This window comes from Lycium barbarum, chromosome 12 (genome assembly GCF_019175385.1).
Source record: "Lycium barbarum isolate Lr01 chromosome 12, ASM1917538v2, whole genome shotgun sequence".
Taxonomy (NCBI): Eukaryota; Viridiplantae; Streptophyta; class Magnoliopsida; order Solanales; family Solanaceae; genus Lycium; species Lycium barbarum.
This window is the reverse complement of record NC_083348.1, coordinates 105,897,962-105,958,625: the sequence shown is the minus strand read 5'-3', so window position 1 is coordinate 105,958,625 and position 60,664 is coordinate 105,897,962. Positions and strand designations below refer to the sequence as shown.

At 36.1% G+C, this 60,664-nt stretch overlaps 6 protein-coding genes across 14 annotated transcripts; 1 reads left to right on the top strand and 5 right to left on the bottom strand.

Moving 5' to 3' along the window:
- Positions 1-17,605: 17,605 nt before the first annotated feature.
- LOC132621201 (uncharacterized) lies at positions 17,606-19,298 on the top strand. Its single transcript, XM_060335371.1, has 3 exons — positions 17,606-17,758; positions 18,015-18,223; positions 18,768-19,298. The coding sequence occupies exons 1-3, from the start codon at positions 17,610-17,612 to the stop codon at positions 19,106-19,108; spliced, it is 699 nt and encodes a 232-aa protein (XP_060191354.1). The 5' UTR covers positions 17,606-17,609; the 3' UTR covers positions 19,109-19,298.
- A 584-nt stretch (positions 19,299-19,882) lies between these two features.
- Positions 19,883-27,156, bottom strand: LOC132621200 (actin-related protein 2). The gene is made up of 15 exons (XM_060335370.1): positions 26,911-27,156; positions 25,780-25,890; positions 25,198-25,332; positions 24,994-25,065; positions 24,834-24,912; positions 24,590-24,639; positions 24,219-24,322; positions 24,046-24,114; positions 23,908-23,971; positions 23,586-23,654; positions 23,013-23,096; positions 22,855-22,913; positions 21,519-21,585; positions 20,935-21,018; positions 19,883-20,226 (listed from the first exon to the last, which is right to left on the bottom strand). The coding sequence occupies exons 1-15, from the start codon at positions 26,950-26,952 to the stop codon at positions 20,146-20,148; spliced, it is 1,170 nt and encodes a 389-aa protein (XP_060191353.1). The 5' UTR covers positions 26,953-27,156; the 3' UTR covers positions 19,883-20,145.
- A 647-nt stretch (positions 27,157-27,803) lies between these two features.
- On the bottom strand, positions 27,804-30,502 carry LOC132621197 (pentatricopeptide repeat-containing protein At5g14080). The gene is made up of 2 exons (XM_060335367.1): positions 28,457-30,502; positions 27,804-28,370 (listed from the first exon to the last, which is right to left on the bottom strand). The coding sequence occupies exons 1-2, from the start codon at positions 30,114-30,116 to the stop codon at positions 28,072-28,074; spliced, it is 1,959 nt and encodes a 652-aa protein (XP_060191350.1). The 5' UTR covers positions 30,117-30,502; the 3' UTR covers positions 27,804-28,071.
- Positions 30,503-30,653: 151 nt separating this feature from the next.
- Positions 30,654-34,474, bottom strand: LOC132621199 (ACT domain-containing protein ACR6). 2 transcript variants are annotated; one of them, XM_060335368.1, is made up of 7 exons: positions 34,102-34,474; positions 33,791-33,836; positions 33,320-33,434; positions 33,166-33,233; positions 32,002-32,613; positions 31,464-31,568; positions 30,654-31,374 (listed from the first exon to the last, which is right to left on the bottom strand). In XM_060335368.1, exons 1-7 carry the CDS (start codon positions 34,146-34,148, stop codon positions 31,033-31,035), a joined length of 1,335 nt encoding a protein of 444 aa, XP_060191351.1. In that variant the 5' UTR covers positions 34,149-34,474; the 3' UTR covers positions 30,654-31,032. The 2 variants fall into 2 exon arrangements, with proteins under 2 accessions (XP_060191351.1, XP_060191352.1); XM_060335369.1 differs by lacking the exon at positions 33,791-33,836 and having other exon boundaries at positions 34,102-34,472.
- Positions 34,475-41,503: 7,029 nt separating this feature from the next.
- On the bottom strand, positions 41,504-44,828 carry LOC132622910 (transcription factor TCP20). Of its 8 annotated transcripts, none has more exons than XR_009576040.1 (2): positions 44,330-44,828; positions 41,504-43,175 (listed from the first exon to the last, which is right to left on the bottom strand). XR_009576040.1 is itself a non-coding variant. In XM_060337592.1 (2 exons), the coding sequence occupies exon 1, from the start codon at positions 44,162-44,164 to the stop codon at positions 43,415-43,417; it is 750 nt and encodes a 249-aa protein (XP_060193575.1). In that variant the 5' UTR covers positions 44,165-44,323; the 3' UTR covers positions 41,504-42,110; positions 42,796-43,414. The 8 variants fall into 8 exon arrangements, 7 of the variants coding, with proteins under 7 accessions (XP_060193575.1, XP_060193577.1, XP_060193579.1 ...); XM_060337592.1 differs by lacking the exon at positions 44,330-44,828 and having other exon boundaries at positions 41,504-42,110; positions 42,796-44,323; XM_060337594.1 differs by lacking the exon at positions 44,330-44,828 and having other exon boundaries at positions 41,504-42,059; positions 42,796-44,323.
- A 3,999-nt stretch (positions 44,829-48,827) lies between these two features.
- LOC132621455 (probable metal-nicotianamine transporter YSL6) lies at positions 48,828-55,472 on the bottom strand. Its single transcript, XM_060335731.1, has 7 exons — positions 55,019-55,472; positions 53,660-53,832; positions 53,227-53,324; positions 52,627-52,764; positions 51,773-51,962; positions 50,376-50,508; positions 48,828-49,945 (listed from the first exon to the last, which is right to left on the bottom strand). The coding sequence occupies exons 1-7, from the start codon at positions 55,362-55,364 to the stop codon at positions 49,011-49,013; spliced, it is 2,013 nt and encodes a 670-aa protein (XP_060191714.1). The 5' UTR covers positions 55,365-55,472; the 3' UTR covers positions 48,828-49,010.
- Between the last annotated feature and the right edge of the window lie 5,192 nt (positions 55,473-60,664).

Below are 60,664 nucleotides of genomic sequence, written 5' to 3'. Positions count from 1 at the left end.
TTGTACAACACTTACAGGGGAAGTAATTTGGTGTCTATTATTCTTGGAGTGAAAGTTCCAAAGTGCATTTATCTGACGGAAAAGACTCAAATATGTCATCAAACTATTGGAAATGGTTCATGTGTGTCACTCATTAATAGTTTGCCTCATTTATGCCATCGAACTATCGGAGATGACTCATTTATGTCACTCATCAATAGTTTGACTCATTTATGCCATCGCCCGTTACCAAAATGATTCATCTATGTCATTTTTCTTAACGCCGGTTTTATAATACCATAAATGACACATGACCTTCAGTTAGAGGTATACGTCGTTTAATTAAACCAACCCAATATTAAATCCCAATTTAATAAGAAAATCCGACCCATACACCCGACCCACCCACGACCATAATCTAGTTGGAGGCCACATGTTATATCCGGTATTGTAAAATCAGCGTTAATGAAAAATGGCATGGATGAGTTGTTTTGGTAACGGCGATGACATAAATGAGCCAAAGTATTGACGAGTGGCATAAATGAGCCATTTCCGATAGTTCGATGGCATAAATGAGCCATTTCTGATAGTTCGATGGCATAAATGAGCCATTTCCGATAGATCAATGACATATTTAAGCCTTTTCCGTTTATCTAATATCCCTTTCATTTCGCTTCGACCACTGTTGAGAAAATGGAGCTAGCAGTTCAATTACCTCAAAAGTTAATAGTTCATGATATGATATGAGAATTGCCCATCATATAAAGAACAAACAGTTCATTTAATTTCCTCAACTAATTTGGGACATTATAACATCCTGCAGAAATGTCCAGCATTTATATGACAAGTGCAATCTTTGGCTGTTCGTGCTAAGTAATTCAACTTTAAGAGCTATCCGATCTGCCGTTGAGTTACGTTGTAACCTTCTTGCTTTCATTTCCACATTTTCTAGTATTCTAAATTCCATTTCCAGTCTCTCTTCTTGAAAGTTAATGCGCAATTAATTCTGTAAAAGAAAAGGTGGCATGAAGCTGCTTCAGAAACAAAGAGGTAAACTTTCAATATTGAAAGAGTTTCAGCTTTAGCCAAAAACTACATTAGCCGATCGAATATAAACGTCAAGAAGTCACTGTAGATTTATTCTTTAAACTTTAAAACTCCAAGTGTTAGCCAAGGAAGGGTGGTAGGTCATTTTCCAAGATAAATTGAGGGCCGATGTTTGAGAGGGAAACTGAGGGTGAAACAGGAAGTAGAGAGGTAACAAAGAAAAGTGAAAAACTCCAAGTGTCCAATGGTAAAGGTTATTCCTCGCTTAATTCCATATTTTTTGTTAGGAACGTTAAATCTTTTCATAGTAAATCTTTTTGAATTAGTCGGCAATTACTTTCGAACATGGACATTTGAAGGGAAAAAATGATTAGAGGAAAAGAAGAATGTAAAAAGGGGTGGATAAGTAGGGGTAATTGGTGACAAATAGAATAAATTGACATCGATCGTCTCATGTGGCGTCGCTTATATATGCCCTGGATTTGCCCTAGGATGGTTGCCCTTGTCTTTTTCTCTCCTCATAAAGTCGGCATTTTTTTCTTCATTAATTTCCCACCTTCCCAAATTAAAGTTTACCCCAGCTTATTTCTAACTGGATAACATTTAATTGTTTATCACACTCCTCAGCTTATTTTTCCACTATTGAATTAATTTAACAACTTATTATAACGTTTCCAATAATATACACTATAAAATATACATATGTTACCAACTTATTAACTTTTCTCAGATAATCCAATGAGAGAGATGTATTGTTGCACAAGTACTTATTTGTCGCTAATTACTTACTAAATGTAATTTTAATTTGGTAGTTTCTTATCTGTAAACTAGCCGTGTAGTTTATTTGGTTACTGAAATTTTCATCTTATTAGTGAACACTCGACTCTCACTTTGTAATCTTATTCCCTTTCCTGTCACTATATTTAATAATTTTCTTTTTTTTAAAGAAAATATCTACAATGTAACTAACCTATTAACCTTTCCCATCACAGAAACACTAGTTTAAACACACAGCGGCAAGAAAGTTAGGGTCACGTGTAATAAATCTTCATATAACCACAAAAGAAGGTCTTTGGTCTCACCCCAGAAACATGACCTCGTCTAAGAGATATTTACTACTCTTGTCTTGTTCATATTTTAGAGGAAAGCAATGAATATTGGTATTTAATAAGTATTTGTCTGAGAGACAAATGTTATATGTTATTAAGAAAAAGTAAAAACGGTTATCAACTTGTTGAGTATTATAAAATGTTTTAATACTTTGATTTTTAATAGAAGAAGTAGACTATAATTTTGTGTATATAGAAGAGTAAAAACTAGCATCAATCAGCATTTAGTGAGACGATCTGCGTAAATGATGATATGGACATGCGGCTATATATAACCTTTAGAGGATTTCAATTGATTACTTATTCATCTGCAAAGGAAAAAAAGGACGAATAATGAAAGAGTAGCGGACCTTTTTGTTGGGTGTGCGAACAAAGTACCTAGCTGAAAAGAAAAGGAAGCTGTTTATAAGGAGTTGGATACTCTTAATGATGTGAGACCTTTTGGGGAAAACCGTGCGGGCTTGGCCCAAAGCGGACAATATCACATCATGTTAAGAGTATCTTTGGATCGTTTAGCCCAACAACTGGTATCAGAGCCAATGGTTTAGCGGGCCGGCTCAGTGCCTTTGCCCGTCTACGGGCCGGTTTACGACCTTTACCCGTAGCTTTGAAGGCGCATACACAGCCTTTGGGCTTCGGTGACCGTAAATACTCTGACGATGTGGGTGACACACAGACATGTTGAATCTCTAATCCATGGTATAATAATGAGCCATGTGGAACTTAGTTCGAGTTTGGGGAAAACCGTGCGGGCTTGGCCCAAAGCGGACAATATCACATCGTGTTAAGAGTATCTTTGGACCGTTTAGCCCAACACTTTTCTCCCTTTCCTTCAGATCGGATGTATAATATATATATATAAATCATCACTACTACAATAAGAAAAAATAATCCATGGAAAATATAATTAGTTAGCATAATGATCTGTTGATAGATGTAGGTTTTTGTCTGATCACTGGTAGCCACGAAGTAACAAATGGAAAAACCTATGCTTCTGACTTTCCCCCTTTTTCTTTTTGGAATATATATAACGAAAAAAAGTATACTTGTGATGTATTAAAATTAATTCTGTTATTAAATGTATTTGGACCAATTCTCATAAGGGAAAGAGGAGAAAGGTAACACTTAATATATATGCAAAATCATCTCGTTCTAACCTTGTGTTTTGCAGCTCCAAGTACTTGATTTTATCTAAGTAACGTAATCTGCACCATAATTTTTTCTTCGCAAAAGAAATTAATATTGCATTGTGAAAAATGTAAACACAGTATTAATCATGACAGTTAAAACATTTTTAACCTTCTACGTGTATGAAATTTGTTTCAAACAAATGCAGCAGGCATAACACGTGGAAATTTTAAAACAACTACGTACATTCAAATGTGTTGAAATTGATCGGTGGGAGCATGTTAGGGAAAGTAACTCTATACAAAGGGATAACTTGTTTATATGATGGTTACATATAATATAAAAAAATAATCTTAATTGACAGTAACACAGAGTTCTGATTCTGAGTATTTATACATAAAGGTAATATCAGTTTAATATTTTGTTACCTGGAACGACTATTATATTTCTTCTAATTAAGAAAGTACTACCAGTATATAAACTACATACAACGTTATCGAGTACCATTTTTTCTACTAGAATCGTGACTCTAGATTAGTGCCTATACTAGTAATTCATGGCTATATGTATATTTAAAGTTTCAGACTGAGTTATGTTTACAGACCCAAAAAAAAAAAAAGTTATGCTTTCCGTCCTTTATGAGCTTTTTGCTAGTGAGCCATACATGATTGGCACATTGGTTACTAGATCTTCTTGTTGAATTAGTCCCTTATGTGCCTTACTTATTGTACTACACTATTAATATAGTACTACTACTCTTACGATTAGTCTAAACCTGAACCGCGTACATTTCTTTGGAACTTTGTAAGCATGTTCTATTAGCAGACTGATCAACCCCACAACTTATAGGGGAAAAAAGGGATTGAAATAGCAAATTGATACGACCCAGTTTATTTACAAAATGCCAAAGGCCAGTGTAGACCCAATTAAGGTGGCGTCATCATGACTCATGTATCTCTAAATCTCATTTCTTAAACATCAATTACGACGCGGTCGATCAAATGAGAGAGATCACCAAATCTGCATTGTTATACCAGCCAAATGGAATCGGAGAGACTGTAACAAAATGTAAACAAACCAGAAAAAAGAAGAATTAAGGGTGGGTAATTATAGTAGTTTCATGATTCTCACTTTATATACATAATTACGTATATGGAAAGTTGGTGGCTACTGATTGGTAATTTCGTGTTAAGCGAATCTCTAACGAAAGAAAATTCTGCAACATTCTGATAAACGGTAAAATACTCAATAAGAGATCTTTTTTTTTTGCACGAAATGCCTTCAAAAGGACTGGTCTTTAATTTTTATCCTTCGCTAAAAGTCCCTTGGTTCCAGGTTCGAATTTCGCTCAGTCAAAAATTAAAAAAAAGTTCGTAAGGCATAAGTGGGGATTCGCAAGACATAAGTTGGGTTTCAAACTGTCATGCCCCGAACCATGGCCTGGGCGGGCGTAACACGGCACTCGGTGCCTGACTGCATGTGACCGAGCGAACCACATGGCTTGCTGAATCATCATGAGGCATACATGAGCGGAAATATAATATGAAACATGATGGGCTTTAAGAAAACATATGAAGTCATAGTAATTATAAAATACTTGTTTAAAAACAAAAGCACGGATAGTACCATAACTGAGCCAAAATGACTAACCGACTCTGAAAGTCTAACATGACCCAACTGCCTTGTCTAGTCTATGAAACCTCTAGCATGAGTCTGAACATAAAACGTACTTGCTGGGACAAGGCCCCCAACATACCTTTAATGCATCAATGACATAAAGTAAACAACTGACTAAACCCCGAAGAGAATAGGGCTCACCCAAAAGCTGATGCGAGAGCTGTCCTACTGAGAAAGTGCGTCGTTCAGTAAGTCAATACCTGTATCGTGAAATGCAGGCCCCCAAGGCAATAAAAAGGGGACGTCAGTACTTTGAATGTACTGGTATGTAAACACTTGAGAGAATAAACAGGCACATGATACATAAACATGAAATTGAAACTGAAACTGAAACTGAATACTGAAACTGAACATAAACATGAGTACTGTAAGCATGAAATAATCTGTAACACCGACATGAACCACCACGGGGAGAAACGTGGAGTCTGATCTCGGCCCGATCAGCTAAGCCATCTCGTACCTTGCCGGGGCATGAGACATGAACATGACATGAATGGATCCAAAATCCCTCAATAGGGAAAACATGAAGGAATCGTCCTAACTAGGCGGAACGATCCTTATCTTACGTTGGCATACGTAGTTTCAGGCTATCTGAGCCTTCTCGGTATTAATACAACTCCTGAACATGAAAATAACTGAAGACATCATTTCTGAGTCTTCACATGAACATGGGTACATGAAGACATGACAATAAATGCATATATACGAGCTTTTCACGGAAATAAGCAAAATATCTCATACCTTGTGTTATAGAACCCATGGGATGCAAGTTATGGGTTTTCATAGATTACGGACTGGGTCTCAATCACCAAAACAGTAAATTAAGACTAATCAAACGGAATTGTAATTGACCATATAATATACATCATGGTTCAAGTGTCTAGGGTTTATCATGAATATACCTAGAATCCTAAAACTTGGTGTGTAATCATGGAATACTGAAACATGGGGAAGAACAAGGATGTTCCCACACGTAGATAATGCCTACATACCTTGACTTCCTGCTTTTGAGCGTATCACAATGTCCTTCAATTCCTTCAACTTTAATCTATAGCAATACAGGTCCTAGGGATTCTATATTAGCAACAATATCCATGCTTTGATCATCTAAGCATTTTATCAAACACTTGGTGGGCATGAAGCTCCACAACATTCATTAATGGTGTTTTCTTCACCCAATCCCCATTTTATTACTTCTAGCTGATTCTACAATCTCAATCAGATGTAATTAACATCATTCTTCATCACCCACATGAATACAACAATCTTAAGTCAACAATCCAAAAACTCTAGCATAGTTCATATAATTCTCTTTATCAAACTCATTTACTATTCTCCCAAGAACTCATCAATTCACAACTATAAATGATTAGAGAGTAGGAACATTACCTTTTTGAAGTTCAATCCTCTTGAATTCGGGTTCTAGGGTTTCCACATCTAACAATAATGTTCCAATCATAACTCTATGGATTAGAAGGGTTTACTCAAGTTAGAAAGGGATTAGGGACTTGAATTCAACCTAGAATCATGATAAAACTTACCTTGGAAGGTTCTTGAGATTTGGGATTTGTTCTCTATGAATTTAGGGTGATTTTTCGTGAATGGGGTGTTGGGGAAATAAACCCCAAATCTTAAATATAACTTAAAACGCGTAAACCCGACTTCTGACCCGAAACCCGACCTTTTATGCGTTGGGTCCGCGACACACGTGCATCACGCGACCCCATGCATGTCAATATTCAGAAAGGGTGTTTTTGTGCGATCGGCTCGCGACGCGGGGCCATCGCACGCGCCCTCACGAGCGACATGTGTCGGTTCTGCACAATGTTCGGTAAAATAGGCATAACTTCTTGTACATAGCTCTGTTCAAGACCCATAATATACCTTATGAAAGCTATTTCAAAGGGATACAACTTTAATCAAGTAAGCTTTCCCAAATTCCCAAATAATAAAGGGTTTATGATCGCTGGAAGTAAGACCTTCTACAAACTCACTTGAAAACATCCTCCGTAAAAAGACTTCTAACTTTGCTTTGTCCAAAGATTATTCTTATGACTTGATTAGTTTTCAACACACTTTATAAAATCCTCATATTGGTTCCATTATATTATCGTCTTACCAGCCAAAACTTAGCCCAAAGCTACGAGGTGTTACAATATCTCCCCCTTGGGATCATTCGTTCTCGAATGATGGGTCATGGTTAAGAATATGGCTGGACATGGCTTGATTTATATGAACGTGAAGGAAACATGACATGAAACATGGGACATGAATTGACATAATTACATAGAAACATGAATACTGAAGCATGAGACATGAGACATGAGATATGGCGCTGGGTACATGACATGAACGTGAAACATGAGACATGACGTGACATGAACGTGAAACATGAGACATGACGTGACATGAACTTGGAAATTTACCTTGAGCGTTCTCTGCTTGTTCTTCGAACAAAAATAGGTATTTGGATTTCATATCCTCTTCTGCTTCCCAGGTAGCCTCTTCAACTTTTTGACTCCTCCACAGGACTTTCACTGAGGCTACTTCCTTAGTTCTCAACTTGCGAACCTGGCGATCAAGAATGGCTACGGGGATCACCTCATAGGTCAAACCATCCTTAACTGTTATAGTCTTAATAGGAACAACCAACGATGGGTCTCCTACATACTTCCTCAACATGGATACATGAAACACGGGGTGTACAGCAGCTAAATCTCGTGGCAACTTAAGTTCATAAGCTACTAGATCGATCTTTCGCAGAATTCTATAAGGTCCAATATATCTGGGGCTGAGTTTGCCTTTCTTGCCAAATCTCATGACACCCTTCATGGGTGAGACTTTAAGGAACACCCAATCATCAACTGAAAATTTTAAGTCCCTTCGCCTCACATCCATGTAAGACTTCTGGCGACTCTGAGCCGTTTTCAAACACTCTTGAATTAACTTGACTTTCTCCATAGCCTCATAAACTAAATCTGGTCCTAACAATTCTGCTTCACCAACTTCAAACCAACCAATTGGTGAACTACACCTTCGCCCATACAGAGCTTCAAATGGTGCCATCCCAATACTAGTATGATAACTGTTATTATAAGAAAACTCAATGAGAGGTAAGTGATCATCCCAATTACCTTTGAAGTCTAGGACACATGCTCTCAACATGTCCTTAAGAGTCTGAATAGTGCGCTCTGCCTGATCGTCTGTCTGCGGATGAAAAGCTGTACTGAGGTTGACCTTGGTACCCAATCCTTTATGAAAGGATTTCCAGAAGTTTGCTGTGAATTGAGCACCACGATCTGAAATAATAGAGACTGGGATCCCATGCAATCTGACAATTTCATTAACATATAACTTGGCATAATCCTCTGCTGAATCTATGATCTTGACTGACAAAAAGTGCACCGACTTAGTAAGTCGGTCAACGATCACCCAAATAGAGTCATGTCTCCTAGCTGAACGAGATAGACCTAATACAAAGTCCATATTGATCATTTCCCATTTCCAGACGGGAATATCAATATTCTGAGCCAAGCCACCAGGCCTCTGGTGTTCGGCTTTCACTTGCTGGCAATTCAGACACTTAGCTACAAAATCTATCACATTCTTCTTCATATCATTCCACCAATAAATCTCCTTAAGATCATGGTACATCTTAGTGGAACCTGGGTGAATGAAATGCCTGGAGTTGTGAGCTTCTGACATGATTCGCTCTCTGAGTCCATCTACATCTGGAACACATAATCTGCCTCGGTACCTCAAGGTACCATCATCTCCCCCTTGTTCAAAATCCGTTGTCTTATGCTTGTGAATCCCCTCCTTCAGCTGCAATAAATAGGGATCACTAAACTGTTTCTCCTTGACTTCAACGACTAAAGAGGAAAGAGCTCTATTCTGAACAACCACGCCACCATCCTCGGAGTCTAAAAGTCGAACTCCAAGACTGGCCAAACGGTGAATTATTTCGGCATAAATCTCTTATCTACATCAACGTGGGCTAAACTCTCCATGGAACGCCGACTAAGAGCATCAGCTACCACATTCGTTTCCGCCAGATGATAGAGGATATCCACATCATAATCATCTCATCTGCCTAAGATTCAGCTCCCTTTGCTTGAAGATATACTGCAGGATTTTATGATCTGTGAAAATTTCAACATGTATTCCATACAAATAATGACGCCATATCTTAAGTGCAAAAACTACAGCTGCCAAATCTAGGTCATGGGTCGGATAATTTTTTTTTCGTGAACCTTGAGCTGACGAGATGCATAAGCTACAACCTTACCATGCTGCATTAAGACACATCCGAGACCCACTCCTGAAGCATCACAATAAACTACGAACCTTTCGGTTCCCTTTGGCAACGTCAAAACTGGAGCAGAAGTCAGTCTCTTCTTCAACTCTTCAAAGCTTCGCTCACAAGCATCTAACCATTGGAACTTAATCTTCTTCTGAGTCAACTTAGTCAACGGAGCAGAGATAGAAGAAAATCCTTCTACGAAACGTCTATAATAGCCTGCCAGACCCAAGAAACTTCTTATATCAGAAACTGGGGTGGGTCTGGGCCAACTCCTTACGACATCAATCTTTCGAGAATCAACTTTAACACCTTCACCTGAGATCACATGGCCTAAGAACGCCACTGACTTAAGCCAAAACTCACACTTTGAGAATTTTGCATAAAGTTCGCGATCTTTAAGAGTCTGCAACACTATTCTGAGATGTTCTGCATGATCAGCCTCATTATGGGAATACACCAAAATATCATCAATGAAGACAATGACGAATAAGTCGAGATAAGGCTTGAAGACCCTGTTTATAAGATCCATGAAAGCAGCTGGCGCATTTGTCAACCCAAATGACATAACAAGAAATTCAAAATGGTCATAAGGGATTCTGAAAGCGGTCTTCGGAATATCAACTTCCTTAACCTTTAACTGATGATAGCCTGATCTGAGGTTAGTCTTGGAATAACATTGGGCGCCCTGACGTTGATCAAATAAGTCATCTATTCTGGGAAGAGGGTACCTGTTCTTAATGGTGACTTTGTTCAACTGGCGGTAGTCGATACATATGCGTAAAGAACCATCCTTCTTTCGGACAAATAAAACTGGCGCATCCCAAGGTGAAACACTGGGCCTAATAAATCCCTTGTTAAGAAGGTCCTTCAATTGGGCTTTTAGCTCCGCTGGAGCCATTCTGTATGGCAGAATAGATATCGGCTGAGTGTCGGGAAGTAGATCAATTCCAAAGTCAATCTCCCTGTCAGGAGGGACTCCGGGAAGATCTTCTGGGAATTCATTTACAACTGGGATAGACTGAAGAGTTGGAGTCTGGGCATCTGAATCCTTGACTCGAACTAGGTGGTAGATATAACCCTTGGAAATCATTTTTCTAGCTTTTAGGTAGAAATAAATCTACCCCTGGGTACTACTGAATTACCCTACCATTCTATGACTGCTCATTAGGGAACTCAAATCTCACAACTTTGGTTCTACAACATACTGTGGCATAACATGAAGCTAACCAGTCCATACCCATGATCACATCAAAGTCTACCATCTCTAATTCTACTAAGTCAGCTATGGTTCTGCGGTGATAAATTAGAACTGGACAACCCCTATAAATACGTCTAGCTATGGCTGACTCTCCCACTGGGGTGGACACCTCAAAGGGTTCATGCAACTTTTCTGGTTCAAACCCAAATTTCTTAGCAACAAATGGGGTTACATAAGATAAAGTGGATCTTGGGTCAATAAGGGCATATACGTCAAAAGTGAAAACTGTTAGTGTACCTGTGACAACATCTGCACGAGCTTCTGTATCCTGACGGCCTGTCAATGCATACAAACGGTTTCACCGACCGATTGTGTTTCCAGACCTAGCTGCATTGTGCCCCTGCTGGGCCTGATTATTACGAGGGATTGCTGAATTCGTGGGCTGCGCCACGTTACCTCCGGTACCTTGCCTAGCTGACGGACAATCTTTCTGAAAACGGCCTCTCTGGCCACAATCATAACATACATTATGCCCATATGACACTCACCTGAGTGTCTCCTATTACACTTGCCGCATATTGGATTGGTATAAGTCGACTGACCCACACTTGCCTGAGAATAAGAACTTGATGGCCTGAAATTCTACTTCTTATCATTACGGAACTTGGGAACTGGGGCACTTGCTGTGGGAGGAGCAGGTCCTGCTGACCTGTTCTTAAAGAATTTCCTGTTTCCGCTGAACTGTCCGGTAGACTTAACCCTCTTGTTAAACTCCCTGTCTTTCTCTTTCTGCAAGGATTCCTACTGTTTTAGCCTTGTCTCAGTCCCTTGCACGAAAGCAACCATCTTGGAGATAGTCATTCCCCCATTCTGTGCAGCAATATTGGCTTCATCATACAAATGGGAATCGAGACCTCCAACGAATCTTCTCACTCTTGCCCTCATGTCGGGTAACATGTGTGGAGCATGCTTAGCCAGACTAACGAACTCCAAATAGTAATCTTAAAATCACATAATTCTGAAAATTTTCTGAAGAGCATCGATGTAGTCATGAGGGTCTTCATCCTTCTTCGTCCCCATGGAGACTGGGGGATTCATTCTGAGAAAATCCTTGGTCTTAGAAGACTCTACATTATTCCCTGAACTTGACCCAGATTCCTGACGTTGGGCCTGAGCTGCTACCAGCAGTGTGAGCATGTTGATAGCACTCCTAACATCCCCATTTGAAGCACTAGGAGGTGTAACGGTAGGGGCGGTTGGAGCTGTTGCCTGAGTCGGAACGGTTTCTTCGTGAGCTGTTTCCGCGGTAGCCCTTTGGCTGGTGGCTGTGTTCCTCTTCTTGTACTTTCTTTTGTAAGGCATTTTCTGAGAACACGTACACGCACGAATTAGAAAGAAATCTTAAGAGTAATGCTTTAACTGCACGATCTAGAGTATGAAAGAAGTGAGACAATCCTGAATGTCTTGGTGGTCAACTGTTTATATGTATGGGGCCCTCACACATATAAAAGTGACCCAAGTGGACACGGTTTCATAGACTCCCTAAAGATCATTGACCCTAGGCTCTGATACCAAGATTTGTCACACCCCGAACTATGGCCTGGGCATAACACGACACTCAGTGCCTGATTGCATGTGACCGAGCGAACGACATGGCTTGCTGAATCATCATGAGGCATACATGAGCGGAAATATAATATGAAACATGATGGGCTTTAAGAAAACATATGAAGTCATAGTAATTATAAAATACTTTTTTAAAAACAAGAGCGCGGATAATACCATAACTGAGCCAAAAAGGCTAACCGAATATGAAAGTCTAACATGACCCAACTGACTTGTCTAGTCTATGAAACATCTAGCATAAGTATGAACATAAAACATACTTGCTGGGACAAGGCCCTCAGCATAACTTTAATGCATCAATGACAAAAAGTAAACAACTGACTAAACCCCGAAGAAAATAGGGCTCACCCAAAAGCTGATACGAGAGCTGTCCTACTGAGCAAGTGCGTCGTCCGGTAAGTCAGTACTTGCATCGTGAAATGCAGGCCCCCAAGGCAATAAGAAGGGGACGTCAGTACTTTGAATGTACTGGTATGTAAACACTTGAGATAATAAACAGGCACATGATACATAAACATGAAATTGAAACTGAAACTGAATATTGAAACTGAACATAAACATGAGTATTGTAAGCATGAAATAATCTGTAATACCGACATGAACCACCACGGGGAGAAACGTGGAGTCTGATCTCGGCTCGATTAGCTAAGCCATCTCGTACCTTTCCGGGGCACGAGACATGAACATGACATGAATGGATCCAAAATCCCTCAATGGGGAAAACATGAAGGAATTATCCTAACTGGGCGGAGCGATCCTTATCTTACGTTGGCATACGTAGTTGCAGGCTATCTGAGCCTTCTCGGTATTAATACAACTCCCGAACATGAAAATAACTGAAGACATGATTTCTGAGTCTTGTCATGAACATGGGTACATGAAGACATGCGAATAAATGCATATATACGAGCTTTTCACGGAAATAAGCAAAATATCTCATACTTTGTGTTATAGAACCCATGGGATGCAAGTTATGGGTTTTCATAGATTACGGACTGGGTCTCAATCACCAAAACAGTAAATTAAGACTAATTAAACGGAATTGTAATTGACCATAGAATATACATCATGGTTCAAGTGTCTAGGGTTTATCATGAATATACCTAGAATCCTAAAAGTTGGTGTGTAATCATGGAATACTGAAACATGGGGAAGAACAAGGATGTTCCCACACGTGGATAGTTCCTACATACCTTGACTTCCTGCTTTTGAGCGTATCACAGTGTCCTTCAATCCCTTCAACTTTAATCTATAGCAATACAGGTCATAGGGATTCTATATTAGCAACAATATCCATGCTTTGATCATCTAAGCATTTTATCAAACACTTGGTGGGCATAAAGCTCCACAACCTTCATTAATGGTGTTTTCTTCACCCAATCCCTATTCTATTACTTCTAGCTGATTCTACAATCTCAATCAGATGTAATTAACATCATTCTTCATCACCCACATGAATACAGCAATCCTAAGTCAATAATCCAAAAACTCTAGCATCGTTCATATAATTCTCTTTATCAAACCCATTTACTATTCTCCCAAGAACTCATCAATTCACAACTATAAATGATTAGAGAGTAGGAACATTACCTTTTTGAAGTCCAATCCTCTTGAATTCGGGTTCTAGGGTTTCCACATCCAACAATAATGTTCCAATCATTACTCTATGGATTAGAAGGGTTTACTCAAGTTAGAAAGGGATTAGGGACTTGAATTCAACCTACAATTATGATAAAACTTACCTTGGAAGGTTCTTGAGGTTTGGGACTTGTTCTCTATGAATTTAGGGTGATTTTTCGTGAATGGGGTGTTGGGGAAATAAACCCCAAATCTTAAATATAACTTAAAACGCGTAAACTGACTTTTGACCCGAAACCCGACCTTTTATGTGTTAGGTCAGCGACGCACGTGCATCACGCGACCCCATACATGTCAATATTCAGAGAGGGTGTTTTTGTACGATCGTCCCGCGACGCGGGGCCATCGCACACGCCCTCACAAGCGACATATGCCGGTTCTGCACAGTGTTCGGTAAAATAGGCATAACTTCTTATACATAGCTCTGTTCAAGACCCATAATATACCGTTGGAAAGCTATTTCAAAGGGCTACAACTTTCATCAATGAAGTTTTCCCAAATTCCCAAATAATAAAGGATTTATGGTCGCTGGATGTAAGACCTTCTACAAACTCACTTGAAAACATCCTCTGTAGAAAGGCTTCTGACTTTGCTTTGTCCAAAGACTATTCTTATGACTTGATTAGTTTTCAAAACACTTTATAAAATCCTCATATTGGTTCCATTATATTATCGCCTTACGAGTCAAAACTTAGCCCAAAGCTACGAGGTGTTACACAAACTCTGCCTTAAGCCAGAGTTTCAAATTCTGCCTTAAGGGGAAGAAAAAAAAAAGACTCTGCTGAAATTTTGCAAACCTCTGGCTTATGACCTAATTTTGGATAAAATTTTGTCTTAAGCCAAACCTCTGCCTTAAGGCATAAGTTGGGGTCCAGCTTATGCCTTGCGAATCCCAACTTATGCCTTGCGATTTTTTATTTTTTTTACTGACCTTGGGTTTGAACTCAGGATCTCGGGTTATTAAGCGAAGGGAAAAATTAAAGACCACCAATTTGAGGGACAAAATTAAAGACCACCCCCAGTGAAGGACATTCCTGCAAATTGCATTCCTGCAAATTGCCCATAAGAGAAAAAAGGAATGTGTGTTGGGCCGTGGGGAGAACTGCAGAAGCTGATTGGTCTATTTGCCTTTATAGTTGGGCCTCTTTCTCCTTTGCGATAGTGCAGTGCTGCACGAGTATTGCACTGTTAGTGTAATTTAATCGATGATAAAAACTTATTTGTCCGGTGGATATATCAAGCTAATAATACAAGATACAGATACATTCTCAAGTTATAGCTTTTGAGAAACTGAAATTAAACATTCTAGGAAAAGTAAAAATGCCTATCGTTCAAGAGCAAATATCAAAATATAGTGGTGTCCCGAATTGTACATACACATAAAGACGTGCAAGAAAATCAAAACGAAATGATGTTTTCGTATCTTCACTCCAATTATGTTTCAACCTTTTTCCCTCCCACGTAAGACGGTCCCTTCCATCTTGGCCCCCAAAAAGAAAAATTACCTAACCTCACTGTATTTACTACTCCTACTTTTGTTCCCTGTATTTTGGGCGGTAAAACAAACTCATGAAATATGATTCCCCAATCTATTTATTTGTTAGCTCAGATCACTTTGACTCACTCATTCAACTTATATAAAAATTGAATTAATTATCCGTGGGAAACCTTGTTAAAAAATTAGATTTTTTTTTAATTTAATGTGTTATATATAGCCCTAATAAAGAATAAAGTAATTTTGTTAGTTTTGTTTGGTAATGGAACAAATTATGGGCATGTTGCAGGATTGGCCTTCGCTGGGGGTGGTCTTTAATTTTTGTCCCTCAAATTGGTGGTCTTTAATTTTTTCCCTTAAGGCCCAAATTCTGCCTTGCATGGGCAGAGGCAGAATTTGCATGACCAGATTTGCAAAATTCTGCCTTGCGGTTTTTTTTTTTAATTGAGCTGAGTTCGAACCCACAACCTCGGGGTATTAGGCAAAGGACAAAACTTAAAGACCACAAATTTGAAGGGCAAAAATTAAAGAGCACCCCAAATGAAGGCAATCCACGAAAAAAAAAAAAAAGGACAAATTATAAGAAAATAGATCAAGAAATTAAAATTGGGAAAAGGACACAAATGGGCATCCGGCCCAAACAACTGACAACCGGATGGCCCAAAAAGCTTATAAGACGTTTATTAGTTTTTATGAAATAATTCCATTTTTAGCCTTTTTACAACTAATTTCAACATGTGTATAGAAATTGTATCATTGTTGTATAGAAACTGTATCGTTGTTGTATAGAATAGTACGTGTTTGAAAAATGTATCATTGGTGTATAATTTCTGTTTAATAAATGTATACTTACTAATTATACACATATTATACATGTTTGGGGATATTTTTTTAGGGCTCAATTAACGTATACTTACTAATTATACACACATTATACATATTCTTTTTGTAGTGAACCTTTTAGTGACGACTTTTCGCTCTTTTATGGCGACTAAAGTCTGTTTTTTTTTTTTTTGGTAGTGAATGGGCTGGGCTAGCACTTGGCAAAATTTTGGGCCGAATGGCTAACTCGCGGTATTAAGCCCAAATGTGAGTCAAACAAATATCTGATGGCCACTGTGTATCCTTTTCCCATTTAAATTTGGTAAGAGTTGAGCGGGTTGAACTATGACCCATTGTTAAACTTGAACCCATCTTGATCAAGTCCATCTCAACCCAAATAACTTTTCGCCGGCTTAATGACTACCCATTTAATCAAGTCCATCTCAACCCAAATAACTTTTCGCTGGCTTAATGACCTACCCATTTATCAATTCAATCATTTTCTTCTTTTTGTGCGTATTGCCCTTCATTTGGGGTGGTCTTTAAGGTTTGCCCTTCGCTAGGGACCCCTTGGTCACGGATTCGAACCCCGGCTCAATGAAAATTTAATTTTTTTCGCAAGGCATAAGTTGTAAAAAAAAAAAAAAAAAAAAAAAAGGCAGAATTTCTGCCTTAAGGCAGAACTTGCATGGGGCAGAATTTGCAATTTCTGCCCATTTCTGTAAATTTTGCCCTTTTTGTCTTGAGGCAGAGTTACTCTGCCTCTTTTCTGAATTTATGCCTTGCGATTTTTCTTTAAATTTTTGCCTGAGCGGGGGTTTGAACCCATGACCAAGCGGTCCCTAGCGAAGGGCAAACTTTAAAGACTCCCATTTTGAAGGGTAAAACTTAAAGACCACCCCGTAATAAGGGCATTCCGGCTAATTGCCCAATCAATTTTAAGCTGCTCAAATTAAGTTCAATCCCGCTAATTTGAAACCCCTAATTGTAACCAAGCCCAATAACCTGGTCTTACATTGGCTGGCATGTGGAGATGAATGTATAAATTTGGAATCTCAGAACTGGCTTGACTACGTTAAACATGATTAAAATAGAGGTCAGGTTCATTGCAATATTGAAAATGTTTGCGCTGCTTAAATATTCCTTGGTACGTCATTGTTTAGACATAACCAACTAATCAAGTGTAGGCAGTTTCTAATTGATGGAAAACCGAGTAATAAAAAGTAAGTGCCATGAAGTCACCTCTCTACAACAATGATTCAATGAATACATATACAAGGAGAAAGAAAGAATGAGAGGTCAACTTACAATAAATGTGAAGTTATGGTTGGCTTAATTCTTGCCTCTATGATCACATGATTCTCAGTAGAAACAATTCTTCTATCAACCCAGCCGATTAATAACAGTGGAAAAGTGAAGTAGTTGAAGATATGAGAAAGGTCGAGAGTCCGTGACTCCCTCCTTGGGTAGGTCGAATAATAAATAGACAGTAGCAAATAGCAAGTTCAAGAAGCAGCTATCAGCTTGTTAATTTATATATATCACGCTAAGAAGCAAGACCACCATAAATTACAAACATGTATGAAAATGAATGGAAAAAGTGGGGTCTATTTATTCCACTATGTAATGAATTTGTCTACATCCTACTATACTCTCTTTCCTACACATCCACCCTTACAAAATTCCAAAGAAAGTTCACATGCTTTGTTTGTTTGTGAATTCCGACTAGCAATAAGGTCCGATCTCTGTCTCCCCTCTTTCTAACTTTGATCTCTCTTTTTCATAGCTGTCGTCGCTACTCATTATCCATACACTCACTCTAGCTCAGATCTTTTTCTTTTTTTCCTTTTTAAACATAAAACTTCAACCATATTAGCTAATGTTTTTGCTTAACGTAATATAATCACTAGGCTGCTCGATTTTACTAGCTATTCACATATAAGTAGTTTTATCTGTTGCTTTCTGAGTCTTTTGAACTCTTTTAAGTCTCAGGTCAGTCTGCATTTTTGCTTTTGCCATGACTACTACTGCACTTGTTCTCTTAGCGGTTTCATGCTGCTTCTTGTGGTTGAATCTATCGTCACCTTTGCAAGTTGAGGCAGCAGCAAAAGTGGTTAATCCTCAAATCACTGTGATGGGTATGGTTTACTGTGACATTTGCTCCAATAATTCCTTCTCCAGGCACAGCTACTTCATGCCAGGTACACTGTTCCTTGCAAAATTTTGGTGAAATTCTTGCATATACACAAATCCATAACATTTTTCATCTTCTGTAATGCTATCTAAAATAGTCCTATGGACTAGAGGTGGCAAATGAGCGGTCTGGTCAAATTTGGGCCAGATGGGCCAAATTAATAAGTTGGTCATCACCGAATTCACGCAAAATTTGCATGGGTCAAAATGGGTCATGGGTCATACCCTAACCCGCCCAACTCAACTTCCCTTTTTTATGTTGCTTTATGAAAAAAGAAATTTGAAAGCAAAATTTATTATTATTAGCTTTAAGATCTACCAAATTTACATAATTCTCGATCTCTAAATTTGATTTTGTATGTTCGGATTTAATTTGAAATTTGACCAGTTTTGATCCGATAGTTTGATGGGTCATCTTGGGGTTCAACCCGTTGGAGAAGATCGACAAACGGATCATAATCCAAACCCGTTTAAACTTGGGCGGGTGATGTACTAAATAAACGGTTGCTTAATTGGTAAATGCGATTGATATTTGGATAAATCAATGAACAGGTGTAGAAGTTAAGATAGACTGCACCTTCAAGGCAATGGCAACAAGGACAGCAGAACTGGTATCAGTGTCAGTGAACAGAACTACCAACAGACATGGAGTTTACAGGTTGGAGATACCTTCTGTGGATGGAATAGAGTGTGCTGCAGAGAAAGAAGTGGGCACTTCTTGCAGGGCTACCCTTATTGGAAGCAAATCTTCTTCATGTAATATACCTGGCTCTACAAGAACCACTACTGATGAGATTACCATCAAATCTAAACAAGCAAACATGTGCATCTATAGTCTCAGTGCTTTAAATTTCAGACCTTCTAAGAGAAATGTTGCTCTCTGTGGAAATTAACGCCCCAACTACTTAGATGGCTTCCCTTTTAAGTGTTCCATAATGTCTTCTCCTTCTCTTTCACTTTCATTTCCCATTTATAGGGAATAACATGTATAATTCACGTCTCTTTTATTTCCAGTATAATCAAAAGCTTGCATCACACTGTGCTGTTAAATGCATGTGAATACAAGGATATGTATTAGAAACAGGCTCCACGTCCAGATGTTTTTGTGTTTTTTTTTTTTTTAATTATATTTTTGACCAGAGGAACTAAGTCCTGCTGTTGTTAGCTGGTTAATTAATCTGTGATCTCTCCTTGATGGAAAAGAAAGAAAGAAGGTTCATCTTTGTGTCGTGTAGCTCTTTGGACATAAAAATCTCATTTTACCTTTTAGGGGAATGACAACTTTCTACCCCGTCACTTGATTCAAACAGCACTGCACAGATGCTAACTGCCATTAAGATGAAAGTTTTGACATTCTACAACATTAAAACAAAAGAAAACATGAATGTTTTTCTGAGATGCAACGAGCAAAAAACCTAAAGATGCATAAGCCGTTTTCAACCACGGGTGTTGATAGACAATGAATACAAAGTTAATATCTCGATAGAAAGTCAACAATAACAGATACATGTACATACAACAAACATCAAATGTACCTCAAGCTGTATTACATTTGAGAATTAGTTCACAGCCTCTTCGGCCTGCACCAGTTTACGCAATAAGCTGCCTATGTTTCAGCTCACATTTTATAAACTTCACAAAAGGTGTCGACATGGAATGAAAAGCAGTTCCAATAAGCATTCTTTTAATTCAATATCGACTGTACAAATTCAAGTCTTAAAGAATTCCAGCACAACTAAAATAAACTGCAGACACAGTAAAAACATTCAAGTGTGACATGTCCTGTCTCTTTGAGAATTTTCAAGTTAAATACAGTACAAGAGTTTCTTCATTGATTGCCAGAGTCATTGCCAGCACGCCTGATTTGTAAATTTCCACGCTTTTCTTTGAAAAGATAGCAAAAGCTTAAACAAGTGATGACATGTAAAAGTCATGCCTGACCACACTTGCTTAAGCATGCAACTCCCTCTTCTAAATAATCTTGTCTATTGATCCAAAACTCAGGGGCATCCTGCAGAAATTATTCGATTATCCATTTATTTCTGTTTACATCATAATGTTGCTTCAAATTGTCTGTTCTTCAATTAGGGTGCGCATTGATTCATTGCAATCCTTTCCGTTTTGGCATAATGAGAAAAACATAATAATGCTCAAGGAGAAAACAACGGCATTCTATGAAATGATTTCTACGTGAATGAGCATCCTGACTAGAATGGAAGGACAGCCAGAATCGTTTAAACATGGAAATATACCAGCCACTATGATTTCAGCATAATTTAAAGAAAAACATTTAAACTACCACATAAAATTCCTTAACTAGCTGTACTAAGTGGATTTTTAAAATTCAGTTGCATTCAGCCACAGGAGTATCTTTCACACGCAGATGATTTGATCATTTACACAGAAAGTATAAGAAAAAGAGATAGATTGGAGTCGATGCAAAACACAAATTTCCTTGTGCCTGAAGTTGTTGATTTCCACAGGCTGAATCACATCAAAACAGTAAACTCTAACATTGGCGTACCCACTTCAATGGAAGACATAAATAGAATATTCAAATCTTGAAAATTATGGGTAAGTGTACAGATTGGAAGAGGAAAAGGATGTATCCTAGCAGGCCATCTTTCTTTTTATTTCTTCTCGAATAAATACTCTTTTATGTGCACGATCAAGGAAGGAGCAGAAATGGGGCTAGAGAGAGGAAACAGATATCACATACCTTCATAATTCCTGCCAGAACTGCACCTCCGAGATACACCATATGCTTTCTTCTTGGCGGATCTTCTATTCGTAAGCGCAATTTCTATTGCAGAAAAGATATAAAACAAAATTTTAAAAAATAGAGAAGATTTCAAGTACTTTAAGAAAACCAAGCAATGCATAAAAGACAATACGCTTGTATGCAATGTAAAACTTCCTAGATATGCTAAACCCTACTCGTCCTTTTCCAACTACTTTCTTATCTCTATCTCTTGATTGACTTGACTTTATATCGAGCAGAAACCATCATAAGATGCAGGTACCAGCGAGATTGGGGTATTTAATTCAAGCACTTCTTCCCCTCCCTCCCTTCCCCCACCAACCAAACCTTCTGGTTTGATGAAGCTTTTCCTAAATGGCTTTTACTAAGGAGAAACCGATCACCATGCCTTTTGATCAGAATTCAAATGCCATTTATTCACATTTATTGTTTGAACAAAAAAATATTAGGTTGGGTTAGACTCTTCGAATAAATGCTACTCTGCCACATAAACCTGATACAACATAAGCCAAAAGTCAAGAAATTGAAGAGCCAAACAGTACCTTCAAACCATCTTTGTTCCCCTTCAAAACAACATCAAGATAGCGGTCCAAAATTTCCTTCTCAAGTCTGTCAATGTTTGAAAAGAAGGAAAGTAGCAATTATTCAAGAAAATGAAATAGAGACGGGGTTTGGGTGGGAGGTGGGTAAGAAATAGTTCATTCCTTTTATTCCCGCAGTAAACAAAAGGATACCGTAATTGCAAAAGTAGAATTTAAGGTAATAAATCACGAAGAGAAATGAAATTCCTTCTCGATGACAGCTCACGGATATTCTTAACAGGAATTTTTCATGCATCACAGTGTATACCTGAATTTCCAAATATAGCACATTTCTGCATAATACTCCTCTCTTGAGTAGAACCTCATATTCTAATTTATCATACGTAACAAGATGAGAGTTAAAAAGGTATATTGTGAAAACGAATACACACATAAGGTCCACAGGTAACATTCACTTTGTTAAAAAGGGGCATTACACCTTTTTCTAGAAATATAAAGCAGAACTCAGTCTTTGCTCAATGTAACACATTGTACGGAGGTTAGGGAGGACACGGATCTGGGTAGAAGGCTAATAGGTAGTTAAGCATTGTCACACTTCATATTACTCTTGTAGTTTCTTGTCCTTTGATTTCGGCTAGTATCTGTTGTGTCTGGTACTTCTATTCTCGTATGATTTGGTGGTAGTTACGTTATTGTTCCTTTTCTCAGACTGCTTTGTCATGATTTATTTAGTATTTTGCATTGGCTTCTTTACTTCTATTATTTCTTCTGGACTGATTTGGTTTGCTTTTCTTTGAGTCGAGGGTCTATCAGAAACAGCCTCTCTACCTCCCATGGTAGGGGTAAGGTCTGCGTGCACTCTACCCTCCCCAAACCCCACTTGTGGGATTACACTGGGTATGTTGTTGTTGTTGTAATGTAACACATAGTATTAGAATTTCCCCATAAGGTCATTGAATTTTCCTTGGGCAAATCAAAACGTAGAAAATGGACAGCCATGTTGGGACAGAGAGTAGAAGAAAATAAAACCAACTTACCACCTATAGCTTGAAGAACTCACTAAAATACCTCTCTACGGTATTAAAGGGCCTATGACCTCCTTGTGGTTGGAGAAGTGAATCAATACTTTAAGAGTATAAATAATTTGAACCACTTAGGCCAACTGAAACCTTTAGATTTGATTCATAAACTCAAAGCAAGATGTCACACCAGTTAAAACTTCCTAGAAGAGTGTGACAATAATGTAGCATGCAGAATTAACCGTGCACAGTTGCAGTACTCAGCAGCTAAGTTCTCAAAGTTTTTATCATAAGGAAGAGTATATTGAGTAAGTTACCGACTAGGTAAGCCAGGATACATAGTACTTCCGCCGCTCAAAACAATATGTTGGTAGAGCTGCAAAAAAATAAATCAAAATATACATTAAACATAAGATGGATAGCAAATGACAATACTACGGCAAAGAATACCGAAGAAATTTCAAAATAGAAGTACCATCATCCTGTTGTCAATATCCATCTCCTGGATGCAGCGAAATACCATGTCAGCCATGCCATCACCTTCAACATCAATAAGATCCTGAAATGGACAACAAAAGTGAGACTTAGTTCTTTCCACATACATCAACCCATCAATTAACATTCTGGAGAAGCATGGAATAATATTTTAATTTAGCTTCCTTCACATGCATCAACCCATCAATTAGAAGTTTGGAGAAGCATAGAACAACATTTGAAACCATGCAGTTCAGACAATGTGTTCTTGCTTCAATTTGTCAGAAATAAACTATTACTTTCCTATTGGATGGTTGAGAGGTTAAAATAGTGATTAAATAGCAGAAAAACCACCAAATTTAAGAAGCTGTCACAACAAAAGCTGGTCATTGTATTAGATAAATAAGTGTCACATAGACATCTGGTGTGATACAGGATTAGCGTTCTTTATGAAAATATCAACTGCATTTCGTCTCCCCTTCAATGAGGAACCAGCAAATCCAGTGCATGTTTACGAAAAAGATAAGTTCTTGATTTTTGAAAGAGGAAAATAGAAATGGGATTGCATGCTCACTGGAGTAAAAAGTGCCTCAGGAGCCTGGAACCTCTCTGTGCCAACTTTAAGTATCCTCCCATCTGGAAGCTGTTAAAAACAACTGAATCAATGAGTCACTGAATGACCAAGATTCTTATGGAAGAAAAAAGAGACCTTTATATCCAAGAGCAAAGTACCATACTTAATTGAAGATCAAGGTAGTAGAAAAGCTTAAATAATAGAAGTAGTAACTTTGTTTTTACCAATTAATAGAAGTAGTAACTTCTACTTAAATAATAGAAGTAGTAACTTCTACTTAAATAATAGAAGTAGTAGCTTATTATGGATGGAGCCTACTCACAGTATAATTCTTAACAAGAATTGTAGTCTCAAGCCCTAACTGATATTCTCTCTTGTAATCATAACTGCAGTCAAGTAAATACCATTACTCGCCATAAGAAGTAGTAAAGGAATTAATTTATGACGCAAGTAATTTCACCTAATGTAGCACAGCTTTTCTTTAATATCCCTGACTGTCTCAAAATCAGCACTCCTATTCATTGCATACCTTCAGATATTGACTGACCATCAGAACTACAGTAATGGTTAAAATAATCAAATATTGCATGAATGACCCGATTTATTTTATTTCAAATATGTGTTGGCAATTACCCTCTCCGAAGTAGCAGATCAACCATATAAGACGTTATATGGCGTCCAGCTACATTCATTCTTTTCGTGAGGTGAGGAAATGAGTATCCATCGACAACGGGAACCTGCATCAAAACATTTCTGAATAACATACTGAAGAAAAATACCCCACAGTTCATAGCAAGTACGACCATGTACATCAAAAGAACCAATAGCTGAATAAAACACTGCTTTTATGACCACATTGACCAAATTACACAGGGAACCCAACGGACTTCGCAGGAAAACAGTTCTATGTTTGGCAATGGAAACTCCTAGTTTGATTACCTCAAACTGTTTAAGAAATTATCTAACTATAGATCATGACACAGCCATGCTTATGGAAAACTTACAACATGTGTAACTCCATCACCTGAGTCGATTACCAGCCCAGTCAACAAACCTGCATGTTTGGGAACAGCTATGATGAGCGAATCTATCACATATAGGACCCAAGTAGAAGCAAAATATTTAATTAAACCCACCCTTGTAACAAATACCCAGCAAAAAATTGCAATATCTGAACTCATCATTGTCCTTCTCTTAGATAATTGAAAACAATTTATGCCCCAAGAACTCATACATGTATAAAGGTACCTTGAGCATACAATGTTAGAACAGCTTGAATTTGGATGAAAACACCAGCAAAGTTGTACTTCTCAAACATGGTTTCTACCTGTAATTCGAGTAAATCTAATCATTGAGGCAGTACAAAAAGGGAATGTATTTTTCGAAAAAGAAATACATTAACACAAACCATTTGTTCGCGATTTTTGGATGGATTGAGAGGTGGATCTGTCAGCAGAATTTTGCATTCTGTTGGATCTATCTTCAACAGCAGAATGAAAGGAAAGCCTTATCAGTTAATCATGAACTTGTCATACAACAAGCATCGAAAAGCAAGCAAAAGTTTAAACCAGTTAGAAATTTTCACAGGGAAGTTAGCAGTAGAGAAAGCTACCTTCAGTTCGTTGTAAAATGCATGATCCCATACATTCCCCATATCATCCCAGTTTTGCACAATTCCATTGTTGACGGGATAAGATATATCCAACTGATGGCGCAACTTCAAGCAATCATCTCCTACAATAATATCCTAGAGGAATAATGTAAAAGAGTTGCACATTTGTAAACAAGTCTGTGACTAGCTTTACTTATGAAGCTCAACGGTTAGATAGCAAAGTATATAAGAGAAGGATATAAGAAGAAAAGAGAGCAAAGTATATAAGAGGACATAAGAAGAAAAGAGATGACAGGAAGATTCCCTGTGTTTTAGTTGCAAGCTAGAAGTTTAAACAAAGAATCCAGGAATATACAACGTAAGCAGAACTAAAAATCCCTGAGGTGTATTGGAACCAAAATAAAGTTAAAACTTCAGTTCACAAGAAGTAACTATATATAATCTAGTTTAGCAAGCAATTGGCGAACTAATGAAGTTTCAACCGAATTTCTTTCTCTAAGAAGAGATTCCTAGTTGTCTATAAATGCAAGAGAACTCTCACATTTTACATTGTAGGGTAAGAATAAAGTGAGAGATGCTTACCTTCAAGTCTTGTTCCATGAGGGATTCTTCATATCTTAGCATTGGCCTCCCCACAACACAAGGGAATACAGATGTGGGAAAATTCTCACCCGCGAAGCCACACTTGACATACTGCATTAGTTCATTAAAACATTGAGAATTGACACAAAACATTGTACTGTCCATTTAGACATTAAAACAGTTCCAAAAAAAAGTATTTGGGCCCCAAGCACCACCATGACTGGCCCCAAAAGAAAATGCTAAAAAAGAAACGCAATGGCCAGAAGCATTAGTTATGTTTAGGCAAATGCTCGGTGTAAACTCTCTCTCACTCGTTAAAAACTGAAAAGCAGGTTCCACAAGGAAAGGAATAGCATCATGCTTGAGTCGTTAACTTAGGATGATGGTCTTCATAACCAGAAATTGAAGTCAAAGCTTGCATCTTGTGAAGGAAAATAGATTAACTGAGATTTGATTTTCAAGAATGAGCAGTGCCAACAAAGAAATAAAACCAAAAGTAGCTACAACAACAACTTCGTCTCAGCCCCAAACAAGTTCGAGTCGGCTATATGAATCATCACTAACCATGTTTCTCCATTCAAATTCATCTCATACCAACATTACACATAATAAAAAGTAGTATAATCGCATAAGTCCAAGGTCAATGAAGAAACCATGTGATCATTCCAGACATAAGCCAACTTTCTTTTTTCTGTTGATAAATCAAAACAGTACTTTATTGTGTTGAAGGGAAATCTGTCTAAATTAAAAAAAAAAAAAAAAAAAAAAAAAAAAAAAACTATAGAGGACTAGCACACCCAATAGTTTCGGATTTAGGCATAGTTGACTGAACTGAATTTAGAAAAAACTAAAAATCAATTACTGATATCACACAGGGTAATGTAATCTTCACAAAGAAAAAAAGGCATCGACTCTAATTAGCAGATCGTCAATTTAAGCATTTAGGCACATTCAAAATCACCAAGTTTATTCCCATTTCCTCTAATCAAGTAAGTAAATATTACAAAATTTCAGCTATTAAAACCTTGTTCAGAAAAAAATCAGTTTCGTTTGACAATTGCGAAATCTTCAGACGAATTACCAGTATATCAGCGGATTAAAAAAGGCAATGCGAGAGAAGAAAGAGAATACCCCGGTGCCGTTGTCGCAAACGACGACGTTTCTGTTATCCATATTGTTGCTAGTCAGCTGGATCAATCATGGACTCGACTTCCCTTCAACTTTGCGATTTTGTTTTTGCTTGCGCAAACAGCAAAGATCAGAGCTTTTTAGTTGGTAATGGCTATTGCTAGTAAAATCATTGGAAGACGTAGCTATTAATTAAATTAGTAAACATTTCTACGCTTTATGTCTTGCATTTGAGTCCCGTGAGTTCATTGCTTTATTATTTGATAATTACCATTATAACTAAGTTTTCCTTATGTCATTTTAGTCCTTTTTCACGTTCAACCTATATATGAATGAAAATATTATCCTAGTTATTTTTAGCTGAGTTCGATTTTAGCTTCTTAATTCTGCAAAATTCCTATATTTGCATCAGGTAATTTTTCACTTTTTACCACTTTGGTGAACTTTCCTGCATAATCAACCTCTTTAATTTGGTGAACTAGCCCTTCGTGTAATTCATTGAATACTGCTCCATTCTCGAGAGGGAAATATGTTGTGAGTTTACACCCCTTCAGTTTCTCTTGTTCATCTTAGGGTGGTTACATAGTGGGTTGACAGTTAGTGTAAAATTAGTCAATTTACCACGAATTATCACAACACATAATATGATATGGCCGTTGTGGACCATGCTGTAGTTGTAAGAAACAAAAGTGAACACATCAAAGCGTTGTCTAGACATTTTTGTAATGGTTTGGATCGAAATTGATGTTTTCTTTGGAACTCCCACGAAAACCCACAGCTGCTACCCGCAACGGTTGGCTGAGTTGATTGGGTGAGTGGTTTTTCCCATGGAAGACTGGGATCGATTCCCCTCAAAAAAAAAAAAAAAGAGTTGTTTGAGCAAATCACAAATGATCTTTCATGCATGATCGGATATCAGTTAACTAACTTACGAGTAAATTCAATGTTCCACAAAAGAGAGAAAAAAAGAAGAAGGGAATATCTATTAAATTGTCCTTGTTATGTATACCAAAAAATAAAAATAGATCCTCTACGTATTATGGTTCTCGGCTTCTTGGTTTTGTATCATGATGTGTGTATTAATGTCTCTGCCGCCTCCTGCGTTAAGCATATGGAGAAGACCAACAATTAGAGTACTCTAAATGTACAAACAAGTGGTATGTGTCATCTGTAAGCCATTTCTTTCCCCAAGTCATTAGTAATATTGAGACGGTTTTCTTGCATCAGTTGAAATAACTTGAGAATTGGATCTGGTTTGGAAGAAGATGATATTGATGCCAATATTTCATTGCTCAGTGCTTGATGCATCATAGGAGACTTGCCTTGAATCCACTTCAAATGTTCAACAGCCAAACTTATCGCTTCAGCATCAGCTAAAAACTTGAGAAGAATCAGATGGGAGTCTAAAATTGCAATATCAGTGCTTTGGTCACGAAGTAACTCCATTGCAGGAACCAAATAACCTGCAATTGTAAGGTAAAAACCTTTGTAAAACAGAGAGATTCAGCCAAACATAAGTGATGCCATCATCACAAATACGGAGTAATACCTTCCTTGCAGAGGCTGAGGATGAATGTACGCAAGACGGAACGTGCAAGGGTTGGATTCTGCATAGCACATTTGTCAAAAACTTCAAGAGACATTTTGAGATCTTTTGCTTGACAAAGACCTTTCAGGACTGAAATGTATGTAATAGCATCAGGTACTACTCCTTTCTCTATCATGTCATGGAAAAGCCTATAAGCATCTTCAATTTCACCTTCTTCTGAACACTTTTGAATAAGAATATTGTACGTCTCTAAATTACCCGGGCACCCATTTGTGAACATCTCATCCCACAACCGTTTTGCTGGTCGTAGTAGATCTTCTTGACAGCAAGCTTCTAGAAGGAGATTGTAAGATTGTATATCAGGAATTGCACCTTTTCTTCTCATGTCACGAAGAACTTCATAAGCTTCTCTCACTTTCCCAGCCTTACACAAAAATGAAACCATAATATTATAGCTATGTGTGTGACTAAAATAGTTTCTAGAAGACAAATTTTGAAAAACTTCAAGCAGTTCATCAATCTTTCCATGCTTACAAAGGTTTGCACTTAAGCTCGTCACAGCAACAAGATCAGGGACCATTTCTTTACCCAGCATGAAGTTCAAAAAAAAGATGGCGAGTTCAGGATCAATAACTGAAACTGATCCTATTAAAGCATGGAGCAAATCGTCATCCATAGGGAAGTTCCCACATGCAATTACTTTGCCCAAATCTTTAGCTTCAATGATCAGCTTCTCCGAAATCAAATCAAAGATGAACTCTTTATAATCGTTATTCCTCGGTGCTACCCCTAGTTTCCTCTTCTTCTTCAAAACCAAATCTTTGTCAACTACACTTCGCATATTCCCCAACGCTTCAGCAACAACTCTATAAGCAATAAAATCGGGTTTACATTCCCTTATCCTCAACTCATCAAAAGCAGAAACAGCTTCTGCTATCCTAGACCCAGAACACAACCCATGCACTACTAAAACTGCAAGAACTGATCCGTTAATTCCCGAAAAGTCAATCTTCCTAACCTCATCTAACAAACCCAAACTCTTTTCCAACCCATTAAAACTACACAATCTCCACAGAAACACACCAAAACCAAGCGTGTTCAACCGAACACCTCTATGATTCATTTCGTCGAACACCTGGAAAGCACATTTATAATTCCCTTCCGACGACAAAGCAGCAAGCAGTGAATTACAAGTTTGGGATCCAATCTCTGATGCCAACGAAGGAACCTCACTGAAAATGGAAAATGCTAAATTGGATTTCTTACCAATGATCTGGGAAGCAATAACAGAGCGATAAAGAGAAGGATGAAGTCGGATTTTCTGAGCTTTAACCTGTTTAAATAGCTTATCAAGTGTGTTGAATTGGCGGGTAATGCAAAGAGTTTTGAGAATGGAATGGTAAGTGGAAGAGTCGTGTGAGAAGCCTGGTTGCTGAGAGGCCCAGTTGAAGAAACCGAGTGCAAGAGAATGGTGGTTGACAAGAAATGGGTCGATGACTTTGGCGACGAGTGTTGGGCTGAGTGATTCCCGGCATCTGAGGTGATGCAATGTTTGTTCTAATGCTGGTGTCCATGTTTGGGTTCGGGTGCTTTGCTTTGATGCGTCGATGAGAGCTCCGCTTATTACACTTGCAAACTCTCCCACTGATCGCTTCATCATTTTATATGGTCTGATTTTTGTGGTGTATAGTTATTGTTAGCTACTACCCCAGCATTACTGAAAAGAGCTAAATACTGATAAACGTAGTACTACAACTTTGACCATGCTGCTACAAAGTAGAACCAATAATGGACGCAAAGAGGTTATCTTGCTGAGACTATCTTAATGCACGAGCACGGGTGGAGGTAGAAGTTTTGCTCAAATAGCATATTTGTATTAAGGAATTTATTAAGCATGTAGGTATATAAATTTAGAATCCAATTACTAGCATTTGAAGTCACTGTTCTAAAATCCAAAACCCATAAAACTGAAATCCTAACGCCTATATGCACGAGTACTGAGTGGAAGCAGTAACAGCTCCCAAGTTTTCGTTGAATTCATTCGAAAAAATTTAGGAACGCAGTGCATTTTGTAGCAAGAATGCATTAGCACCGCCGACTATATGGAAAAAGAAACGTCGGGAAAAGGAGCTGGAAACCAAATGGCTTTTAGCCAAGGCAATTTGTCATTTGATCTAGAACCACACTTGACAAAATATCACACTAAACCTTTTAACATATTTTGTTTTCTTTGCAGTATGAATATCTGTACAAATATTCTATTTACATACTTTGGTTCTTTTTCTTTCTTAGAAGAACACTGTCCAGAGTATATATGCACATGCACTTATATCACACATCCATGTATGTACAGAGGCCCCTTGGCAATATCTGCTACTACTGATGTTTCAGAGTTTCTTCTATATCAGTACTCTGGATACCAAATCACCATCTATATGGTCTAACTATCTAATGGTACATAAAACTAAGAGTTCTTCACCAATGGGTAGGATATCTATCTACACCTTTCGTTATTTGAGATCTGCATACTTAGTTGTTTCTGACGTATCGACAAATTTTCCAGTTTTGGCAACCACTTAAGAGTAGGATCCGATCAGCTTCAGATTTTGGAGAGTTCGAACTTTGAAGAGATTTCCAAAGAGGAAGCTAATTGTTCCCTCTTCAGGTAGCTTTGCTGAGTGACAAGGACTCCACTTAACATGCAGCATATTTGAGCCAACTTGCTCACGAATTGAGTCAACTGTCTTTTGCTCAACTGGATTCCCGGTCACATCTGTGACATAAAAGATATCCTTTGCCTTCCGCCCTTCTGTTGAAATTTCTGCTCTTTTAATACACAAACTATTTTCCCTGAATATCCTAGTGATATCTGATAGTAGTCCTGGTCGATCTTCTGTACACAATTCTAACTCTAGACCCTGCAGAAAGCTAGCACATATTAGTATGCTCGTGCTAGAGAAAGCTTTAAGAACTTAAAATCTTATTGTCTCGGAATCAAACACTTTACCTCAGAGGTTCTTCTCTCAATAGCTGCTTCAAGGCACAGAATCACACGTTCTCGCTCAGCGTCTGAGCTTATTGGAAACCCGTCAACATGTCGAATATAGAATTCCTGCAGCAGGCCAATAATTAAGGATGGCATTAGACATTTTCAAAGCAGGACGTACAGGAAGTGACTGCTAGTTAACATGCCATCTCATTAACACATAACAAATCAAAGCTAATTCAGTTAAACTAAGTTTGTCTTGAATCAGTATCAGTGGAAAGACCATCAAATACTGTCCACATAGAAACTAACACTCCCTCCGTTTCAATTTGTTTTTCTTACTTTACGTTTTATTCCGTTTCAAAAAGAATGTCTGTTTCCTAATTTGGCAACTCATTAATTCCAACATCATGTTTAAGACCACGAGATTAAAGGGCAATTTGGCACATTATACATATCTTTAGTTTAAGATCACTAGATTTAAAAGTCTTCTTTACTTTCTTAAATTCTGTTACCCAGTCAAACTAAGACAAACAAATTGAAACAGAGGGAGTATTACCTGAAAAGCTTCCATCTTCCCTGTGTGAACAACTCCGTGAAAGACCACATACTGCATGTCAGTCAGAGTGCAGACAATATCAAACAACAGCTTAGGTCGATCCCTTGACCTCATAGTGATCACGGTGTAATCCTTTTCGCTGCAATCATAAACAGTTATACAAGGCCCTGACTTCAAATCCTCAACTTTGCCCTGTTCTGCCCCCCTTCTAACTTTTACATAGTCCCTATCAGCAAACATTATCTGGTGCAATCTTCTCTCCCTATGTGTAAACCCAGGAGGTGAAAGTGTCATATTTGCGGTTTTCAAATCATTGTTTCCCTTGAGGACGTTGCGAAGAAGTTTCTTAATTGTAGCAAGACGTTTTGGGTCTTCAATTGCACAATCTGTAACGTCGTCGACAACATGAACCACAGCTGCAGCCCTAGCATTATGTGTCCAGATTGCAGCATTCACCACGTTACAGTGAAGGTCAGAAAGAACAGCGCACACTTCAGAGAATAAACCAGGTCTGTCTGTCCCACTTAGTTCAATGGACGTGTGCTCTTCAGAAGGCATCAAGCCAACAGTTCCCCTTAAAGAGGGTAACAGAACTTCATCATTTTCAAGAGTCTGCGTAACAGGAAATTGAAATAATTTAGGATCCACGAACTACTTTGAGCCAACTGAGGAAACAAAAGAAAAAATATACTCATTTGCACTTGGGATTCTTCTTGCCTACAGCATATTGATTTGTTGGGGCACAAGACAACTTTAACGGGTCGTTTGGTTGTTGGTTAGGAAGTGAATTACTTATGTATTAAAACCAACATAACTAGTACATGTTTGGTAGTAACCTTTTAGTTGCTATGTATAAAATTCGACACAACAAGTGCGGTGTTACCCGTTTACAATCACGCATAACTAAAATATGTATAAGTTATGAGTCAATTATGTATTATTTTACGCAGGATAGAATGATGGAACAACCAATACATTAACCAATAATACATGAATAACTAATCTCTGCATAACCAATCCCCGCATCACTAATACCTGCATAACTCTAACCAGCAAACAAACGACCCACTAAGGATTAAGATTGTATTGCTGATACACCATAACCATAGTACAATACTGCAATGAAAATGGTCCAAGGAAGAACAGGCCTTTAATATGAAGTACCTTTTGAATATAGCTGAGGATTTCTTCATCCCTAACTTTATTTCCAACTTGATCAGTCACATTAAACACTGAAGAAACAATAAAGAGAATAGTCAGTGGCAAGTTTACTTTCACAACGGAATTCCTTGATCTTCCGTAAATAAGAAGAGCTTACCGTCCATAAACCATCCCCCATCAGAGGAAATGTATGCTTTAGTGATAACAAGATTTAAATCCGTCAGAACCTGTACAACTTGAAGTAGAATCCCATGCTTGTTGACACTGTCAACCTGCACACGGTTAAACATAACATAAATACTTTAGGCACAGAGACTGAAATCTTTTAGGCCGTCTGCACGTGAATTTTCTCTCTTTTTCCAAAAAGAATTTCAAAACAGCGTTTAATTATACACTCGATTTTTATTTTATTTTTATTTTTTGAAGATGAGTTACAAATTTGAGAAAGTGGTTTTGACCAATTTTTCAAGCGAATTCCTTTTTACCACTCATTTTTCAAATACCATTTCTCAATTTTTTTTCAAATATTACCTTTTATGTCCAAAAGCCTACTTAGTTGATTTTAGAATTGGATGGCTGGACTGACAGAGAGAAACAGAAAAGGGCTAAGGTGTGGGGCAGGTTATACCTGGATAATGGTTGCATCCTCACAAGATTTGTTGTCAATTACCACTCTGTAACAAGAAAACTAGGGTTAAAGAAAAAGGAGGATTTTTCTTCAAATACCCTAATTATATAAACTATTTTATCAGTTTTTGAGTCGAAAATCAATTCACTTGGCAAGAAGAAGACCAAGGAAAATAACCAAAACTAGTCACTCCAAACCGACACAAAAGAAGAAAGAAATTAATCAAATTAGCTGGTGTGATGGGCAGGCAAGTGAATAGATGATGTGGGTATCACATTACGTACAAAAAATGAAGGAGAAAGAGAAGTTACCTGGGAGGATTCATCCTCCTGATAAGCTTAGCATACTCGTCATCCATGTCTATGAAGAAAGAAGAATCGCGTGGTTAAAGAAGAGAAGAAGAAAGGGGGGGTTAATAATAGAATGAGTCTCCAATGTCTCCGGAACCAAAGGCAAAGGCTGATGATATTTTCAGAGAGAGAGAGAGTAAACTGACGCTTTAATGAGTGGAAAGGGCACCTAATATTTGGGATTTAATGAAACAACACGCCGCACCGCTATTTCCCACTTGACAGTTGACACTAACAAGGAACAAGTAGCAGTACTACTACTGCTCTATTGGACAATTGAGCGCCTCCTTTCCTTTTCTCCAAGGCGGCTGAGGACTTATAATTGACACGTTACAAGGTTCACCACTAAGTCACCCTTTATATTAAAGAGTCTATACACTTCTAGGCTATTCAGCTATTACAAAGTATGATGCGTGATTTATGCCCTCAGGCCTTAGTCATCATTAAGCAGAACTATTTTGGCTTACTTCCAATTTAACTATTCTTTCGCTCACTTTATTTATTCACTTTTAATTTTTTATGTTATTTAAAAAATAATAAATAAAATGTATATTTTACCATGATATTCATATTAATTGCTATATAAAGGTATTAATTTTGAAAAATAATTTAAAATGAGTAATTAATGTTAAGGGTAAAACAGAAAAAAAGAATTTATCTTATCTTGATGTGTAAAAAATGACAAGTAAAATAAAAATCTATTTTAGAAATAGTGGACAAGTAAAAGTGAACGAAGGGAGTAATATATTATCTCTCTTAGTAATAATCACTCTTTCTCATTGAAATCAAAAATGAAATTCGCGTTTTAACCCTTGCGGATCATTTGGTTCGTGGAATAAGGTGGGATGTCTCATAAATTAAGTTCGGGTATAAATTTAACTCGGGATATTCACCTTATCCCATCAAACTATGTGTTATTTTATTCCACTTTTCAGGTGAGATAAATTAATCCAAGAATTATAATCTCAGGACTACAATATCGAGATAATTTAAAATGTGAAACAAACGACCCTTTAAAGTACTAAAAAGGGGGAAACTAAAACATAAATGTAAAAAGAACTTACGGTTAATAACTCTCACTCCCACCTTCCCAATTTAAGTGTCTTAGTTTATCTTGACACGGAATTTAAGAAACAAAGGAACTTGTGTGTAGTCCTTTATATGTTGCATTAGAAAACTTATTTAATACAGAAAGTGATACTCTTTTTGGAATAGACCAAAAAAGAAAGTAAGACACTTAGATCGGGATAGAGGGACTAGTAATCTACACTCTATATGTCACATGTTATTCTATAATTATTAAATATATATTATTATGAGTAAAATAAAAAAGTATATATTATTTAAATATAAGAAGGTGTTATTATTTTTCAGATAAAAAAAAAAGAGTGTGGCGTGTAAAGAAAATATTAATTAAACTATATAAATGTACAAGGTGTGTTTGGCGGCATTTTCTGCTTGGCCCACTTGTTTTCGTACCATGTTCTTCAAATGCTGAGCTCTCTCTCTCATCCACCGCCCAAAGTCTAACAGAGTTCGGCGGGGAATGGATTTGTCTCGCCAAGTCAATCACAAATATTAGGCCTAACGTGCTCCTCAAATTTTCTTATCCAAATCTTGTAATACTATCAATTTTTACCCATTTTTATTAGCTGAACACACAAAATGAATGGATGGATAACATAAATACATAATACATGTGTTCATATTTTAAACCCCTAAAAGCCAACAAAAAACATCGGCAGTGATTGACATGAACGTGCAGGCTTGATAGTTATGGATATATGATCGCACTGATTTAACTACTTTTTAGAAATATCTAGTTGAGTGACAAAATTTGACTCTATCATATCGACATTTGATGTCTAATTTTGAAGTCGGATGTTGCCAAAGAAAAAAAAAAAGAGATAAAATAATCACTAATCATTAAATCATGCGTTGATTTGAGAACGTCCACGTTGATGTTTTGTGAATCGCTCTTCTTGGCTCCAATCAGATAATATTGGATAACATATTTTGTCAGACTTGCTAAATTTTATTCCTGATTATCAAGTAGGCAACTATATTTTTGATAATTGAAGAGAGTATGGATATATCGAGATTCTGTTGAAGATATGGAAAGGAATATTGTTTTAGCAAGTTGTCCACGTAGCCCGAAAATATCACTAAAAGGTGCAGTTGACATCTCTATCGAATGCCCAAACAAATAGGGGATAAAGGGTGGGTGGCAGCTTGGTTTGGAGTATTTAACGTATTGCATAATCCTAAAGCATATGTGAAGCAAGTAAGGATGAGGATAGATCATGGACCACAATTCATCATTTACAGATAGGCACACAGCGAGACATTGCACATTAATGTTCAATTGATGCCCTTCTCAAGTTGCTAACATAGGATTGGGCATCTTGTATTTTCTCTTAGGGTGTGTTTGGTGCGAAGCAAAATGTTTTCTTAAAATAAAGTGACATTTTCTAGTATTTGGTATATACAGAAAATTTTATTCCAACCCAGTAGCATTTATCGAATCTTGTTCGGAGTGGGGTCGAGGTCGGGAGGGCGGGGTGGTTGGAGGGTCTGGGTTGGGCAACAAGGATGGTTGGGGATGGGACAATTAACGGGGAATGTCCTTTATGAAGTTTGCTTTTCCTTTTCTCATTAGGGAAGTCACTTCCGCATTTTCTAAGGAACTTGTTATCCAATAGAATATTTGTAGTACTAACATTTATAACAACCAAACATGAAAACATTAGAAAATACTCCTTCATATCAACTATGCCTGTCAACCGGTTCCGTGTAACCGGTTTTAACCGGTAACCGGACCGGTTAAACCGGAACCGGAACCGGAACCGGTATAACCGGTTAACCGGATATTAGTTAACCGGTCCGGTTCCAAATTTTTGTTAACCGGAACCGGTTAAACCGGTTTAACCGGAACCGGACCGGTTAAACCGGTTAAACCGGTTAAAAAAAAAAAAAAAAAAAAAAAGAAAAGAGCCGTTGGACTTGGGCCTCGGTAATGGACCGTTGGCAACGGTCCATTTGCAAAAATGGCCGTTGCCAAACGGTCATTTTCTTAATTTTTGGCCCCCAAATTTTTTTTTTTAACACTTTAACCCCTCCCCCACCCCTATATAAACCCTTCTTCATTTTCATTTCAATTCACTCTTCTTCATCTTTCTCTCAAATCTCAATCTCTCAATTATAGTTACTTTGCAATAATTAGCCACAAAGTCTTATTATAGTTTGAACTTTCAATTATTAATTTTGCAATTATAATATTGTTGGTGGAGTTGGTGATTTTGCAACAATCCGAAGTAGCTTTGGTGGATTTGCAATTCTAGCCGCCTTCGCTTTGTTGGAAATTATTCCGGCAATTTGGTACCTTCGTTCCAACTCTATCTTTAATTTTTGCAATTTAATTCTAGCAATTTATTTTTCGAAATTTAATTTACGCAATTTAATTCTAGCAATTTATTTTTTGAAATTTAATTTACGCAATTTAATTCTAGCAATTTAATTTGTTGTAATTTATTTTATTGTGATTTAAATTATTTCTATTTAATAATGTCAAAGAGATTAAGACGTGGTGCCGGTAGTAGTAGTCGTACTGTTAGGGGTGCGCTTAATGAGGAAACATTTGTGGAAGAAACACCTAATTTAGGTATTGATGTTGGTGGAAATAATCCACTTTTAGGTCATGAGGCAATGCAACAACATTTTACCGACACTTTTAATGAAGACTTAGATGATGATGATGATGATGAAACACAACCCCCCGAAAATCCTATAGGAGATACAGGTCCTGCACAATCACATACACAAGACAAACCGCCTAGAACTCGTAGGCCAACAGCTAAAGTTTGGAAATTTATGACTAAGGATAGGGAAAATCAATCAGTTACATGTACCCTATGTGGACAAGTATTTAGTTTTAAGCAAGGAACTGGTAAGGATGGTGGAACGGGTACACTAAATGCTCATATGAGAACCAAACATATGGATGTTTGGGGAGAGCAAACGGGTTCAAATGTGGGGGGGATTCAAATGACGATAGACCCACGAACTGGTAGAAATTTTAAGTATGACAAGAAAAAAGAACGCGTAGAAGTAGCTAAAATGGTAGCTTATGATTGTTTACCATTTTCCTTTCCCTCGGGTTTAGGGTTTGTTACTTACATTCAACGTTGTTATAACCCGTTATTTGAGGGTATTCCTAGAAGTACTTGTAGAGCCGATGTTATAGATTTGTTTAAAAAATATAGATTTTATTTGCGTCATGTATTTAATTCTTTAAATTGTAATGTTTGTCTTACCGCTGATTTGGGTCTTAGTATTAACCATTTAGATTTCTTTGCTATTACATGTCATTGGGTTGATGACAACTGGGTTATGCAAAAAAGAATTATAGCTTTTTTATACGACGAAGGAAAAGGTCGTCACGATGGAAAATTTTTAGCCGATTCAATGTCTACTATAATGAGATTTTTTAACATTTATAGAAAAACACTTTGTATTGCTTTAGATAATGCTTCTAATAATACAAAGGCAATTGGTCTTTTAAAAAGAGAAATAAACCCTCCTCTAAGAAATATTTTTCATGTAAGATGTAGTTGTCACATTTTAAATTTAATTGTTAAAGATGGTCTTATGCATTTTGATGATTCTGTTCAAAAAGTTAGAAATGCTGTTGCGTTTCTTTTTTGTAATGCTAATAGGGGAAGAATTAGAGATTTTAAGAATGCTTGTGTGGAAAATAACCTTAGACCTAGGAAAATTCAAGTAGAAATTGAGACTAGGTGGAACTACACTTACATTATGCTACAACAAGCATATGAGTATAGGATTCCCATACAACAAGTTCACAACAAATATAATATTGATAGTGAGGATTGGTTAACTTATAGGCATTGGGAAGATGTTAAAGAATGTATTGAACTCTTAGAAAATTTTTATAATGCAACTCTTGCTTTTTCTAGACAATTCTATCCCACGGTAACCGGAATTTTAGCCTACTTAGCGGAAATAGCTAGAGTTTTACAAGAGTATAAATATAAACCCGATTATCAAGTGGCTATTTTTGAAATGATAATCAAATTTAAGAAGTATTTTTTTCCCATCCCAACTTTATTTATATTGGGTTCTCTTTTAAATCCTTGTTTAAAAGTGTCTTATACTAAAAATTTGGTTAGTCAAATTTATACATTTTTAGAAATGTGGATATCAGCCAACTGGATGAGGTGGACGTCTTAGCATGGTGGAAGAAGTACAAGGCAAGCTATCCGATACTTTCAAGAATGGCTCGAGATATCCTTACGGTTCAAGTATCAACCGTGGCTTCGGAGAGCGCATTTAGCCAAGGAAGACAGCAAATTGGAGACCATAGACATTCATTATCCGGCTTTAGCTTGCAAGTACTAGTGTGCATTCAAGATTGGATTAGATCGGAGCGACGCAACCAAAACTCAGAAGCGGAGCAAGGCGAAGACGAAGAAATTGAAGATTTGATAGCTAGTGGACCGGACCAAATGGAAGACTTTGAAGATATTTCCATGACCGAATATGATGTGGGGGAAATTAACGAAATGGTTCAAAATTGGTGATTTTATTATTCTACTATTTTTGTATAACTCATGTATTATTTGCAAGTTAAAAAAAATACAACTTGCAAATAAATGTTATCCAAGAATGAATAAAATATATGGCTCATTGAGCTTTCTTCTATTTATTTGTGTTTATATTTTTACTTTTATTAAGTTAGGAATATACCTAAAATATACTAAGAATATACTTAAGTTATATAGTATACTTAAACATATATAAGTATATATAGTATATATAGAAAAAATAGTATATATAGTATATAAGTATATATAGAAAAAATAGTATATATAGTATATATAGTATATTCTTAGTATATTTTAAGTATATATAGAAAAAATAGTATATATAGTATATAAGTAAGTATATATAGTATATAGTATATAAGTAAGTATATATAGTATATAGTACATATATACAAGTATATATACTATATATATTAAGTTATACACATATATAAGTAAGTAAGTATACTATATATACTTACTATATATACTTACTTATATATAGTATATAGTACATATATAGTATATAAGTAAGTATATATAGTATATAAGTAAGTATATATAGTATATATAGTATATAAGTAAGTATATATAGTATATATAATAAGTAAGTATATATAGTAAGTATATATAGTATATATATTAAGTTATACACATATATAAGTATATATAGTATATAAGTATATATATTATATAAATATATATAGTATATATTGTATATATAGTAGATATGTATATAAGTATATATAGTATATATATTAAGTTATACACATATATAAGTATATATAGTATATAAGTATATATATTATATAAATATATATAGTATATATTGTATATATAGTAGATATGTATATATAGTATATATATTAAGTTATACCTATATATCTATTAAGCTATCCTATATATAGTATATAGTACATATATATAGTATATATATTAAGTTATACATATATTTAGTATATATATTAAGTTATACATATATATAAGTATATATAGTATATATATTAAGTTATACATATATATAAGTATATAGAGTATATAGTACATATATATAAGTACATATAGTATATATATATATTAAGTTATACATATATATAAGTATATAGTACATATATATAAGTATATGTAAGTTATACATATATATGTGTATGAAAAGCATTATTCTGTATTGCTGACTTGCTGTTAGGCTGTTAGTCAGTAAATATTTAAACTTTAATTATAAAATTGTATAACATATGTAAATATACCTACAATATACAAATAAATACTATAATATATATATATAATACAAAAAAAAAAAAAAAAAAAAAAATTTAACGAGTCCAAACCGGACCGGTTCCGGTTTGGACCTTCAAACCGGTTAACCGGAACCGGTTAAACCGGAACCGGTTAGGCGGTTCCGGTTTTGGAACCGGAACCGGCCGGTTTCCTAACCGGTTACCGGTCCGGTTCCGGTTGGAACCGGTTGACAGGCATAATATCAACTATACTCTTATTCTTCTCCTAGTCATTTTGCTTTTGTCTTTAGGGTTTGACGTTCCAAGTAAAAGCTTTTTTTAAAAAAAAAAAAAAAAAAGTGGAAACAGGAAAAGAGAATAGAATGAAATGCTCTAGCTGCATATTCCTCATAACGAGCAACACTATGAGCTAGTTAATAGCCACACTAACATCTGAAAAACTCTTACTGCTATCCAAAAGACAGAAACAAAAGAAAAAAGGAAATGACCCAATTGAAACTCATATATCAAGAATCCACGAAGTTCCAGTAGAAGATGATTGAATATGAGAAAGCAAAATCGCACCCATCTTTTGTTTACTTTATACAAAAATTCATTCGATGACAATGTCTTCCTTCCATGCCTCTACAGATTTGAATATATTACAAGTACCATTGACATGATCTTTGTATCATTCCTTCATGCTAACTGATTCTGCTGTTGATCATACTTTCTTGCATATATTACATTACAGTTTGTTCTTTTTGTCTTTTCAGACTACACATTGTACAAAGCCTATCTGTATATGCACTTATACCATACATATACAGGGAGTCCCTTGGCTATATTTGCAAAATACTAACGGTGTTTATGATCAATTTGAGTCTTCAGAACCGTAGCAGCCATAGTACTAGAAAGTACTTTTCAACTGGAACAAGGCTAGAGATGATGGGAAATTTGCCACACTTGTGAAAGACATCATCCATAAGACCACTAGATTTCTTTTACATCTTTTTTTCTGTTATCATAGGAAGCTGCAAGGACCAGCATATATGTATGACTTCTCATCCTTGAGATCGCAACTGCAATAGAAATGCCCCTGCTAGTATGTAATCTTGTTGTAAGGCGTCCAACATCGTCACAATCATGACTGAACAAATGATTAAATGACAACTCTTTCATTTGATTCTTCGATGTGTTATGAATCTATTAAGATACCATCCCCTAACCTAAATAAATCAACGCCTCTCCAGATTTATCACACTGAGTTTATATTGGGGGATAAGGTGATTTAAAGATGAACAAAGAAAAATATTTTTTTCTATATTAACCCTTGCTTCTGTTTCTACTAAAAGGAGCTGAATAAAGAATGTATAGGAATTTGATAAGGACGTCGATCTAGCTATGCTAATGGTGGATAGAAACTTAAAGCTGTACCATTTCCTAGTACTTTTATGTAATTCCTTAGCCCCTTCCCAGACAATGAAATTGTTCTCTTATATACTTGCTTCTGTACCAATTACCTAAGCAGCATAGTATAGATGCACATGCCTATGAATTGGCACAGAGCGACCAAGTGCAAACACCAAATTTAGACATCTAACATGAACTTCCGTAAGTCTAGTAATGTACTTGAAAATTCTGTCACCTCATATCAAGCATAGGCACTTCTAACAACATACTCCATGAATAATACACAATGTTGTATAGAGATAAAACATAAACACTGAAAATGTAAACAACTTGAGGCCATACAACGAGAAATATAATGCATTTCTCAATAACATTGTTTGGTTATGAAGCAAAGGGTTATAACTTATAAGTGAAAGGCTTACTTGGATGAATTAACTGCCTGATGACTTCAATGAATAAGAAGCCCGGCAAAGCACTGACCTTTTTCACTGAAGGTAGAAGTGTCAATTCTGGAGCCACTTTTCAAGAACATTGAACTAAATAAAGGATGGAACTTTCCGTTGAAGCTTAGATCTTCTATAGAAAGCTAGTTTGGCTAGCAACTGTAGACAGTTAGATTGAGTCCCAGACCTCTTCAGTTGATTATTTTTCCTGCAAGTGATGCCATAATTTTCGCCTCATAGTTTATTGCATCTCCATCTACATTGACTTTCTGGTAGCTCATTGGTGGAGCTATCCATTTATTGAGGGTCTGAATTCATCCGGGCAACCAGCTATTTAATTCAGTGCCGGAAATCCCATTCTTGCATTGACAGATAAACATGAATCTATCAGTTACAAAATTGAGAAAATTGCTTCTGGATATATGATTTCTATGTTTATTTCAACAAACAAGATATAAGCACTCAGCTAAGATCTAAAAAAGATTTTTTGAAATATATAAGAAAACAACTAAAGATAAAACCATTCACCAAAAACCTAGCTCAGAAAACTCCAATTTCACTTTATGCACCCCCAAATTGGAATATGTATGTGAAAGCTTTACTGTCCTGGTCCTTGAGAATTATCATCCTCAGGAGAAGGTTGCTGCTGCTGTGAATGGTGTTGCATTCTTGAATGCCCCATCTGCTGGTAAATCTGGTTCAACGACTGAGAATTCATAACCCCAATATGACCCTCTTGTGATAATCCAAGCTCCAATCCAGGTAACTGCTGGGGGTTAGTTGCTCCCAACATAGATGCAAAACTCATAGGGTTCAAATTGGGATCAAACCCAGGGAAGCTAATCTTTTGCAGACAATTTGAAGCACTTCCAGTCCCCAAATTATGGCCAAAATTACTGACGTCAGGACCAGATGGGGGTCTTCCAAAATTTCCAATAACCATAGGCCAACTGCTCCTACTATTAAATTCAGAGATCCCCTGTTGCGAAACAGAGGGTCCAGCCGCGGCTAAAGCTGAGGCTGGAATTGTTCCATTACCTGTTGCAGCAATTATGGATGGCTCCGCTTGCTGCAACAGCCACTGGATTGTTTCTCCATCAGATTTATGACCCAATTCACGTGTCAGTTGGAAAATCCTAGCAGCACAAAGAGCAGGCATGCGAATCCTTCTTCCTCTTCCTTCAACTTTAGTGTGCCTATCTTTATTGGAACTTCTTTTTGGAGCCAACTCTTGCTTCTTAGCTTCATCTTTTTCTGCAATTCCAATCTGCAAGTCGTTGTTGTTACTGATATTGTCGTTGTTGGGATTTGGGTGGCTCAAGAAGTTTGATACCTCCTTGGGGTCCATGAACAGATGTGTCTACCCAAAGTTTCTTTCAATAAACTATTCGAACTTGTTTTCTTGTTACACAATTATATTATAGATTAAGAAAAAGAAACCTATACTTTTTATTAATATAGAAGAAGATGACCTCACAAACATGCAAAAACAAAGAAAAGAAAGAATCATTACGGTGTTTGTTGTTGTGTGAAAACATATTAGCTCTGAACTTGTTCCATTTACTGTTTCAGTATTCTTTTCCAGTAAAAAAAGTTTGGAATGTTGACAAAAAGTTCAGTTGAAAGCACATTAAACAACGATGAAGCTGGAAACCAAACGGTCAAACTCCCATAACTGTTGACTTGTGAATTCTACTGTGCTTTTTGTTCATGTCCTTTTTAATTTAGAGAGGAGTTACTTTTAACTTTTCGATTAATAACTTAATTTCCATTACTTGCTGCTTATGTCGTCTAATTTGAATTTCAAGTTTAATTGGTCGATCATGTTAATAATAGAAACATATGTCGGACAGCACGTTACGCCATATTTCTCTATGTACTTGAATCCTAACGTGCATTGCATGATAATGTCAAATAATTTATACAGAAAAAATAAAACTAACTTGCTTGGAATTGACAAACTAGTGATCTTTATTGTATGAAGAACTCTAATCTTTTTTTGGTGTTTAGAAAGTAATTATGATAACATGTGAGGCAAATTATTTCAATTAATGTGGTTTTCAAATTATAGTAAACGTTTTATAAAGCACAATACAATAGTGTTTATGCATACATTTCCTCATATGTATCTGTCTTTATCAATTTCTTTCATTGGTTGAATTAAATGGATAAAGGCAAGCTATTTGTGGTGTCAATTTACTTGCTCTTAATTTCCCGTAGCCAAATGGAATGGAAAAGGGCGGAGAGGGAATGCCGGCTCTTCTCGTCTAGAAATATTCTTCAACGTGTACATGTCAACGCAATTAATAAACAAAAATTTGTAGGAGTAATATATTCTGATGAGAAATATAGGCGGCTAAAAAAAAAGACAAAGAAAAGGACTTCCCTTGAATCAAGAGATGCCCCAAATTCTTAGAACTCTAAACTTAAAATTTTCTATTCTCTAATGATGTAATCTGTAAATGTCAGAATATAGGCGGCTAAAAAAAAAGACAAAGAAAAGGAATTCCCTTGAATCAAGAGATGCCCCAAATTCTTAGAACTCTAAACCTAAAATTTTCTATTCTCTAATGATGTAATCTGTAAATTATGCCATATACTTAAGCTATTATTTGATTATTCAGACTATTATTTGATTGATCGTTTCATGGGAGGTGCAGGTCATAACTCATAAGTGAAGGATAATCTTGTTTCCAAATTAGGGCTGTGCATAGTTTGGATAAATCCGAAATTTAAATCGAAATTCGAACATTTGGACAAGATCGGGACTCCACCTGAACTTGTCAATTTTTATTTCGATATACACCTAAATTAAATTGGCCTAATTACTCCCCTCAACTTGACAATATGACAGGCATGGATGTGTGACACACGCGCTTATTTAAATAATCTTTTTTGGGCCAAATCTAGAAAAAAAGAAAAAAAAAACTTGAAACAACAATATTTTGACCATACTTTTTTTATTTGATTAAAGATAATGATATTCTAATCAAGTTATTTTTATACATTTGGCAAGGAAAAGATAAAATACAAAAGTTAAAACAAATAATCATTGCATCTAAAAAAGAAGTAAATAAAATATCAAGAAATATTTTAAGAATTTGACCTGAAAAAAATAATGCAGAGTTGAAATAAATTGTAATTGCATGAAAAGAAATATATACAATTTTTTTTTTGTAGAAAATACACCATCTAAACTTCATTACTTTTGCTAAACCTTCTTTTCATTTGGCTAAAATAAATAGAGTTTCAACTAAGTTATTTAGTGGGTGTTTGGCCATAAAAATTATTCGCTTTTTTCCAGAAATTTTTTTCACTTTTTTTACTTTTAGCGTTTGGCCATAAAAAATATTCACTTTTTTCCGGAGTTGTATTCCGGAATACTAAAAACAAGAAAAACTTATTTTTCAAAATTTTTTCACTTTTTTCCACTACATTTCACCAAAAACTACAATTTCAAAAATTATGGCCAAACACAACTCCAACTCCAACTTCAAAAATTCCAAAAAAAGTGAAAAAGTTTTTGGTATTTATGGCCAAACAGGCCCTTAGATTTGGATCCAAAAAAAAAATACATAGTTGAAATATATAATCATATCTAAAAAGAAAGAAAAAAACCCAATTGGGATAAAATATGCAATGTATATCAAGAAAAACAAAAAAGAAATACAATTGGAACAAATAAATCATTATATTGATTATGTGGCGATTAATAGTTGAAAAACACCCCACTTGGAAGCTGATTTTTCGATTTTTGACGCTTACACGCTCCTAAAAGAAAGTGTATTCACACTCTTTGCCACATCAAAGTCTAGGGGGGTCAAGACTATCATATTACCAAGTTCGGGGCCAACGCATAGTTTAGGAGTGCACTAAATAAAAAAGGGGAAAAGGTCAAAAATATCCCTCCACTTTGTTTTAATGGCTAAAAATATCCTTCGAACTAATTTCGAGTCATTTATGCCCCTGCTATTATGAAAGTTGACAAATATATCCTTCATTTGACGGAAATTCTCAAATTGATTCAAATAACCCGATTTCACAAAAAATAACTCACTCCCATATTTTACCCGCTCCGCCCCATCGCCTAAAATCAACTGAAAATCAATGGTGTTATCTGGGGATATATTTGTTAAATGAAGGATATATTTGTTAACTTTCATAACAACAGGGGCATACATAACTCAAAATTAGTTCAGAGGATATTTTTGGCCATTAAAACAAAGTAAAGGGATATTTTTTACCCTTTTCCCAATAAAAGATGAAAAGTTTAGGGGGATCTCAAGCCATTCGGCCTATTTTGAAATTCTGGATTGGATTTCGGATTTAATTTTTAACTTTTTTGAATAATGGATCGGATTTGGATTTGGAACTTAGGACTTTTGGATATTCGAAAACTAAATTTCTTATACCTTATGTTTCGCCTACCCGATTGTCTATTAGATATTAGTGCATTACCTATATGTCCAATCTAATAAGTCAAATAAACTCTACTCATTACACATTAATCCATATAATTAAAAAAAAAAAATACTAAGTTGCTTGTATGAATACTTTATTTATATGATTGTTATAGCTACTAGGAACTATATATTAACGCAATTTGGTATGAATATTTTATTTGATTGTTCATTTTGTAAGAAGAATAAGAAATAATTCGACTGATAGGTCGAATCGAAAATTTGAATTATCTAAATCGAGCAATAGGGGAGAAAGCATAGCATGTCGCAATAAAAGCTTGATCTAAGGTGTCAGCAAAACACTGCAGTCTGTTCCAAAAAAGAAAGCCCCTTAGCGCCCCGGGAGGGAAGTGGGGGACGGCCCTACGCACAGGCAACAGCAACACCGGCTCTACGAAGTCAGAATCGAATCTTTCTGTTGGCTTTTCCAATTCATTCGTGAATTAGTGATATCTGTTGATGAAATGTCATTGGATGAATCTCCCTCCACAGCTTCTATTCGCAGATGCGGATATTTCCTAGTGATTGAATATGACTCAACAAAATTAGCAAGGCTCCGAAATCGAACTTAAAAAATCTGATCAAATCCGAATGTATTTGAATCGGATTCGGATTACATTTTACAAAATCCGGAAACCAAAATTATAATCTGAAATATGCTAAACTCGATCCGATCCGAACGATGAACCGGCCTAGTTTCCATCCATTTTGTTGTCGATTAGATAAGGCCCTAAAAATTGGATGGTCGGGCTTTGGAGGGAATTTCTTTATCAAAAAATTGGGTGCCGGACAACCTCTGTCAACTTTCAAACCCCTTTTATCTTTTGATTTGGAGATTGCCACTTGTCAGGCTGCCGCAATGTATACCATGTCTTTCATGCCCTTCGATGATCCAACTCAATAACAAACTTGTTTGATTAGACATCACTTTTTCAAGATTTCTTTTTCGCAGGCTAATAAAAATTATTTGGAAAAACGTAATTATTGTTGTAATTGCTGCTTTGATTTTTTAGGGTAAACTTGACCTGGAAGAATAGAAGCGGCATACTATCACAACTTCACAAGGCTTCTGGATTTACGACTGGAACGAACAAATTCTCACGCCCTAATTTCTCATAAAAAATATTCAGAAAGAGAGCTATTATCTCGATATTTCCAAGTTTTGACATGAGCTTTGACAAAAATAAGTAATTAAAAAAGGTTCTACAATCAAAGTAAAACTTAACTTATTTCAAATATTTATGATTCAGAAGTACCATTTCAAGGGCCTAAGTTCAGTTCAGAACTTCCAACATAAGTTCCAACATATCAAGTTTATTGGAATTTGCTAACAACATAATGTTCATTTTCTTTAATGCCTTCCAAAATAAGTTTAAAAAAGAAGTGCAACAAAAGTGAGGAGGAGAAAACTTACAGGTCCAACAGCTGTTTTTGGCTTTTGTGGGGCAGTGAGTGCTCCAAAGAACAGCAATGTCAAATGCTTGATGAAGTGGTAATTCATTTCCAAAGTGACCCTGGTAACTATGGCTGCTATATATGCATTCACATATATTCTTTTAAAAGTATTCTAGTAGATTTCATTTTCGCGTATGACACTACCAAGTTTATAATTTCTCGTGCAGATTTACAGGTACAAACGATTGGAGAAATAATTGACAACAGAATATTTACAATCTGAGAGGTTTTTTTATAGAGTAAATAAAGAATTGCAAATGCCACGAGGCATACACTTGTTCAGGTGCTCGCAGAAGGCCCAAAGTACATGCAGATTGGCGGGTTAATCCTGAAGATAGAGAGGATAGCTGATGGTATGGTCCAAATCCCATCGCCACATATCAAGCCAGAAGCAACAGCACCAGCAAAATCTTCTGCATCCTTCTTATTTATCCTCTCCCATACAAATAATATCACTGTGCCAACAAACATGTCAATTGCAAAGTAGGCCCCAATATAGAATGGTACAGCCATCGCCATTGGAATGGGAATGAATTGGGAGAATTTCGCTGGAGTGACATCCCTTAAGAGGTTAACGGCCAGAGCTGCCACAAAGAACACACAACACAATGCAAGACAATGCTTTGGAAGTTCAGAGAACCCCTCAATCCCCAGAATGGCCATCTCTCTGTAAATAACAGCATATGGTGCTTTGTATGGACTATCGGGAGATCCAATGTCAAAAGCATTCCAATACATCCAGAATGTGAGGGGCGCAATAATGCAACCCATGGCTGTTCCCACCAACTGACTCACAAACATCGATTTAGCTGATGAAAGTGTAAGATACCCCGTTTTGAAGTCTTGCATTAAATCAGCAGCAGTGGAGACTATGGACATCATAACTCCACATGCTGCCAATCCTGCTACCACCCCACCATTTCTTCCTACCAGTGACGCAATAATAAAGAGACCAATCTTACCATAAGTTGAAGCCAAGCTCCAGTCTGTAAGTCCTGTACCATAGGAGTTGCAGAAAGCAAGGGCAGGAGCAATTATATATGAGCAAAGGACCAAGTACCACTTCAGAGGGGGGAAGATAATTGGCATTGTGGCTGTAGATATTGCAGCCAGGGCAACATATCCAGATGCCGCAAACCAGAACGGTATCCTATCTTTCAGGAAAACTTCGTCGCACTTCTTCTTTTCCAATTCTAGTTTGGAGCTCTCACCACCTGTAAGAATATGAACAGACAAAATCAAGAAACATCACCCATGACACAAAGTAGTAATCTCTCAAGTCCATTTTAAAGTGAACACCAAAAAGTGCACGCCGACTGAATGATTAATATAATTTCAGATTTCCATTTCGCCCTTCCTATAGTGCAGTAACAGAGACTTTCTGAATTGATTGATTGGTTGACAAAGCAATTGCAGAAATGAGGAATAAGTCAATGCAAAAGCTGACCATCAACTTTTTCCGCTGCTTGATTACAGTTCCTCAATTGCATTGACATTATAACTAAGCAGAAAGTGGAACCGTCTGTTTATCAATTTGGAATTTCAATGTAGCAATTTGTAATTTTATTAATATGGTGCTCAGTCGAACATACTGATGTTTTTCTCGGTACTTAAAAACCAATCATTTGGTCAATTGAGACCTACCTATGACCTCCATGACCAAGGGAAGATTGTTCTGCGTGCTGCTATTTTTAAAAATTGCTGTCACGGAGATTGAAACAATCTTAACCAAATTGTAAAGCCCATCCCCAAGTATGAGGGAGATGGCTATGAAGACCTGCAAACAAAGGAAAAAGGAAGATTATAATAACGCCAATGGAAGTATATGGAAAGATTGAAAGAGCACCAATGGATGTGTATGGCCAGCTCTCCAGGGTAAAGGATAATAGAACGAGCATACTGGTGATGTCATGAATGCACCTTAAAATGATTGGGTAGAAGACAACATGATATATGAGGTTAAGAATCTCTAGGGGCTGCAACAGTAAAATAACAAATCTCTAGGGGGGAAAAAAATATGCTGAAGATTCTGATTTCCTCAAGGTCTACACCATTAAGAGGTGACATATGAGGACAATGCCCATATCTTAGCTATCACACCTAGAAAGCTTTTGATAAAGCCCTGGAAGCATATAAAAAGATTGCTTCTTATGAGGCCCTTGGATTCTTAAGTTGGGGAAAAAGGAACTCGTAAGTTGCTGATCACTGAACAGCAATCTTCTGTTGACGGTGCACTATCGTTCTATGTGTAGAATTGTTCCAGAAATATAAAGATACAGCAACATTCTTTACATTTATAATTCAAGAGTGCGTATCTTCAGTGATGTTACATCCAAGGGTGTGCTGTAATTGCTTCTGACCGACAGCTTTGGAGTAGGCAAGTAGATACCTCCTAGATCCAGCACCTCGCCCCCAGGGGAAGGCACCCCTATCGGTGGGCATTCCACCAAAATGCCAAGGATCCTCAACTACAATACCGACTTACTTCTTGTGTATCACAATTTCTAACTATACAAACAATCTTAAGCCATTGACAGAGCTAGCCTACAAAGGACCAATGGCCAGTTCGTCGGACAAAAGCATCGAGGCCAGAAAGATAAAAGCAGACTTTATGAAATATGGTTATCAAACAGGAATTGAAGAAATTGAATGCTGTGCGTTCAAAACCTACTGCAAAGAAAATTGCAGATGCTGTGCTTGAGAAGTATTTTGGCAAATTTAGAAGTTTCCCAACCTTTGAAAATGTCTCTCAATGCTATATAGTCGACTACAGATATTAATCTTTATACTCTAGGCTGACAAGAATCATAGGCGAGGAATCCGCAAATATAAATTCCATCTTATCTTTCTCGTTTTCATCACTTCCTTGTCTTAAATCATTTTCTGCCAAAATGAAGTACAGGAATAGCTTGGGAATGTTTGCACAATCTTTCTTGAAGTACAGTACTCAGTACTCTTAGGATTGCAAATTGAGACCACATTACCGAGTTGTCATGTTTTTGGATGTGAATTAGCTAAAATTAGCATCAGTAATTACATACCTTATATCCATAGAGACCTTTGAAATCATTGCTTCCAAGGTCTGCTGGGTACCAGTCACCAGCTCGTTGGGAGATCAATGGCCACAGTATACCCCATGATATAATAGCTCCAAAGAGAACCGAACAGTTGACTATGTGAGGACAGATAAGACCACATCCAACATAAGTCGGACTAAAGTCAAAATAGAACCTGCAGGATGATGACTGTGTAAGAACCAAAACATGAACAGTGAATTCATTCTTTAACAAGAAAGTTGTAGATTTTTCGTATTCCAGCAGGTAGGGGAAGGGGGATAAAACAGGTATAAGGAATTCATACTAAAAAGCTTCGGGATGTGTTTCTCTCTAGGCCCCAATTTACTATAACAAAAACGAAGGACAGAGAATATCTAAAATAAAAAGTTAAAGACTGTATGTAAACATTAAAATATAGGGAAAATATCCATAAGAGACCATGCAGAAGAGCGAATAGAAAAAAGAGGTCTCAACAGCAACTAATTTAGCAGTAGCACCAAAAACTTGGCATCTATAGAATTCAAATAATGCAGGTGTTCTAATAGCCTAGCACATATTTTGCTTGAAGAACCGTTGCAAGTGTTTCCTTCTCTTGAAAATGAACACTTGTTCACAAAAGCATAAATCCAGCTTTCTCATTCCAATTTACAGCTACAGATTATTCTCTTCCTTCACAGCTAACCCATGGAAATTAGAAGCTTAAGAATAACAAACAATCAAATATGAATAGGGGAAAAAAAGTTCAATACGAATAGAGAAAAAAAGGAAGAAAAAGAGTTTGATCTTCCCTCTATAGCAAAGGAAAATAAGAGTTACAGATATTAGAACGATATGCTTACGTGTTCTTGAATAGGGTCAGCCCAAGAGTGGGAAAATTGTCAAAGCCACATGCGTCCCCAATACCACTGAAAAACCATTTAAAACAGCTCCAGCAGAAACTTATGCTCAAATATTTGCCAAGACGACCAACTTGCTCCCTGTGACAACAAATGATAGTTGTGATATTCATAGAGCACGAGATGTTTCATAGTAAAAGTTCTCCTAGGAACGTACAAATGATCGGATAGTTTACACCCCCCCCCCCCCCCCACAAAAACAAAACCCCACTGCGAAAAAAGGATAATGTGAAATCTATATATTCATTAACCTCGGAACAAAAGAAAGAAAAAAACGACTCCAAAAGCCAGAAAAGAAAAGGGAGTGCTAATTATTTGGTGATGTTTAGTCGAGCAGGCAAAGTGCACAACTTTATTCTTCAAGTACATCAGCCACCAAGAATCTTTCTTGCCGATAAGGGCCATTAAGTATAAAATAAATTGAACCGATCTTATCTTACTAGACACCATTTGCATTTTCATTATCAGCCAGGTAGTTAGCCCAAAAATGTAGCATCTTTTAGAAATTAGATACAGAAATGAACATAATAATGTATCTCTTGCCTTGCAAGTTCAGCGCCAGTATTTGTGTGGAAGCTGTTTATTAGCATGGCAGTTGCAGTTCCACTAGGGTATGTGAGCTTATAGCCCATTACCATAACCTGAAATTACATTTAAAAGAGAACAAAATTTATCAAATCGATATTTGAATCCCACTTAAAAAAAAGCATTTCGGAGAAGAGCACAAGTAAATAAATAGAAAGGATGTTGCTGGTCGGTGACTGCTCTAACTGTTCAAGCGCAAAGCAGTGGTATTGGTTACCGAATCAACAAAGGTTTTGTTTTATCTTATGAATGAATATGTCTTCTCCACCTCTTAAATTAAATTAATTACAAGATTTCTTACACAAAACATACGGAGAGGTCAGAATCAAAACCATGCAAACCTTAACATTCTATTGAACTACTACCAGAGCTGATCAGAACCAGAAAGTACCTTACGGAGAGGCACAAGACTAAAAAGTCCAAGGAAACTAACAACAAATATAAATCCCATCATCCATAATAACCCTGGATTCTTAACATCCTCAGCACGGTTTCCAGGATAATCAGGACCTATAAGGTTGTATGTTTTCTCATCCATTGCTAGCAAGTATGACCCAAAGCCACCTGTAAATATAAGGTAACAAGAGAATGCATCATGAATCAGACATATGATAAACTTAAAGAGCAACTTATCAAAAAAAGAAAAAGAAAAAAATGATAAACTTAAAGAGTTGAAATTGAAAAGTACTAAAATTATTAAGTCGTCATCATCCTTTCAACAATTTTAAAGATGCAACATATATTTGGTTCTGCGCAAAGCATGGAAGCACAATGGAAATACTATAGTAAAAAGAGCTTAAGGAGCCGTTTAGGCATGAGAATTATTCACTTCTTTTCCGAAATAATTTTTCACTTTATTTCAAAAATGTTTGGTTATAAACTTTCCAAATCCAAATTGGAGTTGGATTCCAAATTTGGAAAAGTGCTTCAAACCTGTTTTCCAACACCAACAACAACAACATACCTAGTGTATTCCAACACCATCTTCATAAATTCCAAATAAAGTGTTCTCTTCTCTCCTTTGCAAAAAGTATAAGCAACACAACTCCAACTTCATAAATTCAATATTTGGAATCTATGGCCAAACGCCTACTAAATTTGACAGTAGAACCCATTTTTTGGAGAAAGAAATGATGTTTATCAAAATGTCCAATAAGGAACAGTTCAAAAAGCTAGAGCACTTATCAACTAAATATGGCCTTTTAGTTTCTGTAAAAACAACAGTACTAATGGGTCTGTATGTACATAAACATATATATACATATATAAGGAGAAACTTTAGTCATTTGAATCTCAGCAAAATAAAATCTGCTATACACAGAAAACAATAGTACTCCCTCTGTCCCAATTTAAGTGATATAGTTTAACTGGGCACGGAGTTTAAGAAATAAATAAAGACTTTTGAATCTTTTGATCTAAAATAAGTCAAAGATATTTGTGTATTTGTGTGGTTACAGATCAAGCTAAAGTTTAAAGTTAAATTATTGTCAAATCAGAAAATGTATCATTCTTTGTTGAACAAACTAAAAAGGAAAAGTGCATCACATAAATGTGATTGGGGAGTAGTAACGAACCAATCAATAGAGTAGATCACTACAACAATAACTCAGAGTTTCTTTGTTTACTTTAATCAATCAATCAAGTACACCTCAACCCAAACTAGTTTGTAATGGATTGCACTCATATTCCTTTTTTTTTTACTTATTAGAAAAAGAAAAAAAACAGAAGAAGAAGAAGAAGAGGGCATTACCACTAAAAGCGAGACCATAGCAAGCAACGACACAGGTCTGAATAACAGTATTCTCTTGCTTAGTAAACGGTTTAACAGAAAACCCGAGCTTAGACATAAACCCGGTCCATGATTTAACGAAGAAAAACCCGAGCAATCCAGCAGCAACATTGAGTGAAGGAATTATACCAACAGTGAGATTGAGCTTATGTGTAATGATACAAAAGAGAGTCCCAAGCACAGCACTGACAACTAAACCTCTAATAGTGATCTGATCTTTCCAATCAGGGATATTTTCGGAATCCTCGGGGATTTCATCTAACAATGGCTCTGATATTTCTACAGTTCCAGAATTTTCAGTCCCCATTGGAAACCTGCACTGTTGGTATTTGGATCAGGTTGATATACAAAAAGAGATAGAGAAATGGGTTAAAACTTGCTACAAGTCAAAGGGCAAGAACTAGACTGGTTGGTTGGTAGGTTAATTGCTAATATGCTATTTGTAACCTTACACGCAACCAATAAGGTGTTTTCATTTTTTTCCCAACATACTACTAATAACACTTTTCTTTTATTCAAACTTCTTAATTTTGATGTGCGTTTAACATGGAATTTTTAAATTTTTTCAAAACAAATTTTATTTATTTGAGAATTAATTAAAAAAATACTACTTCCTCCATTTATTTTTACTTATACTTTTCCTATTTGAAAAATCAAGTAATAATTTATCATTTTATATCCATTCTATCTTTATTATTTATTATTGGGGCGGAAATTTCAAAAAAAAATTAGCGGTTGCACAATTTTTAAAATATATTTTATTAATTTTAAAGTTAATATAATAAAATTATCATTCTATTAAATCAAATACACGACAAGTAAAAATAGACATAGGGATATAAGCGTTATAATTAATAATGTAAAATATTTAAAAGACATATAAAAAAAATTAGGTCAAAGAAGGATTCGTTTGATTCTCGAAAAATGAAAAGTGTGACGTAGATTGAGCCAGAAAAAGTAGTACTTTTTGTTTCGCTTGTTTTTTTCACCCACCTTGCTTCACCACTAAGTCCACGTGATTCAAGTGGAGATGAAAATACTTCCCACTTGAATGAAAGGCTTTGATCTAACAATTACAAACGTGGGATGAAAAGTCATAGAAAATAAAATTTTAAACTTTCATAGAGGCCAAAGAGATTTATATATTCTTATGTCCAATTTTTAATAGATTCATATGATAATTGTGTTAGTTATAAGTAGCAATATCCAACGTAATAGTTAAGTTCCTCACAAACTAATCCAAACATCATTACTATGAAAAGAAAAATATAATCTTACCATCAATCTAATTCCTTAAGTATGCCGGGAGCAGATAATATGTTGCATACAATTTAGCATAGCTAATGCTTTTGGTTACCGATCTATATCGGCGAATCTTTTGAAAAATCAAAAGTGTTTTTTCGTAACAAAAAATATATATTTTAGATAGTTAATATTGGAGGCGGAACTAAGACTGACAACTTCAAGTAATAATAATTGGAGTTTAAATTTAATATTTGTACATATTTAATAAATTTCTTAATACAATACACTGTTTAGCAAAAGCTAGCGAGTTTAGACGAACCCGTTTATGGGCTTCTAGCTCCGCCATGTTGATAATTTTGGTCAAGTTTAAGGGGGGAAATAAGTGTTTTTGAATAGTTATGAAGCTAAAAAAGTAATGTTTTTCAGAAACATTTTTTAAACCAATCTCGTATACAATTCAAGGCAACTAATACTTTGTTACACTACCAATTTACTTTTCACCATTACTAATGCATGCGTAAGTTATGTGAGAAGTTATGTAATATGTGGATTAGTAATATATAGAGATAATTTTTTATCAGGCGTTTAATTATTGTATTAAAAATTAGATAACGATTTATAATTTAAATTTGTGTTTGGTTTAAAAAAGTACTAAGCCTTATTTATAATTATACCTTAGGATTTTTGTATGACTTCTCCATTTCATTTAACTGTCTCAATTATATCATACAATGCCTTCATAAATGAGCTAGTTGATTACTTATTAAGAATGAGATGATAAAATAGATTCTAATTAAGCTAAGCCAGGAGACGAACAATTTTCACGTTAGGTTTGTTTACCCCAAAAAGAAAAAATGTTTGTAGCGATAATAAGTTAGAAATGACAATGAGGGATAACAGAGCTTTTGGTAAACATTATGGATCATTAGTGCTCCACCTAAAAGAATATGTATGATTTTGTGTCCAAATACAAAGATAGTAGACTATTTTGGATATTTTCTCGACAAGATGATGTGACACCTCTTTATGGCCAGCATTCACGTTCATCTTTTTTCTCAAATTTTTAACATTTTTCTCTTCATTTCTCTATTTTAAGCTTTTCCTAATAAAAGCTCAAATAGCCATTAAAGTTGTATAATAATGTAAAGAGCAGTTTCTTGCACAGACCCAAGTAGTTACAGGCTATAACACTTCAATACTATTTGCATTTATATTTTCTCTCCTTTTATTTGCTTTGCAATTTTCATTTTGGTAACGGCTGAAATCCATAACTCAAATGCTTTTAATATTCATAACTCCCAAATATTCAATCTAAAAGTTTAAAGTACCTTATGGTATTCATCCATTCTTGCCTACATAAATTCATACTAACTGTTCATGAGAATTCCTACCCGATGTTATCCTTTTTCATTTCATATTTGAAGCACTAATGTCGTTAAATACACTGCTGTGCAGTACCGTATTCATGCTTTAGTTTGGTTGGACGAAGAAGACTCTTGAATGTTAGATCGGTTTGCGGAAGAGGAACCTGACAAGAGCTTGAAAAATTATGCAATGATTAAGTATTTCTTTTTCCTTCTAATTTATTATGATTAAGGTTCTGGGGAAGATGTGTGTGTGTTGTAATTTTTTTTTTTCTTCTCTGTTTATTTCTCGTGCGTTCTCCTTATGAAATTATGAATTTTTAGTTATCGCAACTCTTATTACTCTATACTTTAGGGCATTTACACTTTGTATTTTTAAACTCCCTCCGTCTCAAATTATCTGTCATGGTTAGTAAAGGTAGTTGTCTCAAATTACTTGTCGTTTTAGAAGTTCAAGTCACAATTAATTATTTTATTCTCATTTTGCCCTCGTCATTAATGAAAATTACACATAAATAGAGTAAACATTTAATGAAGAGAGATTATAACTTATACATAAATAAGGGTAAGATTAGTGATCAAATACATCTCCTAATTAATATTTATTTATGTAACATGTAAAACAAAAAAGCGACTGAAGATTTGATCGAGATGAAGGGTGCAGTAGTTTTGTGTTTTACACATTGTATTAATACTATCAATTTCTTCTTTGATTAGTTGAGTTAGGTAACCTTTTATCGCAATTAAAACTTACAACATTCAAAGATAATTTAGCCATCAGTTAGCCCACAAGCCAGCAGAATAATAAACGCCAATAATCAAACAAGACACTTATGGGCGTTCTCAATTCCCAAAGAATACACTGCTTAGTAATTTTATAATTAATGCTAAAAAAACAGACCGAAGGAGTAACGTGATGATTCAGATGCAGTCCAGGAATATGGAGCTGCATAGCTTGCATCAATCATTTATGGGCCTTCTTCAGTTCCCGAAGAAACGTTTATGTCGTGTTCGGCGTTTTGTTCTTTTCCCCCATTTCAAATGCCTTGTTGAGTTGTTAGGCTTCGTTTTACGACTTGTAAGTTTTGTCATCCTTAACTTGCCGTTCAAGGATTATGGCAATTCGCTCAATAGCCTTTGACCTTTCTCATCACCTCTTTCTCTTTGAGAAGATAATAATACTCCCTCCGTTCACCTTTACTTGTCCATTATAGTCTTTGCACGCCCCTTAACTCCGTGTTTGGATGGTTGTTTCCCATGGTTCATTATTGTATTGTTTTCTATGAAACCATGTTTGTTTTCATTGTTTTTAAAATTATGTTGTATGGTGTTGTAAATATGTGGTAATCCCGTGGTATATATAACAATGAGAAGCCCAATTTTTATAACCACGGCTATGCTAGTTTTTGCACGATTAGGTATTTCATTTCCCCATTATACCCCCATCCCCATCCCACCTCCACCCTACCACCCTAACCCTATCAACCCCTTCCCCTCTGCCACCTACCCCCACCCCACCACCACCCACCCCTACCATCCCACCCCACAACCACTCACCCCACCCTACCACACCACCCCACCCTCCACCACCCCCACCCACTACCCCCACCACTTGAACCAGATAGTTCATAAAACATGATTTCTACTAATCAAGCATATGTAAACCAGAAGATTTTGCACTAAGGTATATTACGGTATCGAAACTTTTCAAGAATTATTATATTAAGATATCTGAAAATAAAAGAAAAAGAACTTTTAAATTTTATTCAATTTGCTTAATTAAGTTAGGGGTGGAGGAGAATATAAAAGAATGGGATGTAATTGTGCCTACTAAATGGGCAGCTCCTTAATCCCATCTTTGCATTTATTTTTAATAACTTTTAATTTTTTAACAATTTTGTAACTTTTGAAGTTTAATTTTTGCCCCTAAAATTGCTGGTCTTTAATTTTTGCCATTCGACTAAAATACTCCAAGGTTCTGGGTTCGAACCCCATTTAAGTCATAAAAATAAAAATAAAATTCGCAAGGCAAGGCTTCGTGAAAAGTCTGCCTTATGCGGCAGACTTTTAGTTACGCCTTAAGGCAACGTCTGCCGCATAAGGCAGACTTTAGTTATGCCTTAAGGCAAACTCTGTCGCATAAGGCAGACTTTTTGCAAAGCCTTACCTTGCGATTTTTTATTTTTTTTTACTAAGCGGGGTTCGAACCCAGAACCTCGGGTATTTTCGGCCACCTTTTTAAGCGAAGGGAAAAAATTACAGACCAGTGTCGTTGAAGGACAATCCACGCAAAAAGAGATCATTCTATATATCGAAATCTTAGCTGAAATATAATATTCCCTTCGTCCTAATTTAAGTGTTCTACTTTCCTTTTTGGTATGTCCCAAAAGAGTACATCTTTGTATATTTAATAAGTTTAAAATTCTACATGTCAAGTTTAAGACCACAAGATTTAAAGGACTGCATATATCTTTAATTTTTAGACTTCGTGCACAGTCAAACTAAGGCAGCTAAATAGGAACGGAAGGAGTAGAATTTTTTCTGAACCATTGTGAAGAAAAGAAAAACTAAATGGTTGACTACTCTTATAATCAGTTTGAAATTATTTTAAATGCATCAAGCTATATTTGTTTAAAATATGTCAAATTATTTATTTTCTAATTTAAACTTTTGTGGAATTTTCGGCTAATATGATAAATTTTGTACTTCATTTATTATTTCATAAGAGGTGTACAAAGTCTATAGTGGACAAGTAAAACAAACGAAGCAAGTTTATGAACAGTAGCCCATGAAATTGTTAGTAGAGTCTCAATCCAGACATGGGGAAGCAAACCACAAAAAAAAAAAAAAAAAAATTGTACTAATAGTATTATTTTGGAGAATTTTACCACGCCATTTGCACTTTTGTTCCTATTTTGTGTTGGTCTTTAATTTTTTCCCTCAAGACAAATAATTTTTTTACGAAGCATAAATTTTATATTTTTGTTTCATAATATTC

What these genes read in the sequence shown, in the direction of transcription:
- LOC132622910 (XM_060337592.1), bottom strand. Translation starts at nt 44,164, where the DNA reads ATGGACCCCAAGGAGGTATCAAACTTCTTGAGCCACCCAAATCCCAAC.
- LOC132621199 (XM_060335368.1), bottom strand. Translation starts at nt 34,148, where the DNA reads ATGGATGACGAGTATGCTAAGCTTATCAGGAGGATGAATCCTCCCAG. An exon ending in GGAAGATGGAAGCTTTTCAG is followed by an intron (nt 31,569 to 32,001) that starts GTAATACTCCCT and finishes GGCCTGCTGCAG; the next exon opens with GAATTCTATATTCGACATGT. An exon ending in TTGAGAGAAGAACCTCTGAG is followed by an intron (nt 31,375 to 31,463) that starts GTAAAGTGTTTG and finishes AGCTTTCTGCAG; the next exon opens with GGTCTAGAGTTAGAATTGTG.
- LOC132621201 (XM_060335371.1), top strand. Translation starts at nt 17,610, where the DNA reads ATGAATGGAAAAAGTGGGGTCTATTTATTCCACTATGTAATGAATTTG. An exon ending in GAATTCCGACTAGCAATAAG is followed by an intron (nt 17,759 to 18,014) that starts GTCCGATCTCTG and finishes TTTAAGTCTCAG; the next exon opens with GTCAGTCTGCATTTTTGCTT. An exon ending in GCACAGCTACTTCATGCCAG is followed by an intron (nt 18,224 to 18,767) that starts GTACACTGTTCC and finishes ATCAATGAACAG; the next exon opens with GTGTAGAAGTTAAGATAGAC.
- LOC132621455 (XM_060335731.1), bottom strand. Translation starts at nt 55,364, where the DNA reads ATGGGGACTGAAAATTCTGGAACTGTAGAAATATCAGAGCCATTGTTA. An exon ending in GTCTTGTGCCTCTCCGTAAG is followed by an intron (nt 53,325 to 53,659) that starts GTACTTTCTGGT and finishes ATGTAATTTCAG; the next exon opens with GTTATGGTAATGGGCTATAA. An exon ending in AAGGTCTCTATGGATATAAG is followed by an intron (nt 50,509 to 51,772) that starts GTATGTAATTAC and finishes CTTTGTTTGCAG; the next exon opens with GTCTTCATAGCCATCTCCCT.
- LOC132621197 (XM_060335367.1), bottom strand. Translation starts at nt 30,116, where the DNA reads ATGATGAAGCGATCAGTGGGAGAGTTTGCAAGTGTAATAAGCGGAGCT. An exon ending in CCTCAGCCTCTGCAAGGAAG is followed by an intron (nt 28,371 to 28,456) that starts GTATTACTCCGT and finishes TTACAATTGCAG; the next exon opens with GTTATTTGGTTCCTGCAATG.
- LOC132621200 (XM_060335370.1), bottom strand. Translation starts at nt 26,952, where the DNA reads ATGGATAACAGAAACGTCGTCGTTTGCGACAACGGCACCGGG. An exon ending in TTCTTGTTAAGAATTATACT is followed by an intron (nt 23,655 to 23,907) that starts GTGAGTAGGCTC and finishes TGTTTTTAACAG; the next exon opens with CTTCCAGATGGGAGGATACT. An exon ending in ATATTGACAACAGGATGATG is followed by an intron (nt 22,914 to 23,012) that starts GTACTTCTATTT and finishes ATTTTTTTGCAG; the next exon opens with CTCTACCAACATATTGTTTT.